The 71,443-nt window shown below is 41.1% G+C and overlaps 1 protein-coding gene across 4 annotated transcripts; it reads left to right on the top strand.

Annotated features, from left to right (window-relative positions):
- Nucleotides 1-14,943: 14,943 nt before the first annotated feature.
- On the top strand, nt 14,944-67,822 carry PRDM5 (PR/SET domain 5). Of its 4 annotated transcripts, none has more exons than XM_027902794.1 (16): nt 14,944-15,127; nt 19,323-19,406; nt 26,828-26,950; nt 31,125-31,308; nt 32,016-32,190; nt 33,174-33,266; nt 33,524-33,645; nt 35,161-35,240; nt 37,507-37,591; nt 38,829-38,986; nt 43,385-43,478; nt 45,127-45,287; nt 46,687-46,780; nt 54,964-55,049; nt 63,327-63,431; nt 67,587-67,822. In XM_027902794.1, exons 1-16 carry the CDS (start codon nt 15,035-15,037, stop codon nt 67,647-67,649), a joined length of 1,800 nt encoding a protein of 599 aa, XP_027758595.1. In that variant the 5' UTR covers nt 14,944-15,034; the 3' UTR covers nt 67,650-67,822. The 4 variants fall into 4 exon arrangements, with proteins under 4 accessions (XP_027758595.1, XP_027758594.1, XP_027758593.1 ...); XM_027902793.1 differs by lacking the exons at nt 38,829-38,986; nt 67,587-67,822 and adding exons at nt 41,912-42,003; nt 66,875-67,108; XM_027902792.1 differs by lacking the exon at nt 67,587-67,822 and adding an exon at nt 66,875-67,108.
- The last annotated feature ends 3,621 nt before the right edge of the window (nt 67,823-71,443 follow it).

Genomic DNA, 71,443 nt, shown 5'->3' with positions numbered 1-71,443 from the left:
ATTAATCAGCACATTATTATTCAGGTCTTAGTGGACCCAAGTGGATCTGAGAGAGACAGTTCTTTGAAGGATGGAGGTAAAACATAAGGGCAATAGCTTGGACAGTGCAAATGTAAGTCAGCCTTAAGTGAGAGGTGACTGAAGCAGGTATTAAAGTAAAATAGGTCTCATCTGCTGGGAAAGCTCCAGACTGAGTGTTTGTGACAGCACAGAGCCCACATAAGAAGTCATAGCACAGGCAACATCAAAAAATATATATTAAAAACTTCCTAGAGAATAATGCAGGGATAAACGGCATAAAAAAAAATCAAAAAAGCTGGTATATTAAATACACAAAAAATTACATTACAGAGTTTCTAAGCACGAGCCCGGAGAGGTAATTAAAATAGAAACTTATTCATAAACCTTTGTGATAGCAGAGATGAGCCCTCAGGTTCTGTGGCAATACACACATCTTTGTTCTGACTGAGCCCCAGAGATGGTCCCAGATGTGCACAGCTCAGCCAGCAACGTGAGTTCTCAGTTCTGAATCTACTCATTCAAATTATCACTTTCCTTTTATGTCTTCTTCCATTTGATAATGCTTGTTCCTACTTAAACTTTGTCTCCTGGCATTCCAGCGATGTTAGAAGGAGGTCAGAGGAGTATGAATTTTTGTTTCTTTACTCTTAGACACTTTCAATTTATTTGCCTGTTGCTTTTGCTGCTGGTTTTCTGCCCCGAAGGTGCAGCAGAATAAGATGCAGTTTTGCCCAACTACATTTTCCCTCTCACACGGAGTTTTTATGGCGACGTGGCTGCCAAATAAAACCACACCAAAGGAGGTGGCTTTTCCCATCTGCTTTTCCCTCGCTTGCACGGGCTGGACAAAGCACAGGGCAGTTCCCCAGGGAGATGGCAGCCTGCTCTCCAGAGCTGTGACTCCAGAGCCCGGAGGATGCAGCTGGGCCTCATTACCAGCCCCACCGCTGGGGCCAGGTGACCCTGCTGCCTTCAACAAGCCTTTTCACAGCAACTACACAAGATGCCTGGCATGAGGTGAGGTAGCAGTGAGTCCTTAGAGGTAGGTGAATCAGCCTGTCTTTGCTTTTTAGTAAAAGGAGAACGTTCAGAGAGGCTTTGGGTTTGTGTTTTTGCTCTGCCAGAGGGAGTCTCATTTCATTTTGTATTGTGGTACTGGTATTTCAGCTGCTTGGTTGTGAGTGATTAGTAAATATGGCCCTATTAAAAGAAAAAGTCCTTCTTCTTGTCTCCTTTCATCTGAAAATATAAAAAACCCCCTGTTCACCAGTATTGGGTCTCCTGAACCTGCTAACCTCTTGCATGAGAAGTTTAATTTGAGCTGTGATGTCTTACTTCAGAGAGCAAACAAAAGAATTTTCCAAGTCCTTTTCTGTTCTCTGAACAAACAACGCGTAAGTGCTTCATAACACAAATGCCTGTTGTGATAATATAATGGCAAAGCTGTTGCAAGGCTGATACAGAGGAAATAATTAATAGTTATTTTTGGGGGGCATTCAATATTCCCCCCTGCTCTGCCTGTGTGTTAAAGCTGGCCTTGGATGATAGTTCATGTAGTATAACACCTGCTAGAGGCAAGCAGGGCTTATTTGTTTCTGTTGATTTATAAAATGTCTGTTTGTAGCAACAGGCAGCTAAAATGACTGCAAATTTCTGCTCCAATGGCTTAGCTTAAAGAAATGTTGACAGGATTATTAAGTATTAATCTTATAATGCATGCCTTGCAAGGAGACCTGAGTTATCATTTTAGCTGTGTTAAAATTCCTCTTTTAAATCTGGTAGTGAAGAGTCTGTCTGACTGTGTGAACTCTGGTTGTAAATGGGAGTAACACCACAAATGGGACACACACTGCTTTAGCCTGCTTTGCTTCTAGAATGAGAGCTAAGAAATTATCCTGCTTATTCTCGAAGTATGGGGGTTTGGGATTACAAAATGATCTGACTCTGGTGCTCAGTGGCTTAATGTAATTCCTGATTCATCCAGATTTTACCTTGAATTGCATGTTATTTCAGGTGAAACAGAGGGATAGAGAAGAAAAACTAAGACTTGAATGTTTTGTGAAGTAAAAGATTTTAGTGTCCCCCCCACTGTGCCTCCTGGTTTCTTTAACTGTTAAGTAGAAAAGCGTGTTGTAAATACTGACTTCCCCACTCCCTGCCTTTTCAAGCCGCTGTTTTTCAAACGTTGCATTTTCCTGTTGAGCTGCAGCAGCTGTTTGGGGCTGTGTAACTTAATCCTGGATGTAGAGGAGAAGCTGAGCTTTTCACATCATTTCCATATTAAACCTTTTCCCCAGTAGTTCTGTGTTAGTGAGGAGAGCCTTTCATTTGTTGTCTTTACGTACTCCGTGGATTCCAGAGTCACTTTGGAGTTTCAGTGAATCCATGAAAGGCTGTGACAGAACTGATACCATTCAGGGATGGTTTAGTCTTCTAAACAAGTGTTTAGACTGGTTTGTAAACTTGTGGTATTAATCCTGTCAGAGATGCAAGTTCTTACCTCATCTCATCTGCTCAGTAGTTCCAAAGCCTACTTTGGAAGAATGCTTTTATCACTTCTCTAAAGTCCACATCACTGGTTATAATAATCATAATCCTCAGCTTGGCTGGAAAACCACTGCTGATACCAGGGTGTGGGGAATATCTTCCTTCCCCTCTTTTTTTTAAGCCATTTCTTTTTAAAAACCCTTTATAAATGCAAGTTTAAGTGACCTGAAAACACTGATAGGTTTTTTGAATGCAGATAGTTACTACATCCCAGCACAGCTTGTCTGTTTATCTAAAAGGGACTTATCTATCTCTAAATAGGCATGAGTGAATAATGAATGTATAGCTGGCATCTGATCTTGCAGCTGTTGTGTTTTTTTGGAAAGCTGACTGATTTCCAAGTTGATTTCTGCCTGCTGAAAAGCGTGTGGAGTTGAGGTACCCTTTGCTGAACTGCTAGATAAATGTTTATAATTCGCTTTTAAAAAGAGATCCTCTCCTCCTCTGGAGACTTTCCTTACTGATCCTGTGCACAGAGAGGAAAACTGAAAAAAAGAGCAGCTGGAAATGCTGTTACTTGGATATTTGCTGTTGATAGACACAAAGTAATATGACTGTTAAAAGGGATGTTACATCTCAGAGGCAGATAACTTATCATCAGGGTGGGATGGTGATGGTGGGAGGGTGTCCCCTTGCAGGCAGTTCACCATGGTTCTTATTTTGCTCCTTGGAATCAGGACTTATTTGTTTTCTGTGTCACTGTCCTTTCACAGACCACCAATATGTTTGGGTTTTTCTGTCAGTGTTTGACACACGTAAAGCTCGTGGGCAGGTACACCAAGCCAGGGGAGGTTTTGTGCTGTTCTGGAGGGCTGGGCCCCATCTGTGTGCCAGCAGAGCATCTGCAGGCCGTCTGCACATGTTGACCGGACGGGCGGTTTTTCCTGAGTGATTCCATTATGTTTCCTCAGATCCCTCTTGGAGTCACGTCGGGCAACTGCTCCTAACCCTCTAATGGCTTCCTTGTGTCCTTCCCCTCTCTTGTTCAGGCTGTGCATCTGCTGGGCAGGCCAGCACGGTGCCAAAGGCTGGTGCAGCGCGGTTTGCAGGCGGATGGTGCCTGATGGGGTACAGACAATGCAGGGGTTCTGCTTCCTCTGTAATAGCTGACAGCTGAGGGCTGGGTAATTGCTCTCGTGCCCTCTCCAGAGTGGGTGGAACAGACTTGAAGGACTTGGAGAAGAGGCTGTGCCCGCTGCTTTGGTGTGAGCAGGAGGTTCAAGCAAGTTACAGCTGTTTCTGGATTCTGTTCAGTCACAGGTTCCCTGTTGGTATCCACAAAGGCCCTTTTCTTACTGTGTTTTGGAGCTGTTTGATCATTCTCCTCTGGCCTTGCTCAAATGGCATTACAGCTGATTGTATAATAATCCAGAGGTTTTGATCAGCAGCTCCTGGTTCAGATGGAGTGTGGAAGAGGAGACAGGATTTTGTAACTCTCCAGTCTTTACTAGAGCCTCGTGTTTCTTTATATCCAAGTGTGCAGGAATTGCTTCTGAGACCAGAGCTGTTTCTGAGCTCACATTGTGATGCATCTCTAAGAGGTAAAGCTTGACAAAGCCACTACTTCCCTGCTGCTCATAGTATCTAAGTCTTTGTCATCATAATTAAATGAAACACTAAAATACCTCTGTCATTTAAAAGAAAATTAGATCTTTGACAAGAGCTTTGAGGTGGGTCTGTCCAGACCTCTTCTCTCAAAGAGCTTTTAAACTCAAACCTCAGGTTTTCTTTGAACAAGGCTCACACCAGACAAACTTCTTGCAACAGAGACAAGAGAGAGGAAAGGCAGACTAGACATGGGGAACTGCTTATAAACAAACCCCCTGCTGCTGGCTTTGTCCTTGCTTCCAGCCTTGGTTTCAGGCAGCTCTGTGGCTTTCAGGGCTGTTAGCAGCCGGCAAGTTCATTCTGGTCCCTTGTGAGCTTTTCCCATTGTCACTGGGGCTCGTTTTTGGCTTCTCCTGCTGCTCTTGGCCCTCTCCTGAGCCTGATCTGTGAGCTCCTTGCTCTTTGCTTCTCCCCACTTAAGCACACCCAGGAGCTCACAAATGAAGATACTTCATCTTTCCTTCTGCAGGGAGGGGTCCACTTGGCTCTGCCTCTCCCTTTAAAGGAAGATAATAAATGAAGAGAAACAAATAAATTGGATGCTGTCTAACAGCCCCTACCAGAGATGTTTTTTTTTTCTGGAAGAAGAAGGCTATGTTGTGATAAAAGTGAAATGTGCAATATAAATATTTAGCTACTGTTAACTCATCTGTTAATATTTCCTGGCTGTCTTTTCAAAATCGTCTGTGTACTCCTTTGTATGGTATTTCCATCAGACAACGCTGTTCTCTTCCATCTCAAAATACAGCCACTTGAGTTCTCATGTGATGGAGACAGTGTGCAGTTATCCACAGCTCCAGCTTGTGCAAAGGTTAACTGCATGATCTCTTTGACTTCCTTGTAGCTCAGCTGGAATTCCTGCTTTCCAGTTGCTTTTCTCGTGGCCTAGGCTGCTTGTTTCTGCTAGTTCAGGAGAAGTGCTCGTAGTGAAGAGTGGAGGTTTGGTGTTTGCTGTATTTTCTGCATGGCATGAATAATTTTGCTCGCATTTCCCACTCTTGTCGACCTCCCGTGTGGATGCAAGTGTAGGTGTCTGCTCGGCACAGGGGCTTGGATTAGGAGGAAAGATCTGCTGGGTAGTGATTCGGTGATCCTGGGAACTGTAACAAACCTTCTTCATCTGCTAAAATAATGCAGCTCCCACACTGCTCTCCACAATGAATACGGTTCCTTTCTTCCTTCTCCAGCCTAAATCTTCCTAGGAAGTTCAGAGGAGCTGCTCTGGTGGAAACACCCATCTGTGAATTAACCACATTAATGTCTAATGAAAAGTTATACAATCTATCATATCCAACAGCAGGACACCCCCCGATGCAGTGACAAACAATGATACTGAGGAAGAGGAACGGACTTGAAAGGAACAAACAGTAATAACGAGAAGAGAGGCGCGTTTTCATTAAATGAAAACATCTTAAACAGTGACCTTTCTGACAAACCACAGAAATAGCAAACATGCAGCATTTTTAATAACTGTTCCATACTGGAGTTCTGCACACATGCCCCCTGGGAGCTTAATGCAGTCCAAATGTCTGTCCCTTGGACAAGGCCTGTGGGCACGTGCTCTTTGGTGGCTGAAGGAGCAAGTGACAGCTTGCAGGTTACTCAAACCCGCAGGAAATCCCTGTTCCTGACTACACCTCTCTCCGTTTCAATGTGGATTTTTATCATTTGATGTTTTCTTCATAGTTTTCATTGCTTTTATGGGCGGGAAGTGAGGGGAGAAAGGAAATAAAGTTTACATGATCTGTCCTAAAAGATATATTTAAGCCTACTAAAAACTGCTTGTCTTGAATTTAGTCCAAGCCAGCTCTAGTTCCTACTGATGGGCACATCGTCAATATCAAATTGCATTTGAAATGGATAAATGCCTTCAGCTACACGATGAGGGCTTTTCTGGTTGCTGTGTCCCATTAGGCAGATACTGTAAGCTGGACAGGGGGGACAAAATGCCGTGTGAGGTGATGCCAGAATTAGTTGCTGTTCTTTCCTAGACTTCTCCAAGCAGTGGATTTCTTACGAAGAAAGTATTTGATTTATTTTTAGATAATTGAAACCTTTTAAATTCTCACTTCTAACAGCTTTCATCAGTGGGATGTATCAGATGAAATAACTGTCTGGTTCTTAAATCAGGGGATAATATGTGACTTAAATCTTTCATAACAGTATTTATTAAGAACAAATTCTCAAAAGCCAGTTGCAGAGAATTAGAGATAAATTGCATTCAAGTAAACGTAGACTATTAAGAGTTAAAATACCTGTGAAGGACAAATGCTTCACCTGTGTCTGTTGTTTTGCTCCAAGCCTTTTATACTGTTCTTTTACCTCTGTCTTTTATCACAGTTCATTGTTAGTTATTACAAATATTCTTCAGCCTTCAGAATTTCATTAGCAGTGGTGGTTATGCCTACAGCCTCCAAGTCTGTAAAGAGGTGAAACAAAGGAAAATAAACTCCTGCCATTCTTCTGTGATGGTGTTCTATCAGAATTAAAGCACGTGGCATACAGCCCAGTAACTCTCACTGCAGTTTGTAAACTAAATGGAAGTAGTGCAGCGTCAAGAGCTATGGCACAAATGATAAAATGCAGCAACTGCCAATAACAAAAAGATGGTTTCTTTCTAAGAAACCATAGAGAGGAAGTGGAGACACTGCTCTGGAGGAGCAGGTTGGTGGGTTCAGAGCATAACAGCTGAGTGCTCTGCATCCACTCTGCTTCCTTCCTTCCCTCTCTCCCAGTTTTCCCTGGGACTCCCTTCCTGCTGTAAGAATACCCTTGCTTAGGCACAGATCAGGCAAAAGCGTGTCAGTTGTGTTGTGTCCTGTGACTCTGAGCAGGCTCTTGCTTTTCATCCAGTGTGAGTCTGTTGTGCAGGGTGGTCACAGACATGCTGTACCAGGACTGATGTGGCTGCTCCTCGAGTGCAGGCAGGGCTGCTCTCAGACTTTCTGGGATGAGTTATTGCAGTTCGGGCAGACTTTCATATAATTTGGAAAAGGGCACGTTAATGCCTTGTACCTCTTGGAAGACACACTCCTAAATAAGATGCAGCTGCGCTGTGTTTTCGGGCCGTTCCCTCGGTGCTTTATGAGAAAGGATGACTAACTCATTTACGACAATCCTGACCACTCCTAACTTTATGTGCCATCAGTGTCCAGATGCCTCGGGGCGCCTGGCGGGCTACGACTTTAAAACCTAACTTGAAAAACACAATGGGACCGAGGGGGGGAAACAGCAACCCTATTGTGTGACAAATAGAACGGCGTCCCACAAACAATGTCCAACCCAAACTCTGGGCAGCCCGAGCCAGAGGGGTGCCATTGTGCTCTCTGAAATGGCCGAGCAGGGAGCAGCACACGCTGAGGGAAAGCCTTTCAGAAAGGAAGCAGTGGCAGGCATCTTACATGTGTCTTTCTAGAGCTTTTCTTCAAAAAGTGTACTTTTCAGAGCCTCTTATAAATCTGTATGTACCTACACAAACATTGTTCCATTGGTCCTTCCCTACTCATTTCAGACAGCTACACAACTCCTTGCTGTCTCCAATCTGCTCCCAAAATCAACTTCTGCCCTGGCATGTAGTTTTAACGGGCCTGTATCAAGAGTTTGTATCGGCTTCTGCTCTCAGTGAACAGTGAAAGTGGTTCCTGAGAGGGTGCCGTGTGAAATCCTCTCCCCCGGTTAATCCAGTGTCCAGGCATCTCTGCCTTGTGAAGCTGAGTAGACCTGTAGAGCTTAAATGAAGGGCTCTGTCTGAAAGAGTCATCTTGTTTGAATCGTTCTACTGTTGATTGTAAGAAAGAACATACTTTTTATTTTTGTCTTGATTTTAAGAACATAAAAATAACGAGGGGAATGAAGAAAAATGTTATTCTTGTCTTTAATCCCTCTATTGCTTTCGAAACTGAGTAGCTTCACTAGGAAGTATTTGTAAGAACACAAATTAATCTTTGAAATGGCTAATGGTTTTCTTTATTTTTCTTCTGTTGTTTGCTTGTTTTTCTGATGTATGTAAGGAATTTTAGGTTGATCCTTACAGAACTTGGCCACAATACCCAAAAATCATTTGAGTTGTATATTTGATGATTCTTGCTTCTTGGATTTTTTTGGAATCTAGTCTGACATCTCGATGTTTTGGGCAGTTGCTGAGTACCCATGGTGTCAGATGGAATATAACAGGGATTAGAGTTGTTAAATGGAAGCATTCAACAGAAAAGCTATTTTCAAATACTCATCCTGCACGGTTTAATGAGAACCTGATCCCTGACAAATGTTGATGGCTTGATTTTTTTTTTTTTTTTTGGGTGGTTTTGGTTGGTTTTTGTTAGGCTCAGTTCATTTTAAACATGCATGGGGTACCCCTGATTTCAAACTTACTGTTTCCACCTCCAATGGTTTGGCCACCTGGGTTTTGGTGTGGTATCACAGGTCAAACACCGTTGATAGTTGTGAATTCAACACTTCATAAAAGCAAGGAGGGGAGAAATAAATAACTGGGGCCCAGTAAATACTGGAGTCTCGTGCCAGTCCTTGGAGCACACGGTCTCTTGGAATTCAAAGTCTACAAGATAAGGTAGACTGAAGGGGTGAATTGAAGAGGATTGGGGGAAGTATTTGCTTGCTATGAGTTGAGGGTGATTTTCCAGTAGAAAGGAGTACTAGAAATGCCAAAACAAAGCAGGAATGAAGATAAAATGTGAGTAAAAAGCCTGGAAAGGGGGGAGAAGGGAAAGCAGTAGATATGCAGGCTGCAGTGCAGGAAGGCAATACTTAAATGTGGAACCTGGTCTGAGATGACAAGTGTTGCCTCTTGGGTGAACCTGGGAATTAGGTTTAGCTCCCCAACCAGGAGATGCAGATGTGCTTGTGCTCCCATTTCCTGTAGGCCTTAGAACAAACTCTTCTCTTCTGGGACCAGGTTTCCTGACCAGGGGAATTAAATTTCTCCAGCTCACAGTTCAGGAAAAAAAATAACACATATGTAATGTGGTTAACGGGGAGATTTAAGCCTTGCATTTGTAGTTCAGGCACAAGGTAGTGGACATGCATCCTGTTGAAAAGAAGGTAACTCAAATGCTGTTTTTGTGAGAATGGGAGGAAAAAACGGTGAGCATAATAATTGTGTGAAAGGTGACCTGAGACAAATCTCTGAGCGAAGACAGCAGAGATTGTGCAAATGTGCTCAGAATGCCAGAATGGATTTTCCATAGCTGGCAGTTCTGAGAAATACCTTCTGTGTTGTGTGTAGCCATTCTCCAAGGATTTAGAAACGTTCTGTGAAGCAGCTTAACGATACCCAATGTAGTGGAGGTTCATGGAGAAGTGAAAATATGAATATCCAACCCCACGTGGCAGACTTGAAAGTAAAAGGTCAGTCATGAGAGCTGTCATCCATCTGCTATGATAATAATAATAGTAATATTAGCAAACCACTGTGAGTTCATAGTAGTCAGCTGTCTTCCTGCTACAGGAAAACCCAACATGGTGCTCCAGCTTCATGTCCTGCTCAGGAATGGTGGAAAAATACTTGATGGCATTAAAGCTCTTTCAGGGCTTTAGGAGGAATTTGTTGTGTGGTTGGTCTGCCAAATACGATGAGTTAAAGGTTAGTCACAGAGCAGGTACTGAAAGGGAGCCCAATTTCCATGTTTTCTCAACAAATAAAACCAGCTGCACGGAGTAGCGATTGGCTTGGGGACAAAGCTGGTGTCACAGGAAGATCCCTCTCAGGACTCGGCAGTAAGTAGGAGAGGAATTGGGTAAATTGAAGGCTGTTGCTCCCAGAAGGAGCGTATGATGAGCAGCAGTGCAGGGTATAATGGAAACTGGGCCTGAGGAGGTGTGATCTTTGTGCAACAGGGCAGGTATGGGAACGGGGAGGACTGAAGGAACCAGCTCACCAGGGAGAGGCTGCATCTGGAAAGTCACTTTCCATTAACGAAGGAAAGGGTGAGCCAATCCTGAAGGGGCTGACAGGAAAAACAGGGTGTGTGACAGCAGTTTAGGAAGCTGCAATAGGATATCCCTGAGCTGGGGAAGACACTTTTACAGCGTGCGAGGATGTGGCCCGGTTCATGTGCTGCTGCACTGAGTGGTTCTGTCAGCTGCTGTTCCTGAGGAAAATAATGGCTCACACTAAATGTTGTAAAATAAGTATTTGGAGTTCTGTGCTTTAATTTCTGTCTTTGCAAGATTCCCTAGGTTTGTTTTTTTCCTGTGCTCTTTTATATAGGAGCAGAACATGTGAGTGTGCCAGAGGTCACCCCGTGTCCAGTAGCAGTTTTCTTTACGGTAGTTTTAATGTACTTGAAGACTTTTTATTATTTCGTATCCAGAGGTTTTCTGCTCCCTGGACTAAACACCTGAATGTCTTCAATAATTCTTCTGAGGCAGTGTCTGTTAGACTTCTGTCCATGGTTGTCATCTGGTCTTCACTCCTCCTTTGTCTATAAAGCCTGTAACTCCTATAGATATACCCCTCAGGATTTTTCTTAACAAAACCATGTCAGAACTTTGCTGTTCCCCCTTTTTTTTTTTCCTCATAGAAATGTGATGCCTCAAAATGAATCCAGTTCTCCAGCTGAGGCTGAGCCAACAGTGAAGTTGATTTTAATCTTGCAGTCTTTCATGCTGGGTGTATAAACAAGAATGCATATTATATTTTCATATCAGCAAAATAACTTTGACTCAGGTTCAGCTTAAGACCCACTATTGCTTTGAGTACTTTTTCCCAAGAGTATTATTCATGTAAAATTTCGCCTTTTTTTCTTTAAGCCCTAGTTTAGAACCCTCTCAACCAATAGGACTGAAAACTTAACATGCCATCAGCTTGGGAATGTAAATAAAAATGCCTGTATTTTAGTATTTTCAAAGGGGAAGGAGAAAAATTTTAATCCTGAAATCCTGGCACCAACTTCTAGGACTTGAAATCTCCAAGAAGGGAATTTTGACAGCAACTACTCTGTACATGTAAGCAAAGAATGAGACATCAGTTTTATCTTAGAATTTACAGCTTTGCATGACCTTGGAAAAAAGAAGCCAACTGTGCATTGATTAGAAGAGAGATTTGGTAGGGAAATAGTTTTTTAGTTGCAATGTTTACTGAATTCAAAAAGCTTCAAAAGAATCAGTGTAGAAAAAAAAAAGACACAAAAAAGCAGCAATCCTTAAAAATAGCTCTGAAAGGAATCTTGTTCAGCACATCAAAGTGCATTAGGGAAAGAACAGCTTAAGTTTTTCAGATCACCAGAAAATACAGACGAAACAAACAGTGTTAGAACTGGAAAAAAACCCCACTGAGAGAGACACCGAGTAGATGCAAGTTTTTGTCATATTTATTTCACAAAGAAGATTGTTTTACATAAGAGATTGAGTTTTTAGTTGGTAATGTGACATATGGTTTAAGTTGACTCCATGTCAGCACAATTTGTTCCAGGTCCTTAGTCCCTGAGCCTGGTGATGACTGCTGGCAATGGTGTCACTGTCCCCAAAGCAGGGCAGGCTTTACAGGCCCACACAGCTCTTATTAAGCTCTGGGAGTTCATTTGCTGCCCCTGTTTCCAAATCTTTCACTTGAGTGTGCTGATCTTCTTGGGTTTGCCTTCAAAAGCAGTGCAAGGGTCACCATGTCTGCGTGTGCTGGCACTGTTGTGTGGACTAAAGTTCCACATCCAGCTTGTCAAGGCCAGGTTGGATGGAGCTCTGAGTGACCTGGTCTAGTGGAAGCTGTCCCTGCCCATGGCACGGGATTGCAACTGGATGAGCTTTAAGTTCCCTTCCAATCCCCTCAGATTCTACCATCAGACAAGCTGGAACTGTTGCTTCCTGAAAGCTTGAATGCAAAATGAGACAGGAAATAGTCTGGCAACGCTGTACATGTCCTGCAAATGGGGTACAATCCAGATGAGACAAAGATTGCTTTTAAAGAGCTGCTCCTGATCTTACCAGGTTATAAGAGCAAGTGGATGGGGTTGGAGAGGAGATTGATGGATTCAGGAAGGAAGTTTTCAAAACACCTGCAAACTCAATTAAACTGCAGTGCAGGAAATGTTGTGTGGAGCAGAGACGATATCACACCATCTAAACAAGAGATTAGCTCTGAAAAGCCATCCTTTTTTTCTGCAGAACATGTTTTCCTTCTAAGGTGCTGGATACTTCAGCAGCTGGCATGCTTAATTCTGGAATCTTGAAGACTATTTTGGTCTTATATCTTTTCATTTCCTAGAATGTGACATATTAGGTATGACACTTAATTAACTGTTCCTCAAGTGGAGGAGTAACATACCATGCTCTTAGTGTGATGTTGCAATGAGTGCTGCAACTCCACACAAAAACCCTTCTAATTATTTTGTTTGTCACCACACGTGGATTCCTGCCATGGAATTTCGTTTGGGGCACAGCAGCTTTCACGGCTGCATAAGAGCTTCCTTCTGGAAATGCCTTTCTCTTTCCAAGGATGTTAGGGAAATAATTCCTGACAGCATTAGGCTTCAAACTTTAAGGCTCCTTGTGTTTCTCCTTAGTGTTCTGTGTAGTTCCAAACACGCAACTAGGGAGCGACATGGAAACAGAGGGTCAAAATGTTCAGTTTCTCTGTGCTGGATTGCAAATGAGTTACAGCTTTAAGGTTAATGATTGATTAACTTAAATGAAAAAAAAAATATAAGAGGTGGACAAGCAGTTGTGAATATCTGATCAGTGTCACAACACCCAGCACGCTACAGAAGGAAAGGTTGGTGTCTCTTTTTTTCCAGTCTCTGCAGCATCTCTTCTAATTTTTTTAAACTCAGTAAGGCACAGGTAAGTGCTTTCCTTGTTAGAATAATAATGGGCGAAGTTTACAAAATAAAATAATTAGTCTTATGTACCTAAAGAGCTTAAAATCAAGAGGCACAAATGTATTGCAAGTTGTGCTGTGTTATTACATTTTACTGCACATAAAAAGAAATCTTTTGAGGCTCAAAATGAAGGACTGACCCCCAAGCTTTTTTTTTTTTGTTTTGTTTTCGTAAGAGAAAAATACTGAGGCCTTAATAAATGGTAAAATGATTTTAAAATACTCACAGCCTTTGGAAAAGGTCAAAGGGGAAATGATGCCAACATTTTTATCTGATATTTATTAAGACAGACTGGAATCCATTCAAGAAAGTGTTCTGGTCTACATAAATACTAACTGTATTTAGTTATGCATGTGAAAGCTTTGGAGCTGGATCTTAATTAAAAGAATAGTTAAATTTTGCTCTTACTCTTAAAACAGAAGCAGTTTTCTCAGGCAACTTATTTCCCCTCAGGTCAATTTATTTGTTTTTTAGATCTTAGAATTTTTACTTATATAGCTTTAGATGCCCCATTTTTATTCTTTTTTTTTTTATTACTAAATGAACAGTGAGTGTCCAGGCTCTCAATCAAGGTGTAAAACCTGTGTGTCTAGTTTTCATTCCCAAAATCATTCTTTCAGCCATGTCATTGGAATCTCTCTTCCTTTGGTTTTTCTTCTAAAAGTGAGGGCTTAATCTAATTTACCATATATTGAATATCATGCAGTACCACCTACATTTTTCTGTATATACATGTGTGGTAGTCAGAATGTACATTGCCTGTTATAAAGATCTTTTTTATAAAGCTTTATGATACCAAACTATGACCCTGTAGGTGCTAAAAGCAAAATCGCATCATTGTGTGCAACATTAAGGGAACAGAAAAATAGTCAAAGGTAGTTTTGTGTTCAGTTAGGCGTGGGGTTTTTTTAATTTTATTTTTCCCTAGATGTCTGCCTATGGACTGACAGAAATTCAACTGATAACAAAGCAATACATGCACTTTTATGATGATCTGTTCACTATAGCGTGGTAAATAAAATTCTAGTCATTTTTCATTCCTTCCTACTTGGTGGAAACTAGGAGCTTTTAATATTTGTACTATTTATACATCTGTTAAGGTCTCTGGAAGAATACCAAAAGAAGAGGTTATTACGCTCCCGTGGCTTAATTATTATTATTAACAGCACAATTTTAAAATATGTCTATAAATAGAGTTTTTCCCCCTTTTCCTCATGCTTGCCTCATGTGTCTCCATACTTTGCAGTTTTGACTGTATAATCAGATGTAACCTTTTCGGCTATGATGCTACTTCAGTTTGGAGAACAACAGTATGCGTATGAGGTGGACTGAAATCCCAGCCCAAAGTAATCAGCTTTCTAGAGAAAGGTCAGTGTTGGATATTGTAGTTTTATTTCACAGAAGTGTTCATAGAGCGCTGGTGTGCGGTATTAGCAACCTGCTGGAGTGAAACTTTCCTCTCTGTTCAACTACCTTGTGTGTGCGGTTTTAGCCAGAAACTAAGTTGTTGTAAGACAGCTGCGTTGTGAGAATACATATAGGACGTTAACTTTTAGAGGAAAAAAAAATGGTGATGCTCGCGTTCTTTAGAGGGTTGCTCAGTGTCTGCCATTCCATCTTGAGTCCCCTCAGAGACAGTCCCCGAAAGCGAAGGGATTAAGCGGTTTGCGGAGGCGAGCCTGGGTTCACCCGTTTCTGCAATACAAAAAAAAAAAAAACCCAAACAAAAAAAAAAAGCCCAAACAAAAAACAAAACCCCTGAGGGTAAATCCGAGCCGGACACGCCGTTCCCGCCACTGCCCCGCCGGGCGCGCGCGCCCCCTACGGCCGCCCCGCCCCGCCCCGTCCCGTCCCGCGCGCTGGCCCCTCCCCTCCCCTCAGGAGCCGGGAGAGCTCCCGCATCCAGCCCCTCTTCCTGCCGCCTGCCCCGCTTGCGCTCTCTCGCGTGCTTCTCCCGGTGGGATGGAAGTCCCTGGGAATCCTCCTCCCCCGTAAGCAGGCGGCGGGGGCCCGAGTTCGGTGCAAAAATGCTGGGCATGTACGTGCCGGATAGGTTCGCCCTGAAGTCGTCCCGGGTGCAGGACGGGATGGGGCTCTACACGGCCCGCAGAGTGAAGAAGGTGGGTGATGGCGGGGGAACGGCCTGGCCTGGCCCGGCCCGGCGGGGAGCGGCTGCCACGTATCACCGGGGAGCGGGGCGGCTTCCCCCGCCCCTCTGCCCCGCTCCAAACTTCGCCTCAGCCGCGCCGTGCCCGCCCGGGCTCCGTCTCCTCACGGCAGGCACCGCCCGCCTTTTCCCCCCTCCCCGGTACGAGGAGCCTCCCGGGGCGCTCCCCCTCGGGCGAGAAAGGGCGCGGGGGCCGGCGGAGGGTTTGCTCTGAGGATTTTTGTTTCTTTTTTTTTTTTTTTTTTTTTTCTGTTTTAAACTTAGTTGTGTTTCTGGCGGAGTTGTGAGGGCAGAGCTCCCCCGGGCGGCACCGCCTCCCTCACGGTCTGCGCTCTGAGGGGGTGCCCGCCCGTCCCCTCGCCCCTCACGGCTCTTAGAGCCCTGGGGATGATTTAATTCCTCGTTTCGGGAGAATTCAACCCGGGCTTGTGAACGACGTGGTTTAGCTGAGCCGCTGGTCTCTCGTGCCCCACCCAGGTGATGCCACCTCACACCTCGTAATTGAGGTGATCGTGGTCACCTGAAATCCCAACCGCAAGTGTCCAGGTGGCTTGTCAGGACACATCAAGGCATACCCAAAGCTGTAAGCCCTGCAGTAGCGTACACTTTTATGTATTTTGCATATTTTGCTTTCCATCTTTGTCCTGGTTTTGGCTCTGATTCCTTTGCCTAATTTTTCAGTGGTTTCATCAGTAAGACTTAGACTCCATGGGGTGGAGGTCTCTTTATTTTTAAGGTGTCCCTGAGTGTTAAGGGGGAATGGAAGGGGAACATTTTTATGATATTTGGCTTAAATTTTTAAAACTGCAGTTCTGAACTTTCATTTGAAAGCTTTGGGGATTCACACGGGAAGGTTGTACACTATGAGCATCTGTTAATCCCTGGACTCTAAAACAGAGTGAAACTCGTGGAAATCAGCATCCCCCCCATATACAGCATACATCTGTCAAGCATATACAAAATATCAATTGCAAGTGTCAGTTCAGAGGTCAGGGGCTGAGCCTCCTTCCTTTACACTGTTGTCAGTTGAATCAATAAGAGGCGCATGCAATGACAAACAGAGCATTTTCTTACATGAATTACTCCACATCACTTTAGAACTCTGTACCGGCACAGTATGTGTGGTCAGAGTTCTGCCTGCACAGCTCTGCCTGGGCATCCTAGAAATACTGCAGTGTTGCGAGTGTGATATGTATGGCGGGTAGAATGCAGAAGGTAAAAGCAGAGGCAGATCTGTTTGTATTAGGAGTGTCTGGTGACCGTGTTTGTTACAGGCTTTGTCCTTTGCCAGTGAATCCTCTGTGCTGGGAGCACAGGCAGTTGGGGCGTGCAAAGCCCTGACCAGGCAGACTTTGGGCTTTGATGGGCCGAGGAACCAGCTCTTGAGTTGTGAGCAGTGGTGAAAACAGATATTCCTCAAATTGGTTGGAGACCTGAGGCATGGCTGTTGGGAGAAGAGTGGATGTATAACTAACACAGCCAGGCTGTGTGTTACTCTTTTCCGTGGAAAGAAAAAGCACATTTGAAGCTCTCTCAACACGTGCTCCTGTCCAGTAATGAGGCACAAGTGCTACACTTGGTGGCTCTGATACAGAGTAGCGTATAGCCACTAAATTCTGTGGAGGGTTGGGATTGGGAAGAGGTGTTGAATGTGACACTTAATTGTGAAGTGAAACCTGTGGTGCTGCGTGTACCTTTTTCTCTCCATTGCTGTCACACAACTGCAGTTGTCTGAACTGAAAGTCAAACACGTTTCAGATGATGCTGTAATCAGAAATTGCAGTACCACCTCTCCGAGTGCTAAGTAGGCCTCTGAAAATCCTGCTATTAGCCAAGTTTTGGTAATAATGCATTCTGAACTGCTGTTGCCTGCCATCTGCTTATGCACCTTCAGGCGTTCTTTTTTTTTTTTATTTGTAAGCATAAAAGGTGGAAAGTTTTTGGTGGCTTGGTTTTTTTTTTTTTTTTTACCTTAACAAAGGTGTGATTCTTGTGTGCCTTCTGTTTTCCAACTGCTGGCCTTTGGCTCCAGAGCCACCAGTTTTACGAGGCTCTTGGTCTAACCACCAGAGAGCCGTTGAATTCTGATTGTTCTGCTGCCTCTGGAACATTGGTCACTGCTGCTTTCTAGAAAGCAACTGCTGAAAATAGCTTTTTCAGCATTGGAATCATATATTGAATCATTTCTGTGGCTGACTTGAGACTGAGTTGTGTTCCTCACTTGTATTGATCAGAAAGCAAGTTGGAGTCTTAGGTATGTTTTTGGTTAATGTATATTGGCATATGACAACATGTTTATTAACTAGGAATAATGTGTGTATATATAAATATGTATGAAGAAAATGGTCTAAAAGGCTAAATGAATAATTGCACTTTTCCCCATGGACCTTTGTGTTCCAAGACATCAGGTTTTGTTTTCCCTCTAAATTTGAGAAGCCATAAAAAGTGCTTAGAAATCTGAATCACCTGCTGCTCGAGTTACATTTACTCTGCATTCAGAGGTGGACATGATGCCTTTTGCTATGGTTTTGAGCTTCTGGAAGGTCTTAAACGTATTGCAGTAGAGATTTCTTGGTTTGGAGTGGCTGGGATGGGAATGAAGTGTGGTGTTCCCTGTTCTTGAACTGCTGCTGTGGTTCATCCCAGGGGTGCTGTGGGTTCAGGGACGGGTAAAATTAACACTGTTGGTGCTGTACACACAGACCTGTATTGACCTGTTTTCACCTTCATCGCCCATGAGGTCAGAGAAGGCGGAAGTTTCAGTTTGGGTATTAAATCCCAGGATTTGGAAAGCTGGCAAGGGAGGAACTCTGACATCATTTATTAGCAAAACAGTGGAGGGTGGTTTGGAGATCAGTGAGAAGAAAGGACACGAAGCCCCATAGTACCAGTTCTTGCTGCCACTGCCCAGTCTGTGTCTCCATCGCCGCTCTGGGCTCCAGCTGCTGTCTTGTGCTCTTCTTGGTTTTTTTCACCCTCTGCTTTGCTGCTCTTTGCAATGAAGTCTTTGTGCATATTTAAAATACTGCCCCTCAGTTCTTTTGCCTTGTTCTGCCAATTTTATTTTCCTTCATTATTACCTCTTCAGGTTTAATTTTAAATACGAGTGTTTTGGTTTTTTTTTTTTTTTTTTAATTTGATGTGTTGTTTCCAAGAGGAATGAACCTGGAACTTCTCCATGCCCCTTTTTTCTCTTTGCTCTACCTGTAGGCAGTCTGTAAAATCTAACCAGGAGAGAAAACATATAGCAGGCTGTTTCTGGAAATGTGGAATGTGCCTGGGGGAAGGGATCTGTGGACAAGATCAATACTTTTATTAAACAAATTTTTTTTTAAAAGAAACACTGAAGTTGCTTTTTAATATATAGTAATAATTTCTAATGCTTAGAAGTGTATAGAGCTTTTGGATCAGAATATGCCTAAGGGAACATGGCATCCTGGATTCCAGGTTGTAGGGCTTGTCACTGCAAATAAGGACAAGGCAGCGTGTGTACTGTAATGTCTGTGAAGGAAAAAACTCCAGTACCAAGTACTTTTGGAAGAACGTATCAATGGATGCCTTCACAACCAGTGTTGTGACTAGCAGGTGCTATAACATTTTAATTTTGTTTATGGAGGCTTGAATTAATTCATAGACACGTGCATACTCCCTGCATTTTCAAAGGAATCTCTCTGTGCGATCAGACCTCAGTTATTCAGTGTTTTGGTTTGGGGCACTTCAAAAAGCAGCGCTGCAAATAATCTCAGGAATAAATCTAATGTAAACTTGGTGCTTGCCAAATACGGTGTTTTGGTTGGATGTCTGTCGCAAGGTGCTTCCTGAAAATTTTGTGAGAAATGTAAGAAATTTGACTTGGGCATTTCAGCTTTCTTCGAGATAAAGAAAAATGCTGCTTCCCCATGGGAGAATAAGCACGTAGAGGAAAGGTGTGGTTTTAGGAGATTCTCCAAGCTGTGGAAAGAATGGGAATGAGCTCCAACTTGAGCCCTCAAGGATGTGCACCTTCTTGGCATATAGTAGGACAACAAAGGAAAACTGTACATATCTGTGTGAAGCTAAAAATTATTCCTCTGCTGGAGTTTGGTAGCTCACTTACCTTTTTCTTCTTGTCCCCTACTGATCCTTTTTATTTTATTATTATTCCTTAGGGTGAAAAATTTGGCCCCTTTGCAGGGGAGAAGCGAATGCCGCAGGAACTGGATGAGAACACGGACTGCAGGCTCATGTGGGAGGTGAGTAGAGTGACATCATCACCCTTGGCAAAAAGGGTTCTCAGAATTAAATTTTACTGTGACAAATACTTTTTTTTCTTCCCCCCAACCCCAGCCTAAAGATATTGGTGTGAGATTTTGTGCTTTTCAATTATACTCTTTTGGGTTGAGGGGTACTGACTTCTTTATAAAGAAATAGCAAGTGATAGTTTCTAATTAATGAAGTGTGGAAAAATTATTAAAAAATGTGGAAAATAATTAAAAACATACAATAATTTCAACAGAGGAAGCTGTAAGTTACTGAGATCCTGATTTATGCTGATCAGCAGGTGTCAGCTCATGGCTTCCTTCAACTATTATAAACCATTTCCTGGTATGACGCTGGTGCTGGGGTTTGGCACCTTGTATGAATGAAGTTCTTACATTGTGGCAACTTCTAATGCAATGAGTAGTTGGGAGATAATGGGTTTCAGGGCTCTTCTGTACTTTTTTATACATGTTAGTCAGGAACAGGATTTTATGCAGTAGTTGCTGTAGTGAGGTCCATGACCTATCCCAGTTCATGTTGTGCCTGTTTGCCTGAAGTGATAATCTGAGTTTGCCACTGGAGGAGATTCCACTAACTAAAAAATACACGAAATAATGTTTCCAACTTGTTATAAACACCTTTTTGGTGCTTCTGTCGTGTCTTTGTAATCTTTCTTTTTCTGCTGTAGTTCTTTGAGCTGAATTTCTTTTCTTTTTTCTTCCCCAGCCGAGCAGTTTCTATAGAATACATATTTAGTCCCCTTTTACACTGAGGGGGGGACTCATTTCTTACACTTTCACCTTTCTGTGGTTGGAGGTGGAAGAATGGCTGTTATTTTTATGTCGTGTGGCACTGTACAAAAAAAGCTTACGTTTGACATCTGGCTTGAAGCCCTCTCAGTGCATTTACCACAAAATACATATTTATTTGAGAAATCTCTAGCATTAACATCTCTGAGCAGCTTATAAAGAGGGCACAGTATTGGTACAACCTTGGCAGAGCTATAAACAGATTCTGGTCACTGGAACCATGAGCAGTGGGAGAATGCTGAAAGCCCCTCTCATTAAACGCAAACTGAGTGGCAAAATATTCCTGCATGAGTGTTAACTCCAGTCTCTGAATCCCTGTTTTCCCCCTTTGTTTTGTCTGTTTTAATGTAGAGGTCTGCCCAAAATACCCTTTCTGAGTAGAGGAGGAGAAGGGATGTGGACAGTTTGTTCCCCTTTGGTTATGTACCCAGAGCAGCTGTTTTCACCTTGTTTGTTCTCAGCTGAAAAAAAACCCCACCACATGGTGGTTTTATTACAGATGTTTGCTGAGGACGGAACATGCTGATGTGCCCTACTGATGCCTCTGCAGTTTATATTAAATCAGTAAAATACTTGAGCTAGAGCAAGCTCTGCAGAAGATGGTGGATGGATTACAGCAGTGAGGAGTTTGTTGGAAAGCTGTATGGTTTTCCAGATTCCTCATTGCTGGTGCTTTAAATGAGATTTATCTGTTTCTGTGAGACATAAACTAAAAGGTAAATACATGTATTTACTGATGACACTAATATGACCCCATCGACAGCAAACCAGAAAATGAGCTTTTTATGAGCTGTTCTAAAGTCATTTCATAATATCTTACTGTAACCTAGTTTTGAGAGCCTTGAAAAGATTCCTGCATACCAAATTTTATGACTTCCTGAATAATATTTTAGCCCAAGTTGTTCATGTTTACTGAGGTTGGTCTGAACGTGAGCCTTAGAATATAATTTAAGTCATGCTGGGAGTAGTCTTAAGTTGAAAATTGAGACCAGGAATGCAGAAAGTAAGATGTTGAGCAGTCCAAGTAGATGGTTATTCCAGAGCCTGTGGGAGGCACGCACAGAAACTGGCCAAGTTTGTGTGTAGTCAGCTGTAGCAAAGGTATTAAAAATAATTAATTTGAAGGCTATTGGATGAAGGCACACTAAAGCCTGACTTCACAGTCTGTTGGCATTCAAAAAAATGTGTTTTCAGAGAGGGCACCTTTAGAGAGAAGGCTGAGCAGGAGAGGCTTTTTGTAAGCCAAGTAAAAAATTCAGCATTCGTGCAACAATTCTTTTCTAGGGGGGTGATGCCTGGGATCTTAGGCTTCAGTTTTGTGGAGTATGTGTCTGTGAGGAAGTTTCCCACATGCATTTCTAGTTGTCCAGAGTAGTGCTCTGTGATGTGGTCTGTTTTGATCAAGCTGTTCCTTTCTCTCTGGGACCAGCATTGTGAGCTGGCATCTTTAAGACATCACGTTGAGACAGAATTGCACACGCTGTGTTTTCTTGTGGTCTTTGGGAAAACATGGGACCCCAAAACTTTATTGAGCCCAGCGATTTTGTTAAATAAAGTTCTGAAGATGAGGGAGTTTGTCTATAAAATAAATCTAGCTGGGTGCCACTGCTCTGCCTGTAGCTGGCGTCGTTTTGAAGAAATCAAGGGTTTATGTTTGCTTATTCAACAGATTCCAGAGGAGTGGGGTGGGTGGGAAGCATCCTTGATCTTACCTGTTGTCTTTGTAAAGAGCTACAGGCTGAAATGTTTCCGTGTGAAAGGGAAAACCCCCAAATTTGTGGTAACCATATAGTTAGGAGTGATAAAAAGCCAAGAAAATGCCTTTGTGCTTTTTCTTTCTTACTGTTAAGAAAACACCTCTGTGTTATCCCCCAGCTCCTGTGTTGTCTCTCAGACTGCTTGTGCCAGTTGCAGGTGATGAGCTGAGAGTTTTGTTCTTGCTCTTATCATCCCACTAACACCTTGGTCAAATACTGCTTTGTGTGTGTCTCTATTAGTACATCTGGCAGAGCAGTTTTAAACGATGCGTGTTTGCTGGAACAACAAGTGCTTAAAGGCAAGAGGGAAATAATCTTTAGGTATTAAAAGTTGACAGAAGTTTTGGCTCTGGAGGCTCAGATGTCCCTTTGCAAAGGAAAGATTATTGTCCCCAAGCAGGAAAGTGGCATTCATTCCACTGCTGTTGGATTATGGCAGGCATATACTTCTGGTGATGACTTTGGCAAATGTTGAAACAGGCAGGACTGGAAAGACTTAGTCCTTCTTCAAATACTCTGACATACCATGAAGAAATGTTGGTCAGGGTTGGATGGAACATAATATGCCATGTAATGCTGAATGTTACATATTTCAGGTTTGGTTTCTGTCTGTCTGCCAAGATCATGTTTTCTTCATTGTTGCGTTAAAACCAAGACTGATCAGAAATCAGTCTTTCAATGGCACTGAATGTTTGTGTTTGGGTAAGAAAATGAAATGATCTAATGTTTCTACTGCTTAACTCTCACCACTTGTGCGGTGACAGTTGGGTTTGGTTAAATAAGCCTGCCTGGAAACCGGTGAAGGCAACAGAACATCAGCTCTTGGCAGTTTTACATCAGAGCTCTAGTGTTTAGGGTTGAGGTATGAGAAGTCAAGCACTTTAAGCTTGGTGTATTTTGGTGAAATTTTTCTTTTTTTCCTATTTCTTTGATATCTTGCCTGTTAAATGTGGTTCTGGCACACAAAGGCATTTGCATACAAGACATGAAGTCAAATTATGCCCAGAGTTTCGTGATAAAATAAATCTCGATTTGATGAATTCTGTGTTTGCCCTCAAGATGAATGTAATAATATAAATCTAGTTCTTAGCAATGTAGTCTTCGTTTTTTCTGTATGAAGACTACTTTCCCAGTCATTGTTCCTCATATAGTATTTACGTTTAAAAATTGTTGGCTCTTAATGGTTTGGGGTGAATCTTTATTGAATTTTCAGAAAGGCTTTTGTTTTTCTCATTTCTTAGGCAAACGATCTAGACTTTTACACAAGTCAGCTGCAAGTTTTGCATCCTAGATTTTCAATTTTTTTAAATGAATCCCCACTGGCATAGATAGGTGTCCAAAGTAGTTATTAATGTTATCAGTTTGTTTATTTAGCTAAATTCCCATTAAAACTTGTTTTAGTCATCTTTATCCGTGTTAAATGTATGACTTTGTATTAATTTTAGTAACTTTTGTAACGGCACCCTAATAATCTTCTGGTTTTGGGGATGAGAAGAATCTGTTTCCAAAAGTGACTGAGGCTTAGCCTCCCATCCTCAGTTATGGGATTTATAACTGATGTAAGATGTAGGAAGCACCTGTGGAAATGCTGAGGTGTTCCATGTTCTACTCTGAGCTTGTTCTAGAAGATCACACACTATCTCCTCCAGGAGATATCTGGGGGTCATTCCAGTGAATGTGAAGTTCATCCCTGCTTATGGAAACAGGAGTGGAGGAGTGAACGTTCTTTGCCTTCTGTCTCTGACGAGGTCAGCTCATGTCTTGCACCAGGAGGAGCTTCGTTAACGTGAAAAACTGTGTATTTTGGCAGAAGGAAAATGTCACATTTTGTCTATGTCCCAGGACTCAGTGAGTAAGGAAATCACCAGTTGCTGCCTCAGGTTTCTTTTGCAAGCGCTGTTTTAACGCTTTTCCAGCAACGTTAAAATGTGAGTTTGTACTCTGCAGTGAGCTCTGTGATGGGGGTCTGAAACTGAGGATGCAGAAGTATTGCATCTACCTGTTTTATTCTGTAACCATAAAAACCACGTTTGCAGCTCATAAAAAAAAAAAGGCAATTCATAACACAGTACGTTTCTTTACATGATTGTTTGATGAACATAGATTTTTTTTTTCTATTTTTAAATGTTTAGAAAATGGTTTCCAGAAAGCAGGCAGCGTGTTTACTGCCCTCAGCGAAGATAACCATCTGCTTACTTGCAGGGAGGTTTTGTTTTTCCCCTCTTCCCTTGCCAGGTGTGCACGGCAGAGCGTTTGCAATTGCACTCGTGAGCAATTTTGGAGTAGCACAGGCGACAACCTGGGATGTGTCTTGGAAATGTGGGGATAATTTCACGTATGGTGTTTGTTAATTGGCTGAATTCATCTTACTGTGGAGACGTTTGACTGAGTTGGTTCAGTGGCACCTTTGTGTTGGTTTTCAGGAAGATAATTCCCAGGCATCTCCATTTGAGGGGCTCTCGTGTCTGGTGCATGCTTTGGATATCTGTGTGCATTTTAGGTGTTTTAAATATGAAGTTTGGGATTCACTGCCATGGTATTCAAAGGCCAGTTGTTCATTTAGGAAACTCGCTATCCATGCAGCCAGAAAGGGAGTGGTAAATGTCACCAGAGTAGTCCATGTTAAGTACAGAGTTCTTACTCTTTTTCTTGACTTTTCGTCGTCCCATCTGTGTATTTAATGCAGCATTATTTCTTTATGAGGTGAAAAAAGCAGTAGAAAATATAGAATGTTTTTAAGGGATTTACTGTGTTCTTTTTTCAATAGTTTCCTTATGTGCTAAGGCTTGGCTTTGTGTTTTACATCTCTTTATGGATTGGCAGGGACTGAGAAGGCATAACTGAGATCACTGTGTATCAGTGAAATGAATATTAAGTTATTCTTACGTAATTCAAGGATCAAGCAAATGAAGAACTGGTGAAAAGGTAGATACTGTAACGTAGGGTTTTTACAATGGAACCTGAATTGCTTCTCTTTCCAGCTCAAGATCTAATGGAAGACTTTATAGGGCCTCTGTGGTGGGCTTCTATAACCCCTGCTTTGGTAGCCAAATCACAAAGCCATTGGCTTCACTTGACCTGCTCAGTGATGCTCATCAGCAGTGGTCACCGTTGTCACGGGTTTCCTGGCTGGAACTGGATGATTGTTACAGTCTTACAGAATGGATTGGGTTGGAAGGGACCTTAAAGGTCATCTTGTTCCAACCCCTTTGCCACGGCCTGAGACGCCACTCACAAAATCAGGTTGCTCATGGGCCCCCCATCCAATGTGGCCTTGAACAGTTCCAGGAATGGGGCATCCATGACTTCTCTGGAAAACCTATTGCAGTGCTTAGTGTTAGATAATATTGTTCCCAGGTGCACTGCAGTATGTACATTTGGCACTTTCCATGGTGAGTAATCTATGTGTTTGGAAGTCAAAGAGCTTTCAAAGTTGGAAATGCTGGCACTTCTCCACGATGTGTCCTTTTGAAGGTATGGTATTTTCCTTTGGAAGAAGAGTCATAAATTTGGAAGGCTTATTTGTTTGCAGAAACTACAGTAGGGTTTTTGGTTCTCTTTAAATCTGAGAACAACATGCTGTCACCAGCTATTATTGTAAGGGAATATAGTTTTTCCTTCCTGATGATATCCTCCATGTTGAGGTAATTGAAGCGGTCATACTGAAGGAATATGATATTGCATCTATTAGAAACAAATATAGCAAGAATGTGAGCAATTTGAAAACAAAGGCCATGAAGACAATCTAATTTTGATCCTACATAGCTGAATTCCCTGGCTCCTAGGAAATACCTGCACTGGATACTTCTTGTTGACAGATGAAAAGGAAAATATATTCATTATATAAATAAATCACATGGAATAGTAGTGTGGCTATATGACCTTTTTCCATGGCTCTTTATCATCTGTATCAGTGGAGATTTAAGTGATTTATTATTTAAAATTAAACAAACAATTTTTTTTGGCAGTGACAAATGTATATTTTCAGCAGTATGTCTTTGTGTTTCGAGAGTGAAGAATGACTTGGTTAGTATTAAGTTTTTATTTCTATTATCTTAATTTTTTCAGTGTAAGCTGGAACTTTGTTACAGTCATAGAAATTATATGGATCTGTAATTGTAGCCAAAAGCTCTGGAGTCATCCACGTCTGTATCTTTTGTGCACAATTCTTTTTTTTTTTTTTTTTTAAGTGGCTTTTTCACTTAGTGGGCAAAACCTGACACCTGAACATGTCCTCTAGTGAACAATTTACAGCCCTTCACCTTTGTAGGATACTAATTTGTTTACTGAAATTATCTCCTATTCTGATAAAATTTCAGCCAAGCACAGTTTTGGACTGACTGATGTTCATTGAGGCTACATAATTAAAATTCATTTAGTGATGCATATGTGAAAGATATTCAAGTGAGCTCTAAACCAGGATACATAAAATGAATAAATATTAATCCTTGATCTGAAGAAAGATCTCCATCCAAGGGCAAGCTGGATTTTTGCCCTTGCTAAAGGAACCTCTCAGGTTGTATTGGTTTCTGGCAAGATCCTAAAGGAAAAGAGGACTTGAAGGAACAAGGAGAGAAGAAAAAATAACCTGAACAGCAGTGATGAAGCTTTCAGACTTTACTAAAGGAAAGTGTAGGATAAAGTTGCTGAATTTGAGTTGCCCCCCTATTCTGAGGTGAACAAATCTGTTTAGAGGAAAAGGTGAATGTGCACCTCAGCTGTGCTACCTGTTGAATGCAAAATTCATTTGCTGAACATGAGCATGCCTTAGTGCTTTATAATGGTGTTTGGTAAACAGTTCTAAATTTACTTCTTTTTTTTTGCGTGTGTGTGTGTGTAACGTTGCAGGTTCGTGGGAGCAAAGGCGAGGTCCTTTATATCCTGGATGCGAGCAATCCGCGCCATTCCAACTGGCTGCGCTTTGTCCACGAGGCTCCGTCCCAGGAGCAGAAGAACCTGGCAGCCATCCAGGTAGATTTGGTGGATTCCTACCATTTGCCTCCTGTTACTGATTTACTAATGTGATCTTTTCTTTGGCCTTTATTTCTTGCAATAAAATTGTAAGATGTGAGAGAAGTAGCAAACTGCTCTCCTGGTTCTGTCTTTCTTTTTAGAATTGAACTCATGTTTGTATAATACCATAAATAAGACTGATATGATGAAAGAATCTGATTGAATCTGATTAGAATCTGATATTATCTGAAAGCTTTATATTAATCCACTGTGATGAAATTGCACTGAATCGCTTACATGAACCGTTTCTCCTGATTTGAAGTGAACAGTGTACATAAAAGTAATTTCCAGAGCAGTTAACTCACAACTGTAACAACAGTTTACTTTTCTCACTACTGTCAAGTTAAGCTCTTGCCTGGATGTGGTTGTTTTCTAACTATACACCTGGTTGAATCAGGGCTAATTATTTAGGTGCCTGTTTGTGTTCTGGGCTTAACTCAGGTATGGCTTTAGGTATGTGAAAAGCAGAATCGTGCTTTTGGCTTATAGTTTAAAATTTAATATGTTTGAAAGGAAGTACAGTATTTAAAATATTTCAGTAGAAAACAGAGAATCGAAGGATCTAATTATCTGATAGGATGATCATGTAGTACTTGAGGATAAATTAGCGAAAATATAATTTTCCAGTCTTTGCCATTGACCTGAACGTACCCACTTTATTTTTGCATTTTTATGGTTGTCATTTGCAGCACTCTGTGGGAATGAGTTCCCCTGTTTCAATTACACGTTATGTTGAACTATACTTCTGTTTTTCTTCTAGAAACTTCTTAGTTTCACTTGGTACCCTAGTCCTTGCATACCAATGAATTGTTACTTTCTCTGTCATCCGTGAGGAGTGTCAGGCACTCTCAGTGATGAAAGCACATCACAAGTGCACAGGCAGTGTTAGCAAGTGCAAAGTCAGCTTCACAAGATGGAGCAGTGTGAAACATTCGTGTTCACTATTGCATTTCCAATAAAACAAGTGCTCTCCATCTTGGAAAGGCATGGTTATTCTGGTCACGTATTTCCTAATGCTGCCTGCAGGACCTTTCCTGTGCTTGTGGTTTTGCCTTCTCCTGCCTTGGCCTCCAAGAACTCATCTCCATGCATTTCCTGGATTTGTGGTTTGTGCCCTCCCAGACATTGCCAATATTGGTTTTACTTTGGCAAACACCAGGAGCGGGAGTGGGCTTGTTTGGGGAGGTAGCAAAGGAGAACTGGCACAGCAGGTGGGCTGAAGAGCTGGCTTGGTGCCAGGAAATTGGAGCTAGAGGGAAGTCAGGTAACTTTTAAAGGAGTGGTTGTGGGCACAAGGAAACTGGGTAAGGATTAAGAAGGCTGGTTTGGAGCCAGCTGGTCAAGCTCAGAAGGATGTGAAAGCCCTACGCTCCCTCAGGTAACAAAGGACTATGTGCTGCTTCCTCCTGCTGTGCTTTAAGCTTTCAGAAGTGATGACATATCGGTGGTGACACTTTTGGGTGTGTGATGGGCTGTCAGTGACCCCACGTTCCCTCTCAGCCTCCCCTCTTCCAAAGCACATGTGAAAGTGTGCATGTATGGAATAGCCAAGAATCTGCATGGGAGAGGTGCCTGGAGTGGAACAAAAGTGAGATAACAAGAGAACTTGTTATTTGCTGGGCAGATCAGTGAGGCTTGCAGTGAAACAAAGTTGAATAATAAACCAGGAATTGCTTGAAGGGAAGTTGTGGTGCCACCATGACCAGCACTTGGAGATTTCCCTCAAGTACCATCGTTGCCTGCTGCAAGTGGACATGGTTAGGAAAACAGCCCGAGTGGTCTGTGCAGATGGGCAGGGGGAACAACTGCAGGTGTGTTCTTGGAAATGGAGGGATTATTAAAATTATTCCAGAGATTTCTTACTACGTTTACTGTGCTTGCGTGGATGTAGATTAATGTGCTTCGTGCACGTGCTGCTTGATAGAAGGGAGAGACTTAATTCTTTTGTGGTTTCTGGAGAACTTCCATTGGTTTCACTGAAAATGCTGCCCTGAGGAGCTACTACAGCGTGGGTGTATCTTGATTAATTATGCTCTGAATACCTGGCTGTTAGCATTTGTTTGGCTGGAGAAGCCAGACAAATTAACCCTGGAGGACAAATGAGTTTGGATAGGGCTGGCACCAAGGCTTTTCAATGCAATTGAAACCAAGAGCGCTCAGGCACTGACAGTCCTTAGTACTTGTCTCATTAATCTTTTTCCTAACCAAAAGTAGACAAATGGGAAAGAGCCAGGATGTTTTTAGACACAGAGCTGTGAAATAAGCCCCAGATGCACGTGGAGAAAATGCAGAGATGGTGAGGATGCAGCAGTGTTGATAAGAGCTTGGTTGTTGGGGTTCATGCACCTGCTCTGTGCTAACCTGAATAATCAGTTCTGGTTGCTGTTCTCCTGATTTACTGTGTGGCGAAAAGCGTGTAACGTGATTTAATGGAAAGGTGTGCTCTTTGATTCTTTAATGAGTAAGTTTGGGGACTTTATTTCTGCCTGGGATACACGGCTTTTCCTTTTTTGGTTTCAATTCTCAGAATTTTTAATTTTTGAAATGGCTTTTTGCAAGCCAGTAATAGGTATGTGCTTCCCTTCCTAAGGTTGTCTTGCTTTTAGAATAAGGTTATCCTAAACTGTGATGTATTGGAGGTTTACCCCAGTGGTTTTATCCTGTGTAAGTGGAGACTGAGTGTAGAAAGACCTTTTACTTTTCCTCACGTCAAGAGTTTCAGTACATGATTTGTTTTGAGTTTAGACCGCAGTAAATTAAAGGTCTCTGCAACTTGACAGAGACATATGAAAACCAGCAACTTGTAGCTGTGTGCAGAAGTCAGGCTGGGATGCTGATGGATATCTGGAGTGCAGAATAGATCTGGAGGAAAAAAAAAACGCATCATTTTCTTTGTTTTCCAGTGCTGCTGTTGAGATAAGGACAGAAAAGTGGTGCATCCTTGAAAGCAGCAGCTCCATCAGGTCTGCTGAATTAAGGAGGTTTCACTCTTGTGTGACAATTGTGTAATATATACCAGACCTTCTGCAGCTCAAGGAATGCTTACATCCCTGTTGGCAGCGTGAATTAATCTTAGTATATTACAAAAATTAAAAATCATTATCTTGTCCTCGTTCAGGGAAGCTTGTTACAAAATATACGGCTGGGTGCAGTGGAAAGAAGCTTCAGAAGCTTCCAGCTTTGCTGGATGTTAATCAGATAAGCTTTAAGATTTGTGGTAGAACCTGGGAGTCTTCCCTGCATAACAATGAGTCTCCTGCAGCATTTTGGGTAGTGCCTAAAGCAGTTGGTTCACATATGGCAAAAAGAAAAGGCATCTCTGAGTATCACTTTAGGAGACAGATGGTTTTGCTATAAATTTCCTCCCCTTACCCCCCACCGTGCCAACCTTGGTTACTTTAATTAAGTATTGTCAAAGACTAAAGTTGCCGGTTGATGTGTCTGTTTGGAAGCTTGTTGAGTCATTGCCGAGGTTTTGGAGCTCATTGTTATGTAGTTTGTCCTGCCGTGCAGAATGTGGGCTGGATCTCTTGGCCTTTTGTGGATCCGGGCTGATTTAAACCAGCAGAGGGTTTCCAGTGCGTTTTCCAGATGTGCCTGCTCGTTTGGTAGTGGAGACAGCTGAGCAGGGTTGAAAGCCTGCTGGAGGAGGCTGGGAATCTTAGGGAGAAGGAGAGAAGGTAACATCGTGTAAACAGGCTGCTGAAAGCTGTGTTAGAACTGATGCAGCCAACAGGGGACAGAGCTAAAGCTGTGTCAATTATCTACGTTTTGCTGTTTTTCTAATGCTCAAATATTTCATTTTCAAACTCTGAAGTTCTTGTCAAGCAGAGTATGGCAGGAGAGGACTTCAGTGCCATCTTCACTTTGGTCTAAACTATAGTGCATTATGGTAAAGCCCAGGTGAGGCAGGGGAATATTTCCCTAATCCCAGCATGGAAATGCACTTTATCCATGGAACCTTGGTGGGAAAGAACACTTAGAAATTCTGTTGTAGCATGGTGCTGCCTGAGGAATTGAGCCAATCCTTCCATAGCTGAGGGCTGATATTAGTTCAGGGTCTCATACTTGTGTCTGGATTTCTCTTTTTCTGAGGTAACTGTTTATTGCTTGTACTTGCTGTTTGCCACAGGAAGGGGAAAATATTTTCTACCTGGCTGTGGAAGATATTGAAACAGACACAGAACTGCTGATTGGGTACTTGGATAGTGACATGGAAGAAGAGGAAGAGGAGGAGGAAGAGGTAACTGTCATCCAGGAAGTTGAAGACAGTGGCAACAATAAAGAAACGCAACCAGCTGGTGAAAAAATTGCAGGTGAGCAAGATGTAGAAGATAGGGTGACTTGAGAGCTGAAAATAGTAACTAAGGAGAAAGAGAACTTTGCATAGGACTGGGGAACTGGAAGGTTTCTTGGGTTTTATCTGAGTTCTTGTATGAATTATCTCTATTTTGGTTTGACTTGAGATTCTTTTCAATCTTATAAAAAGCAACCATTCCTGTGAATTACTGCATAATGAGTGAGCCTAGATGTCATAAATAGTAACTATTAATTTTTGAACTAAAGACAGAGCTTGTTTCACCTGACACAGCCTTATGAAAGCTAAGGTTTTGCTCTGAGGGGGTTACTTTCCTTCTTGCTTAGATGGGAGAGAAATAAACCTTTTCCTAAAGCTGTTCAGCCAGTCCTAAAGGTGAGATGTCTAAGCAAAGGAAGGGGGCCTGAGCTGGTGGGGGAATTCTCCGCGTCTTTGTCCAAGTGGAGACAACCTGCATGACTAACTGGGGCCAACAGCCTGAGTCACACCCAGCTTAATCCTTTGCCTCCCTTTGCAGTAATGCTGATGGTAATCCACTCAAGACAGGCTGTTTGTAATCCACTCAGAGACAATTCAGAGTCTTTTGGGAATTCCAGGATGCCATTTTGCGTAATCTGTTTCTGGCAGAAAACCTCTCTTAGTGTAGCCAAAATAATATTGCCTGAAAACTACTCCTTTCCTTTGGTTTTGCCTCCCATCATGCAGATCCCCTCACGTGTAAAGAGGACCATGCATGCCCACACTGTGAATCCAGTTTTGCCAGCCAGGAGATTCTGGCTGAACATCTGCAGACTTTGCACCAAAAGCCCAGCGAGGAAAAGGAATTTAAGTGCCGAAATTGTGGGAAGAAATTCCCTGTTAAACAAGCTCTACAAAGACAGTGAGTAGGAACAGAAGTGTTTTTTCAGGCATCATTTCAACTGATTTCATTCAATCATTTCTTTCTCTTGAATCACAGTTTAATCTTTAATTTTTATGCTTCTGTATTTGTACCAGTGCTTTGCTTTAGCCTTTTAATACGTTAATGTCTCGTATTTTTGGGAGACTTCAATTTGAATGGCAAAAATGTTGCTAAATTTTTCTGTTTAAAAATCATACACTGTAGACCAGGTCAGAGCTGCAGTTTGGTGCAAAACTACTGGTCTCCATCAGTGGAATATTTAGCAGTTTAGGAGGTGTAATTTTTAAGGTGTGGATGTTTTGTCACTAAAGTTATATACCTTACAATTATACTTTTGTACAAAAATGTAGCTGGTTTTGTCTTTTGTTGTTTATATTTTTTAATTGCAATTAAATAGATATATTGCATTTTATTACACATTTAATTACAGATGGTGCATTAGATGTTAAGTGATTATAGATGATATGATTAATGTAACTCTGTTGTATTGGAAAAGAACACATTGCATAGAATGCACTTCAGGCTGCTCTTGTAATGAATTGATCTCCTTTACATCTGAATGATGTTCATGTTCCTAGAGCTGGCAGCATTATGTGAGATCTGTGTTCTTTCATGGAAATAAAAAAAAATTGCGTAGTAGAGAAGTATTTGTGGAGGCAATTAAATTTTCTCTTGAACTTAGCCGTATTCCCTCCAACCTATAGCAGAAGCTGTGTGTGTGCTGTGTATTTACATCAAGCCAGGTAGGATTAATCTGTGTGAGGGAACAGCAGTATGATCCTGACTCTTGCTGTCTATGCCTTTGGTTAGTACCACTAAATTCCAGGAGACTTCACATGTGAGATAGATTACTCACCTACTTGAAAATTTGTAGAGGTGTATGTATGTTTTTAGCTACCGCAAGGCTGTGTAGGTTATAGAACGTCCCCCTTATTTTCTTTCTTCTTTTATTTGTCTTTTAGTGTCCTGCAGTGCACGGAGAACATCAGCCCGGGAGACTCCTCCAGAAGCTTCCAGTGCTCTGTTTGCAACACTGCCTTCAGCTCAGAATCGAGGTTTTGTGTCCCAGTTACTGGACTGCTGTCATAGCATTGCTGGGCTCCCTTTGCATGTTCTCTTTCCAGCTTGTTAGTGTGTGGGAATCCTATCAGGGACAGGAGTCAAATGCTTTCCTTCCTCCCTGCTGTAAGTAATGCATGAGGTGGCCTCAGGACCCTGCATGTTCAGCTCAGAGTATTTGCTATGTGTCTGCTTTCTGGAGAAGCTGCTTTATGTGCTGGGTTTTTTTCCCTCTATTTTTGATTCCATACAGTTATGAGCAGCACAAGGAGGCGTGCAGAGGGGATGCCAGGTTCATCTGCAAGGCAGAAAGCTGTGGGAAGAGGTTCAAGAGTAAGGATGCCCTGAAAAAGCACAAAGAAAATGTCCACAGTGGTAAGAAAGAGCTTAATGCTTCTGTAGAGAAAACCCCTCTAACGTGTCCACACCCTTAAATTTGCAAATCAGAGTAAACATTGTCTTTGGTTTCTTTTTTTAATGGATTCGTTTGTATCAAAATGAAAATTAAGAAGTAACTAATTGCAGGAGTAACTGTTCGTCCTCCCTCAGGGAGAAATTACTGTAAAGCAGATGAATCATTAGTCTCCTGCAGGAAAATTGCTTTCTCCTGACAAACCCTTGCATGATCTTACCAAAAATACCTTCCATAATCATTCTTATAAAAGGTTATCTCCTTTTTTCAGTACCACTAAGAACTTTTCTCATTATGTTTAGGCTTAGCTCTGGTCAGTTATGTAGTGCTGCAGGAATTCCACAGTTCTCTTGAATCACTCCAGACATGACTCAGAGGAGATACCTGGAGGATATTTTTGCACTGCCCACACAATGAGCAGAGCTTTCATTTTACCCCTTGGGAGTTGTAGAAGTCACAAGTGGTGTTGGTGAAGGAAGGAAAAGAACCTACTGCTGTTGGGGGACACTTCTAGAATTCCTTCCTGCCTCGTGTTCCCTGGAGGCAAGGGAAAATAGAAGGGATTGTTGTGTGTTGCCTGTTATGCAAAGCTGTGAACAGATACTCCCTGTCACCTTCCTTTCCTCTGGAAAGGTCTCATTAATGTCCTTGTGAGTTGAAGGACTAAGTGTATTCCTGTGTTACGTGTGTGTTTGCATATATAAATGAAACTTCTTCCTCTTTGGTCTGTGTCCATTCTTTTTAGTGTCCAATGTAGCATGAACGTGTTGTACATAAGCTAGGAACTGTCCTGCATGGGCATGTAATTATAAACAAAGAATTAGGTTTATAGTGGCTTTATCTTGTAATAAAATGGCTTTGTGGGTCGCTAAAATGAATTTTTATAGGTAAGTAATAGATAAAACCAATTAAGTGGCCTGTCACTTTTTAAAAAAGCTGTGAAAAGGGAAAGAAAATGCATCTGGTATCTGATCTGGTGCCAGTAGGATTTCCCTGTTTTGTTCGTTTAAAGATCATTAAAGAGATATTCTTTTATATAGTAAGATGCTTAATGCTTTCTAAATAAACAAAGATGGGAAATGGTGGCTTTGACTTCAGTTTGGGATATTTTTTGTTTGTTGCTGTACTAACTCCTGTATTGACTTCTGGGCAAAATGAACTGGTCAGTTCTGCACTGAGTTGTTCCTAGATGTGAATTGTGCTTTTCCTATGGGATTGGTGAGGTATGATAACATCTACTTGAAGGGTTTTTTTCCTTTATTGTTCTGATTTTCTTGATTTACATTCCATCAGTAACTGGCTTGTTGGACACCCACAGAGAGCTCCTGATACGGAACACTTTGAAGATGGGCTACAAATGTAAAAAATCTTATGTCAGTCAAATGACCTGTAAAAAGTCACAGGCTCAGTGGAAATATTTAGGTTCTTTCTCAGCACTTCCTTTTTAAGATGTTGGTGGTATTTTGTTTCTGTTTCAGGAAATTCTAGGAAGAAGCTGATGTGTTCAGTGTGCAATAAGAAATGTTCCTCAGCAGCAAATCTCCAAGAGCATCGAAAGGTCAGTGAGATGAAGGCTGACTCACAGCAGGCACTGACTCCCCTGAGCTGTGAGGCTGTGCTGCTCAGGTCACTTGAAAGCTGCTCTAATGCAAGCCCTTGGGTAATCTTCCCTGGTCACAAACCCAGCAGCTTTGAGCGGGGGTGCTTATTTTTGTAATCGCACTTGGTTAAACCAAGAAGCTTCCTAAAGTTTTAGTGCGTCTTTTACCCAGTGCAGATGTGTTTGTGCTCGGATCGTTTGTGCATCCCAGCACTAAGTCAGAGCTGCCCACTCTTCTTCAGCGTTCTTAAACACTAAGCTCAGTCTAAAGTGTGTTATGTAATGCCAGCACACAGACAGACCATAAAATCGGTTCACGAGCCTTCGGTTTTCGTGCAAAATACACTCAGTGCTTTCTGACGTACCACTAAGGTGTTGTTTGCATTGGAGTTAGACACTAATAAAATAATTCCTTCCTCAAACCCCAATTTTTAGTGTCTTTTTGTTTATGCACATCATCTTTTATAACCAGAGCAGGAGGGGTTAACAGTTGGAAAAGCATCTATTGGAAGTGAGGGTGTTCTTACAGAAATACAGATGGACTACGAATATGAGATTCTGAAGCCGTGATACCCAAAGGAAGTCCCTGCAAGATTAATTTGATAAATCACTGAACCCCAGGAGATTCTGTTTTTTCAAAAAGCTGCATTGTACTGTTTATCAGATTAACTGTAAGTCTTTAATAATGCCCTGGTTATAACCTGAATCCGTTAAGGATATAGATGATGTCAATTAAAATATGTTGTTGCAAAGGAAATGGTGAGGCCCCTCCTTTTAAATTTGTTTTTCTCCTTGCTTGTGTTACTTGTCCTTTCTTGTCTGACTTTGTTACTCCTCAAATCAAATCCTGGTGTGCCTTGCCACACATGTAATTAAAAGCTTTATGCACTGGTGCACCTTTCACACATCAGGCCCTGAAAGTGCAGAATATCCTGGTTAGTGTGTCCATTTTATTAAAATGTTCTGTTCCAGTGGTTGTAATTCTGTGCAGACACCGTCACACACACCAACCGGCTTCTCAAATAGCACTGGGCATGTCAGTCGAGCACTTACTCATCTTCAGAATCGCTGTGAAGATTTTGTGCATCAAACTTTGTTTACTCTTCTTGATTGGCTCCTCTTTTAAAATATCCAGAAAATTAATATTCCAGATTCACTCACATCAGGTAGTGAAGGAGATTGTGCACAGTAGGACTCATGTTTGTCTGTCTGTTTGAATTACTTTGCTTTTGTGGGAAGTGGGGCAGGCTCATCATTCCCAGAAATATTTATACAGGCAATAAAAGCAATAAGAAAACAATAGGTGAAACTGGGACATTTCCTGTCAAGGTAAAGAACTAAAAGCAGAGAATAGAAAGGTGAAGTACAGCAAAAAATCAGCCCAAACAACAGAAAGAGATAAATGTGGCAAACACAGAGAAAGGAGGTGAAGAGGGTGACTGCAGGGGATTGACATATGTTCATTGTCTGAAGACACGATCTGTAGCTTTCATGTCATCTTTGATTTCAACTCATTTTTAGCTTCATGTGTCTTGTGCATTGCTTGTGCCTTAAATGTCTAAAGATCAACCCTTCCTTAGCCATGCACAATTCAACTTTGCTGTCGTCACCTTCTGTCCCTTAACCTTACCTTCCTGTTTTCCAGTCTCTTGCTTGTAACATGTTAATTTTAATGCCTTTTTTTATATCTTACCTTATGTGAGTAAACTGAAGGAAATGTAGGACTGTGGGTATCCTGCATTTACAGGTTGAGACACTGCTGCCCCTCCACTGTCCTGTATCTAAAAGCTTTTAAGAGAAAGAAACCTGCAAGAGTTTGATAGTTCTTGTGTTTTAAAAATTCATACAGAAGCTATGAAACGGTTTCTGTGTTGCTTTTGCCAATTAGACTAGAAGGAAGTGTTCTGACAAGTTATTCTGCATCTGGTTTTTTAATGCTTTCCTGGTAATGATATTTTACAGAGATCTGATAGTTAGAAACAGATTATGGAAATCTGCACCATTGTTGTAGTGATAATTTTTTGTTTTGAATTACGAATTTTTAGTTTTGGGGAGATGATGTTTCTTTCACCAAGGGACCAGCAAAGGGGAAATCACACAATATTTATGATAATTAATATGGCAACTGGCTATTAAATAGTTTGTTAGGGAATTTCTGTATATGAAAGATGCATGATCTTGTTTGAGGCATGCATTTAATTATCGTTAAACACTTGTTTTGCAGGTCCACGAGATCTTTGAGTGTCAGGAGTGTGACAAGAAATTTATTTCGGCGAACCAGCTGAAACGCCACATGATAACTCACTCAGGTAATGTACCAAAATAACTCAAACCCGTGGATATGTACTTAATGTAGATTGAATTTTACCTGAGCTAGTATCTTATAGAAGTCTTGATGAAATCTGTGTTGTGCTGAGCTGGTCAAGTAAATCTCAGGTTCCAAGGAGACTATCTAAGCTCTCCTACCTAAGCCTTTCAAAAACCCAGGTGCAGTGCTGTAGCCTTCTCGCTCTTGCTGCTTTGTCAAGCTGTTTTGTTGTGCCAGCTGGGGTAGACGAGGTCAGTGAGCTGCCGTGGGGCCAAAGATGGTTTCATGGCCTATAGAGGAGGGGAAAAACCAGAGAGAGGAGAGGATGGGAGCTGGGGCATGCTGGCAGTGATCTGTGATCAAAAGGAAACATTCGTGTGTGTATCAGTGGGGTTATGTGCACGTACTTTCTGGTCCGAGGGAAGCAGCTCATGCTCCAGGCCAACCAAACCTTTCCCTGTGCCCGTGCTGTGCCGGCGCGGGTCACCGTGGGCAGGGAGTGGCTGGTGCCTGGGTTTGGCAGTGGGACACAGCTCGGCTCTGCCAGGTTTTTCGTTGCAGTCCCGCGTTTTCTGTGTCCTTCACCGGTGATGAGAAACATCAAGCAACACGATGGGAGCACAAACACCCTTCTGTCAAACGCATTAGCGTCGAAACAAATGCAGGTTTTTACAGCTGCACAGGCTTACAATTGAACTGTTTTCTTGATATTAGTCCACACCAAAAGCTCTTTTCTGCTAACATAATCCGTATCTCAGAGGCTCCTGGCTTTCTTCTGACACTTTCGGATGAGCATTAGTGCAGTTAAGTTGCAGTCACCAGTTGAAGCACAAAGGCTTTCTGCATAGGAACTCTTGGTTTTGGAAGCTAATATGTATATTGTTAATTAAGTTTTAAAACATTTAAACTGTCATGCCCTCTTTCACATTTGTAATCTGGAAACAGAGTTTTCCTCTTTGAAGTCATTCTCTTTTGATTTAAGCTAATTAATCAGAATTTAGTTTTAGCAACGAGCATTGCAAAGAATGTGCCAATTTCTTGAGATACACCATGGCTCATCTTTTGTGAAGTGACTTAACTGTCTAACATAAAGGGCATTAGATGTCTTTCTAATTGGTTTAATCTTAATTGGGTTGACTTAATTGCAAAAATCTCTCTGAGGAGATGACTGTCTCTGCCTTTCATCTTCTCCCCCTGTATAAACAGGAGATTAAGTGTCCCCCACTCATTTTCTGCAGAAAAACGCCCCTACACCTGCGAGGTTTGCAATAAGTCCTTCAAACGACTTGATCAAGTGACTGCACACAAAATAATACACAGTGAAGATAAACCTTATAAATGCAAGCTTTGTGGAAAGGGATTTGCCCACAGAAATGTTTACAAGAATCACAAGAAGGTAAAGCACTCTGCTGTTGTTGTTTACAGGTCTGCCAGCCTCAGATTTGCAGATTTTTTTTTTTTTTCTTCTTGTAAGTGGTTCATCATTAAGCTCTGCCATGCTTATGAACATGGGATTAAAGTATTGGAGAACGTAGCGTTAGTGTTCTTTGTTATATCCAAAGTCTCAAAATACTAAATCATTTCTAGCAAACAAAAAACTTAAATAGGCAGAAGTAAATCACAGTTGCTTGGTTAAAAGCATCAAATAAATCCCATTTTGAATTTTCTGGGGTATTTTTTGGTATTGTTTTGTTTTGGTGGGGTTTTTTGCTATTTTGGTTTTTTTGTTACCAAGTTAAAAGTGTAACTGATTAAAAGTGTCTTTTTTTTTAAATACCACAATTGAATAAAACTGAGTGTAGTCCTCTTGCAGTCCTTGTTGGACTTAGCAGCAGATGCTTTCAATCTACACTAGATTTAAACTTGGTAGTGTTCACATATTAAACAACACCAGAAGAAAGATTACCTGAAAAACAGGCTCACAAAGGGATGTTCTGCTTGTGTTTGATTTAAACTCAAATCTGCTTGGCCTAATTTCTATAATGCCCCTCACTAGTTTTAACCTGGGTTTCAATTTTTAATGGCTAGTCTGTACCCATGACTGCTGTTTCAGAATTACGACACTAGAAAAAAAACACAGAACCTCCACCCTAATATCCCCATTCTTCCAAGTCTTTCACAGTTTGGCTCGTGTTACATTCCATCTGGGAATTTGGCACAGGATCTTTGCAGCATCTCTTGCACTCGGAGCCATAAATCATGTCAGGGCAGTGCTGATGCCCCTTGCGGGCTGGGGTGGATTGGTGATGACTGCCTCACAAGCAGCAGCCTGCTGAAGGACAAGATGAGCTCCCAAACGTGCTCTCATTGCCTTTGATGGTTTAGACTTCAAGAAAACGACACAGAGTCTCACAAATTGAACATATTCTAGGGAAAATGCCTAAAATATCGTCTAGAAAGATACTTGTGTTTCCTTGTGTTAATTTGCCATTGGTGACTGGTGGGGAGTTTGGGTTGAAAACGGACTTGAGGATTAAGTATGAATGAGTAAACACTTTGACCCAATTCTGTGTTTAAAGCAGCAGCACCACTAGCATAAGAAAGGATTAGGGGCTCCACTTAATGGGAAAAATATTAAAATTCAGACAGATATAGAGAGTTCCTAATTTTGACAGAATTCCTTAAAGCATGTTGGAATGCTTGTTTCCTGAACCTGTTTGCACGTAGTACTGGCTGTAAATCAACTCTGTCCTGTATTGGAAGAAACTTATTGCTGTGTTTACATAAAGATTCCCCAACCAGCTGTAATATTCCCCCATCCACATTTAGGCCTCTACACTCACGTGTTCCATGAAGAGATGAACATGAGACTGACTTAGATGGCCTGAATTAAATTTGTTTTTTTTTTCGGCACACCTCTCTCCATTGGGTAAACAGCATGAGGAGAGGCAGGAGACAAGGGGGGGGAGTATGGATGTGTATGCACAAAAAGCATTATATTTGTGTTGTCACAAATATAACTCAAGGATGTGGTGGGTCAGGATGCCAAAATAGTTTTAATTATCATGATTTTGGGAAGGCTGCACTACTCCCAGGGGAACAGCACAATGGTTCTTTTGCTTGTTCACAGGAATGTGGAAACAACTTTTAATTGTGTATCATATTAATATATTTCTTCAGCTTGGGTTTTTAATGATTTTTTTTAGCTGTGTATTCCTTTAAGAGGTCCTCCTAAGTTTCATTTTCTTTCTGAAGGAGAAAAGTTGAACTCTAAATAATTTCAGGGTGCCTTCTTGAGTTGTAGTTACCAGTTAGTAGCAGGGAGCTTAGAAACCTGCAGTAGGAATGATGGGTAGTTAAAAACATTTAAACCTACAGCATTTCACAGCAGACAGACCTTAAAGTTTGATAGCAACATGTTTAAAAAAACACTTGGGATTTTGCAGCAGGCCTCCATCCTTTTTATATACAACAAGTAACAGAATAGAGATACATTTTGTGCCTTTGAAACTCGTTGCTGTTGTTTCTCTGGTTCCTTTGTGGGGGTTTATTTGCCCTGATTTCATGTTGGAAGTATCAGAATAAAGATGGCTCCCACAGCGTGTGTTTCTAAACATCCTTCAGATTTGTGTGTGTGTGTCGGGTCATTTCAACGAGGCAAGGGAACAGTGTCTGAAATGAGGAGGTAAATGGAGTATGGGATTGTGCTGCAGAGAAAATCAGTCACCTCTCACGCAGGTTGGATCGGCTGAGGGTGCATGCTCTGAGCCACATAATGCAGATTACCTCCTTACAGGAGGTGGTTTTGTTCCATCTGCTCCTTTGTTGCCGCGGACGGGGGATGAGTTCAGAGAATAAAGTGCGAGGATATGACAGTGAGCAGAAATAGGTCATCAGACGCAGGATTTTAAAGGGTTTATGGTTAATCCACGGTTGTTTGGTCCTGGGGAGCATAATGATTTGAAACAACTGTATTCCATCAGTTTATCTGTTGGGAATAAGTAGCCTTGGGCCGGGCTTAAGCCTCCACAGATGCTGTGGTAGGAAAGGCTGCCACGAAATACTCCCTAAGAGCCCGTGCTCAGTTGCTGCAGGTGATGAGTGTACCCCTGCATGAGGTTATGCCTAGGTAGGTGGTTTTCTTCGTAGTGAAGTTAAGATGTGCACATGAATACGTATATTCTGATAAGAAGACCAGGAGAACTCTAAAAGGAGATGCTAGGAGGGAGTTCTGTACAGATCACTGTGCTCCTCAGAACTATCCCTCGGGTGGTGAGTGCTCTAAAGCAGGGCATTTCTTCAATAAGCAGCATGAACTTTGCGCTCGTGGAAAGTGCCAGATTGACAGCTCTGGAGACTGAACCCTTCTATTTATCCACAGAACAGGTACAGCACAGACAGCAGCACTGCCAGCTTCCCCACAGTGTCTCCTCACTATGTCTCAGCCCTGTTCTGGAGGAACCCCCTGTTGAGGTGAGAAGGTAGTTCAGTCTCTTCGTGTCCTGTCAATCCTTGGCCCGACTGCCCAGGCTGTGAGCAGGGTGGCAGCTCATGCAAACTGGGATGGAAACCTGTAGGGCCTGGGCTGAAACCTTTAGCAGATTTCATGTAACAGGAGATATATCCCACACGTCTGAGGGTTCTTCAGTTGCCTTTTCTGCTTTAAGGGACGTAGGCTGAGGTCAAGGAGCTGACTTTGAATCTGAAACCTCTCTGTACCATTGCAATACTTTCATGTTTTGGTACTGTGTGTGTCAAAGAGGACATTGGGCTTAAAATCCCCACAGTCCCCTTTTTCTCCACAGTTGAAGGGATAGCTATAATGGTTGTAGGGTATTTTGAATAGCAAAAATAGATTATGTAAATATGGGCTATGCTAATATTTGCCCTTAGTCTAATTAACTCGTTTACCTAATTTCCTGCATATTATAAAACACTCACGGTCTGTCCCCTTTTCCTCCTGGCACTGCAGCTTCTAATAAGGTCCTTGTGAGCTAATGCAATATTTAGACACTGATGCTTTAAAATCCTGCTTTCCTTAGCAAAAATAGTAGGAATTGGGTAGATAATAAGTTGTACAGATTAATTTACTATCTACAGTGGGACAGCAGTTAATAACTCAATGAAACGGGGAAAGTGCTTTGAAATGTGTAAAAGTAGAATAAAGCTGGATGTGTCCCAAGCTCCAGAAAAGAAATATGCTTCAGCAACCTTGTAGTTTGGGAGAATCCTCCCAGCTTAGTCTTTTATTTTATTCATGGCTTTGAGGCTGCTTTTCAGCTACAATGAATTCTTCTACAGCCAACAAAAATCTCAGTACTGATGCTTCCATGGCTTTGGGGTTTTTTGGGGTTTTTTGGGGTTTTGTGGTTTTTTGGTTTTGTGGTTTGGTTTTTTTTAGTAGAAGAAACTGAAACAAGGATATATAAGGCTATTGTCATGATTTGAGAAATTTTCTTTGCCAAATGTTAGGTGCTCTCTTGAGCATTAGATCAATTTTAACTTCAAAAAAGGGCTTTGTTTACATGTTTTAAAGCATTTATTCATATTAATAAGTACTCTAGGCCAGTGTTAATAAAGCAATGCAACTGAGCTTCTAGGTTTTTTCCTTGGTTATTCTGTATTTTTGTCTCTATTTACATGCACACCTCCTGTGACACTTGTGAGGGCTGGGAAGGCACAGTTATTCAGTAGCTGCTGTGCTGACTTCCAGGATTCTGGATCACGGCAGAACAATTGTTTTAAATCTTCATCCCCTCCTGAATCCAGTCCAGAAAATTAGCTATAATTACTGTCATGACAACTAATTGATTTCCATGAACCTTTCCCCTGACATACTGTGTTCCATCTGCAGACCCATTCTGAGGAGAGACCATTCCAGTGTGAGGAGTGCAAGGCTTTGTTCCGAACCCCGTTCTCGCTCCAGAGGCATCTGTTAATCCATAACAGTAAGTGCTGAGTCAGAGAGGAAAAAGGGCTTCCTAAATTCTCGCCCTTCACTGTGAAAAGCAGACATGTGGCACCTTGCTCCAGTATGCAGCTTGCTGGGTTAAATTGGTATTAAGTTTCAACTCTAACCCCAGGCAGTTAGAAAATTCAGAACCAAAGTCAAACCTTGTCTTTAAATGCACTCAAATGCAAATCCGAATATGCCGTTGAAAATCTAGCAATGATTTGAGGTGTGACGACAAGAGATTTATTTCTGCTTTCAGTGAGATAGTGTTACCTCCATTTTAAGAAAGAAGAAGTGGAAAGAGAGAGAACTTGGTGACTTACTCAGCTTTTGTGGGTAATCCAGTTTAGAGCTTGACACTGAGATTGTCTCTTCTGTGTCAGCCCAGGCTCGTGTTTCCAGCCCCTGGCACAGAAATAACAGCTCAGAGAAATGCTGTGTGCCCACTTTGCCTCATGAGTAACTTGTTCTTGGCATTCTCTCCTTTTTTTTTGACTGACTGGGTAAAAGTTCATTTGTGGTGGGATTTTCTCCTTCTTTAATATTTGCAGAGCCCAAACTGCCATTCCACCCTGTGAACATCAGCAATTTAGATTTTAGAAAATGCTCATCTAAAATCCTTGTAACTCAGAAGACAATATTCAGATTTGGGAAATTTTCATATTGGTATAACCAAGAACCCCATAAATCTTTCTTTTTTTTAATCTCATCTAACAGTGTTTCTGTTAGATGAATTACTGGGCTGGCATGTTTAGTTTGTCCTTTTATTATTGTCTTTCAAACCTTCTGCAATTTTATAAAGCGTTGGATTTTGTAATTTTTTTTTTCCAATGATAAATGTTAAGAATGATGGGGGAAAAGTTAAAAACCTCTTCAGTAAAGTATATTCTAATAAAAAGCATTTGCAGACTATCCAAAAGCTGTAATTCACTGTGTGCAGAACTGCAGGGCCTTGGCAAAGGTCTCACTAAAAACATATATTTGACTTTTTTTTTTAAGAGGATGGGAGCTCAGGAAATTCAAGGTTCTGAGTTAGGACTGTGATTTGTGGCAGATCTAGCTGTTCCTGAAGCACCACTATAAAGAGGAGGAACAGGCCAGAATTTCTAGATGGATTTAGCTGCCTTTACCTCTCTGTGCTGCAGGAAAAAGAAATGGTTTGTGAAGCTCTAAACTTCTAGGAAAAATTGAAGTTCAGCTTACAACACATATTTTTTTTTTTCAATTTAATACCCCCATGTTGCTTTAGAAGCAAACACACTGCAGATTGATGTAGAATTACTTGAAAAAACTTTAAACCATATTAACGTGGCCTCTGGCACAGCCTCCAGAGACAGCACCACAGTTAGAACAGTAATGCTGCTACAACCCTGCAGTTACTCCATGTTTGTCACATGACTTCGCCCCTGCTGAGGTGAACGAGATAGCATTTCTTGCTTTGAGAATTCTTGCAAATTCAGGAAAATGCCTCTTACCATTTATTTCCGAAAGATGCAGACTGTTTTTTTCTGAATTTCCCGGTAACATTTTTACCCAACGTGATGCCTCTGTTCCCAGAACCTAACTTCTTTTCTGAAACAATAAGCACTAGTCCATTTCCACAAAAATCTGGTATCTTTAGACCTGTTTTTTCTCTTTGTAAGGTGAGAGGACCTTCAAGTGTGATCACTGTGACGCTACTTTCAAAAGAAAGGACACCTTAAATGTTCACATTCAAGTTGTGCACGACGGACACAAGAAATACAAGTGTGATCTCTGTGACAAAGCTTTTGTGACACCCTCAGTCCTGAAGAGCCATAAGAAAGTGAGTAGAATCAACTGATCACATTCAGTCCTTGAGCCCTAGCCTGTAACACTGATACATTAACTCCAGTTTAACTTTTGGTGAAGGATCTTGCTAAGATGGGTCATGAGGTTTAAAAATACTCCCACTGATGAGCTCTGCATAGATTTTGAAAGTTTTCCTTGTGTTCCTGTCAGACTAGGACTAGCTGTATGCCTTGTAGTTGTATTGGTCCCAGAAATTGGTCCCTTTTGTATTTGGATCCTTGGAATTAATTAATAGCTGTCTCTCTGGCATTCCCCAATGTTGCTGTGATTTCTAAATAACTGCATCCTAATCAAGAGGCATTTAATTCATATCCTCAAGTCAGAGAAGGAAAACTCTGCAAGTCCATCTGGTATTGAAATGAGATCTCATTTACTCTTCCTTCAGCTGCAGCACAATATGTACTGGGTGAGGTGGGGTTTTTATGATGTAATGAAGGACTTTGTCACTTCAGTGTCTTCCATCGAAGTAAGAATTAGTTTTTCCCCATCTGAAGAGCGCAAAGCTCAAAACCCGAATAGTCACCTGTACATTTAATTGAATGTGTTATCTTTCCCATCCCATTTAAATTAACACTTTCAAATGAAGTAACACAAAACTCTCCACCGAAAAAACAGCCACAGGTATAAGGCAAAGTTATTCAATAGGCTGAGAAAAATCTTCAGAATGGGGTGTGGAAAGTACAGTGTGAAAAATGCTGAGGTCCCTGTGTGTAATTTATTTCAAGGTGTTCTTGCTGTTGATCACACAGGTTGGATGGGAAAGTTTGTGATTATTTTTTTTCCATTTTGAAACAATTCCTCTTATATCAGCAAGACCCTGTAGCCTTAAAAGCTTGATTTCAAAAGGCAAGCTCAGTGTATGATCAAGTGAGAGACCTTCGAAAGCTCCAGTTCAAGTTTGCCATAGGAAATGTTAGGTTGGGAAAACTATTTTCACTATATTTCATAAAATTCTGTGAAATTATAACCTTTTACAAATAGACCCATTTATGCATAATAAATTTATCAGGTAACCAAGCTATTGTTTGCTGGTTTAGAAACCAGTCACAAATCTCTTGCTGAAAAAAAACAGGTGTCTTACTCTTGCCACGTGAAAATACACATTTTTTAATAGTAATAGTATTAACTATTTAGGAAATAGTAAACTTAGGAACTGAAAAGGCAGTTTATTTTGTCGTTAATAATAAAATTTGTTCAGAAATTTTAGAAAAAAATGGAAAGAACACCTGTAGCTAATTCCTAAGACTCTGTGCCTGATGTGATGGTATAACATCTGTAATGGAGATAATGTCAGTAGAGTTAAAATATTCCATATTTCACATCTTTTAAATCCATGCTGAACGGTCATTCTTGTCTCTCTCCACCCCACACAGACTCACACAGGAGAAAAAGAGAAGATTTGCCCATATTGTGGACAGAAGTTTGCAAGCAATGGCACGCTGAGAGTTCATATTCGAAGCCATACAGGTACTTATTTATTATAATGAGCAGGGAATGCTTCCTAAATCTGTAACAAAGCATCTGTACATCTACAATGTACCTATCTGCAAACAGAAATGCAAGTTTACAGGTAGCCCTAACGCAGCATCTTTTTCAGACGTTTCACCTGCTTAATGTGTAAATGCCCTTGTCAAGTTTCATTTTGTGAGCTTGCACTTCTATCTGAATAAGTGGCATCAGGCAACAGAAAGAGGTTTCTTTGGGATAATTTGTCTCCAACATAAAATGGTGTAGATTTGCCCTTGGCAGTCAGAGTAGAAGGGCCTAAGTTTTACAAGTTGATTGTGCAAGAGAGCTCTTGGGAAAATGCTGTATGGCTGCCTGAGTAAAGATACTTTTCACACGTGTGCCACTGCCAGTTCCATTTAGGCTCTCTCAAGGAGACTTCCCGAAATTTAGGGTTTAGGCTGAGGTGAATGTCACAAAACCACGCACCAGAGATCTCTAACCTTGACTCCAGAGCCGTGCAAGATTTGTAGCCACTATTAGAGGAGAAACAGTAAACTATGGTATTATGTACTCTGACCCTTTCCTCTTCCAGTCTAGCTGCTATTTTGATGTCAATCACATTTTGGATGGAGAATTTTCTGGTTCCCATCCTTCACTGGGAGAATTAAATGAAACAGAATTTCATGGTGGTTTTTGATGTCATTCTGTTAGTGGCTTCTGACCATGTCTTGATTATCCTGGGGAAAGATGGGGGGGTAGGGAGTTGCTGCTAAGTTGTGACTTTCAGTTTAGAACAATTATTTTCAAGTTACATGGCAAAATGCCAGTAAAGCTGAGTGAGAAAATGCCGTGGTTGAATTCATGCTGTAATTCTGGAGAGACAGTTCTGTTTTGTGCTGTACCTGGAGACTTCAGCCATGTTGTTCATGGTCATAATACATACAGGCTAATCATAAGAGGGAATTGTTGTCCTGTGTTCAGAGAGCCTGAGGAAACAGAGCTTTGAGGTGCATCATTCCAAGGGAAGTAAGGGTGGCTTGGTGAAGGAAATCCATGTCATCTGCAAACAGGGCAAAAAACCCAAAAAAAGTTTAACACTCATTTGGTGGCCCTTAGCAATAAAGTTCCCTGCGTTATGAAAATCCTTGACAGCTTTTCAGGGAAGTTCTGAGCAGTAAGAAATTTTCAGTTCATCACAAACTTTTTTTTAGAGATGGATGTTTTGGTTTCTAGATGTTGCAATGATGAATACTTCATGTTGTTGGTATCTGTTAAATTCTGTGGGGTTTAAAGTCATCATTTCAAAACTGTGCCCTCCTCTTTTCTTCTTTGGTCAGACTTCAAAGTATCACTTTTCATTCTGGGCTAGAAGTGGAACAACCGGCTACTGTCTGTTTTCAAGAGATGATTCACCTTTGTGAATTAAGCCTTGAGCTGGGGCTGGGCTTCTGGTGCAACTGAGCAGTACAGCATCAGTGTAAATATTGCCAAGACCTTCTGGTCTTAGTACTGACACACGAGGAGGTTTGAGGTCCAGGTGCAGACCTTCGCATTATCCCATTTTCTGGTGGTACTTGGCCCTTTGCAGAGGCTGAGCTGGTTGTGGTGAGTGCCCACGTGTGCGTGGGCAGAGGGGAGGGGGTGATGTTTGCCTCGGAGCCCGGGGCGTTGCTCTGCAATCCATCAGCTGCCTCCCAGCCCTGGCACTGCACAGCCAGGGCTCTTCGGGTCAGCTCAAGCACCGGAGCACATTCTTAGGGTCAGGGGGAGCTGGGGTTAATTCTGCAAAAGAATCCTTTGGCTGTGGTATAAATTCTTTGGCTGGTTCATAAATTGTAAAAGAAATTCTGTGCTCTGCTCCTCGGGCTTGAAAACTTGGGGACTGGGAGGTTAATTGCTAATTCCCTAAAGTTTTGAGCAGCTTTCAGTGTTAACAGTGACTGGCTATGGGTTTGGGCAGCTTCCCAGTTGCCTCACAGCTAGCTTTTTGAACCTGTTAACTGCTGTCCTGTGTTTGTGTGTGCCTGGGTAATCTGTGTATACACACCTTTTATCTGCCTGATAAAAACATTGCTGCTTTCCTAATTAGCCGTGCAACGGTGACAGTTGTTGTGAAATAGTTTAGATTTGAGACTAAATTTGTTTTAGAGTGAAAAGAGTTGTGGGTTCTGACTGTAATCCCATCCTTTCCATGCTGTGTTTTGCCTACTGTTACATAGACACTGGTAGGAGGGACAACTAATGACCATAAATGTCCTCAGAAAATGCTTTTACATGCAAATATAGATTGAAACATACCCTTATCTTGCTTTTGCTATCACACAACAACCGCCAAAATATTAGTTGTGGAGTCATAATAAAAATCTTTGGTTATTAACATAATTCAATCAGCTCTAACCACAGTAGGCTTCGAAGTAGTTGAAGGAAGTAATGTGTTCAAGTACAGTATAAATTTCTTTTATTACAGTGCTAAAATGTGTCACCAAAAGTTTAATAGCTAAACAAGCAACTGTTCGTTCAGGTACATAATAATGTACAGGCAGGATCCTCATTCCAGCAGATCTTCTGGCAAATTACCTTATAAATAATTTATATTTTCTTTCATGGAAAAAAAAAAGATAAAAGGGAAGCTTGAAGGAACTTCCTCTCGTATCACAGTGAAGTATGTGAAAGGATGTATCTGTGTCTAGTCAGTGAACAGCTTGCAAATGTCTGCAGATAGGTTGTTGCTATTCAATAACTTATAAATGGTCTCTCTTTTATCTACCCAATTTAAAAAAGGAGCTCGCAGGAGGCCTCAAAGGTAAGGATTCTGCATTTCTAAACCTTTCAGTTTATACATCACTGTCCTGTTTATCTCTAGGCAACGCTTAAATCTTTCAAAATACCTGTAAAGTTTCATCCAGCTGCCAGCTTCTTGCTGGCTGTAGCCATGAATGAAGCAATGCTCCTTTAAGGGGTAGATTGTTGGAATATTAGTGACATCTTTAGATCAGATGAATTACTGATTGATTCATGCATGGGATTTTAAAGACTTAGTTGACCACTGGGTTCACTGAAGTCGTAGATGTTAGTTCTACATCCACAGGGAACTCCTTAATTCCACTGATAGATGCAAAGAATGAAACAGGTTTATTATTTAAAGGAAGTGTGTGGGGTTTTTATTTGTTACAAGAACCTTAATATCACTGTAGAACTGACGAGAGTCTCTAAGTAATAATGGTAGTTCATGCTTTACTGCAGGGAGTCAGTCTTCTTATTTTGTAAGAGCTTTTTACTTAGACTTTATGATCTATTTAGTTACAAATAGCCAATATTTCAGTTATATCATGACAATTTTGATGGACCAGATAGGACAAACATTTTATCTGCTGGTCTTAACTAGAGGTAATCTGAATTCTTTGAATGAACCCAAAACTTTGCAGAAACCAGACGTTCTTAGCTGTGAAAACACCACTTCCATACCTCAAGTATTAAAGCATAGCTAAGTCTGCCAGATTTGACTGTTGGTTAACATGAAGTAAGAAATAGCTGTAATTGACCCCTACCTGAGCTCTGCCTCTCAGAGAACAGGACTCAGAGCACTCAATGACTTTTTCTGGCTCACCGTGAGGATAAAATTACCTTTCAAATCACAAAGTCGTGGTGCTCTTGGCATGAGAAAGCTAATCCTGTGTGGGCACTTCTGTACCTTCCGAAGGGCTAAATTTTGAGTGTTTAGTTGTTGTACAACACCAAAGTGCTGAAATCTACTGAATATATTCTTGAAGTGTGAATATTTACTCTGCATTCAGTTATTGTTTTTCTGGCGTTTTCTAATTTGAAACTCTGTTGAAATCACTGAGTTCCTCAAGTTCCTGTTCAATTTAATTTTGATTCCTAATGAAGTTCTTTTCAGCAGAGGGAGCTGCCCTGGCAGCTGAGGGTAAATGTGGGAGGCTGTCAGGTGCTCTGTGTGAGCAGCCAGCTTTCCAAGGCATATGTCCCAGATTAGAGTTTTGTTCCATCCATTCACCTTCTGCCCATCCTCACGTGCCGTTGAATGCTGTCATCGCCCCAGCTTATCTCTGACTGAAAGAGCCTTCCTGCAATTCCCATTCTGGGCTGCCCTGTGGATCATCTGGCCTGGAGTGTTGCATGTGCGATCCAGATGGCCCCCTGGCCTCCTGATTCCTCCCCAGGTGAACTGCTGCCTTCCCACTGCGGTTGGGTGATGGTGGAGTCTCCCTTCATCCCCCCTCCCCTGCCCCAGTCTGAAGTTGGACCATTATATATAAAAGTTTAGACTTGACCATAACTGTTCTGAAAGTTGACATTTTGAAATTATATATATATATATATATACACAAAATAATCTTCTAATCCTTATAGTAAGTGGTTCAGCACCTAAAAAGGAACCATATTTAGAAGGTGGAAAAGGAACTGTATTTAGTAAATATAAATGGTTAATGGTCTGTGGAAGGGTTGGAAGGACCACATTGCTATAATTATATTTGTTTATTTCTTTAAGAAAGCCAAAGAAAACAGGTTCTTTGCAGTTGAATTCACTGAACAGTATCAGGGCAGTCTGTCATAGGGCTTTTTGTGATTTTCATGAGTGTTGACTTAGACCAGTGCTGCTGAATACCCCAAATGACCAAACAGAGACATATTAAAAAGTATATAAAAACTCCCCCACCCTGGTAATTTTGCTGCATAATTGAAATTCCACACTCCTTAATACAGCAGTTCAGTTCTAATAAAGACATCTGACTTTGTAAACAGTTTGGTTTATGTTTTTTGTGGCTCAGCTGACTCGAGGGAATGCAAACCGGTGTGCAAATAGCTGCACATCTGACTGACTTGAATTGTTGTGTCTCAGAGTCCTTATTAAATGTCAAGCTGTAGCCACTGAAATCTTGAAATCTTAAAAAAAAAACTAATGTGGATTTGGCTTTGTTTCTTCATTGTTTTGCTCCTGGGGTATCTGAGTTTGGCAGATCAAACAGCACCTTTGATCGCAAACGTCTCATGGGAAATTGTCCATCCTGATTTGAACTGGAATGGAGGAATCTGATGTTTAACTTCTGCTGCTACATTAAGGTCCAGTAGGTAGTGTGATCTCCAGCTTAGAGATGTACACACTTGAGGGGAAAAAAAAGGTATCTGTTCTGTCCTGACATGGTTTCAGATCAAAATCCCATATGTTTTTCAATCACGGAATTGTTTTTCATAATCCCTGTATTAAGGTTAAATGTATTTTTATGACGTTAAAAGCTGCGGGGTTTTTTTTTCTGTTCGTACGAAATCTGGCAGTAGAATGTCTAGACTTTGAATTATGGTAAATCCTCTGCAATTTATCCCAGGATTATTTATTGGGGGCTGTTTGTACAGCGGGGCCATCAGTGTGCTGAGCAGTTTGTTGTGGGACAGCAGGGCCATGCCAGGCAGCTGTAACTCCAGGGGAAACGTGACATTTGGTACATTTGACTCGCTGGGGTGCTTTGGTGTTTTAATGGTAGCAATTGGTCTTAGTTTAGTGAAGTTAGAGTTAAGGCTGAGCAGTGTATTTAAAAGTTAAAAGATTCCCCCCCCCCCATTATTCTTATGTTGATGTAGAAATCAGATTAAAAAAACCCTCCAAACATTACATATATATATATATTTATATATTAAAATATGTTTATATAAAAATGCATAATGGCGTAATTATTACTTGCATCAACTTTACTTAAGGCACATTCCCTGTTAGTGTGCTGTTCCCACACTTTGACACCATTCCTCATAAACATGCTTCTAACAGTAAATCCAAGGAGAAATTGGAGTTCATCATAGGAGAAATCATGTTCTTTTACTTCAGTTCTTAGTAACCCCTTCTTGTGAGGGGAAGAGAAACAGAGATGCATGACTTGAAAGAACAGTTCCTTTGCTTATATCTTGGTTATTCTCACTTTCAGTCTCCTCATTAGAGATCCATTCCTTTCCTGGTCAGAGAAGTTTTGCCTCTGGAAATCTCCCAAGTATTTACTGTGCATGAGTTGACTTGAAGTTTAATATTCCTACGCTTATAATTGGGTTTTGCTGGCCTTTGCCTGACTGTAGGTGAGTGCGAAAGCACTGATGGATAATGTCACCTTCCCAGGAGCTTTTAGCACATCCCACTTGTCCTCCAGTTCTTCTTAGTGCCAGTTCTAAGCTCTGCTGAAGTTAGCCATTTACAGTTGCTCGTGGAAGCACAAGGACACTTGTGTACATTTGAAGCATTCAGGATGCGAAGATGAGGGAAAGAGAAGAACAGGAAAAGAAGAGCCACAGTAAAATTACTTGGGGTGGGTCTTTTAGGTAGTTTTATTGGTAATTATTAATGACAAAAGTGCATGAGAAATTGTTTGTATGATTTAGAAAAAGCAAGATGTCCCCAAGCTTCAGTGTCAAGTCAGGGCTGGGGTTCCATAATAAACTTGGCGCTTTTTAGAGCAGTGAAGATGTTTGAAAATGGGCAGTACAGAAAAGCTGCTCAGGTGTAACGTGCTGGTGTGGAGTCCTGTTGTTGCCCTCTGCTGGCATCTCCTGCAAGCTCTTAACGCCTTCTCCCCGTGGTCTCCATGGTTGGTGTCAGAAGGACACTGTTAATGCAAAACAGACAAACTCAAACCCATCCTTTGAAAGCAAAAGTTTTCCTCTTGAAAGAAACTCGAGGGTGGGGGAGAGAGGGAGGAGGGTACAACTCCTACCTGTCAGCGCTCATCTGCTTACAAACTGCTGAAAGCTTGAACTTGTGCATTCAAAAGCCCTGAGACGTAAAAATGTCAGCTGAATTAATTAAATATTTGAGTACTGACAACTGTTGGAGTGTTTGAATTTCGGAGGCCTGGATTAAAGGCACTGAGGGTCAGGAGAGAGAGTATCATATATCAAACTGCTCGATGAGAACACAGCTATAATACAGTGATTGTTGTCATCATCCTTGAAAAAAAAACCCCAAACAACCAAGTTCCCAGAGCTGTGCTTTCTGAGAGATGGCAGAACCCAAGAGAGGAAAATATTTGTGCTTCACAAGTGCTTTGCTGTGTGATGTTGTGCTACTGTCATTCACAGGGGTACCTAAACAGTAATAAAAGACAGAAAGGAAGCGTTTTTAACTGTAAAATGTTGTAATCTTGGTTGCCTATTTTCCAGGGTTGAGTATGAGTGTTAGTAATTGTTTGATATTTGGACTATGTTAAATCTCTCTATAGATGCATAAATTCCTCTGTGAGTGGAAAACAACGCATTCACTTAGCAGAATAGGCTTTGCTTAACTTGCATTTTCCAATAAAGGTTTGTTACACCTTGTGGTTGTGTAGAGCAAATTCATGTTGCTAACAGCAAACTGGCTACTGTCCTAATTTTTTGAATGGTGTTTTGCAATGGAAACAGTCTGGTCTTTGCTTTTTAAAGTGCTGTCTACAGGAAGAGGAGGCAATAGACTCAGAGTCCAGAGCGTTGCCTGAAGAGTTAAAAATTCAGATGCATTTCTTCCAAATGATGCCGCTCAGAAACTCTTTACTGTTTGTTTCTGAACAGCTCAGTATCCACATTACACTAATGTGAGGTTGGGAAAATCGATGCCAAATGACACCAGTCTAATGGAGCGTTAAACAGATATCCTTAAGATACGGGAGGCTGCAAAGGGAGATGCTGAGATTGTTGTGCTTCCATTTCAGTCATAAATTGCCACACAAAAATTGCAGAAACTTTTGATTAACTAGCTTCTAACACAGCTCAGATGCGGCATTAAAAAAGAGTAGATTTTCTATTTCATTGGGATTCTGACACCAGAGGCCTCTAATAACGACCAGATGTGAAATAGAAGAAATATTTGGGAGCAGTTAATGCCTAACCATAAAAGTGACCATGTGTAAATCACTGGAGAGTGTGGTTTGAGCAAGGGCATTAGGTGTTTTCTTTTTTGTTTTCTTTTTCCCCAAGGCTGTCTGTGTGTATTCATATCTTGCTAGCACAAAATCAACCAGCAGAGAGGAATATCTTTGACCCAGCACTGCATCCCGCTCAGGTGGACCTTTATTTGTAATTTTTCTAATGCTTAGTTCTGCAGTCGTTGGAACGGAGCGTGGAGATAAGGCCAGCAAAAAGCACTTTTACTTGACAAACAGCTGTGCTGCAAGGCCTGCATGTCCTGAGTTCATATTTATGGGCTGTGCTGCTTTTCCTGTTGCCAGGTGAGCGGCCCTACCAGTGTCCTTACTGTGACAAAGCCTTCAGCAAGAACGACGGCCTGAAGATGCACATCCGCACCCACACCAGGGTAAGTCCCACACGGGGGGGAAGTGGAGCGAGCTTTTTATGGTTGCTGGAGGGTTGCCTGGGAATCAGGGGTGGTGAAAAGCAATTAAGGGCTGTTTGTGTAGGGATTAGCCCGTGCCAACCAAGGTATTTAATACTTATCAAAATAAGAGGCAAAGACTCAACTCATTAACTTATAAATTCTAATTGTGACTCCCTTACTGACCTTCTATTTTTTTCTGTGTTTGGTTTCTTTCATGTTGAAATAATAGCAGTACTAACATCTTCCTGTAAGCTGTGGTTATTTATAGACATAAATTAATTTTGTTGACTGAGTAAACAATCCTGTAAATGCTTCACTGTTATTGAAACTTCAGCATCCAGTGCTTTGATTCTTTCTGTCTCTGTAAAATGGCACTAGAGGTCCTAGATGAAGTTTTAGCTGGTTCACCCCAACCAAGAGAAGTAATCAGTAGTTTGTGCAGTGCTTCCTGCTGGTTCATTGGGAGCAGGCTAGTCCCATGTTGTTAGTTGTTTCTCCTTTTTTCCAGCTGTTAAATCACTTTCAGAAATGCTATAAATTCTTTTCTGTTGTCGCTGTCCCACATTACTGTGCTTGCACCAAGAGAAGTTTCAATGACCAAATAACTTCTACGTGGCTGTGTGTGGGAGAAGGGGTAAACAAGCTCTGAAACAGTGCCAAATTTCATTTGTTCCTCATCTGTCACACAGTTTGAGTAAAAACAACAACCCCTCAAACCAAATGTGATATGTTTCCATGCACTTGCCATGTCTTGATCATCTGGAGCTGAAAGGTGACATTTCAGTGTTTCTATTTTTTTGTCTGTGTGTGCCAAGCAGACCCCTGGTCATCTTCACAGTTATGCTCTAGGATTAAAACCTGCAGGCACAGCTTGGGTTTGAGGTTTTGATTCTTTGTGGTCGTCCTGCTCCTGTTCCAAAACGTCACAGTGAGGCTCATTCATTCATTTATCCCCACGTAAATATTGTGGTGCTTTGAGGTAACAAGAATCAACATGAATAACATTAACAAGACTAGTAACTTTTAAAATGGAAGCCTGTTGCTGTAATCCTGCACGTTCCAACTTTTCCCTCTTCTTCACATTTCAGCACCTTGTTTAATATCTAAGTAGAGCTGGACAGATAAATCCAGAAGGCATTTTTGTATCAGCTGAGCCTACAATGTAGAAATGAACACAATCATAGCACCCTTCTCATAAATATCTTTAAAAAAAAATGTCTGGTCTTTTGACCAGAAAGACTGTGAAGTAGCTACAAAGTAATACTGTGACACTGAAGAAGGAAAATGTCATTGTGGAGATTAAATCTAGATGTGTTTTACCAGTGGGATTAAATGCCAAACCTGCCGCTGTGGATCAGGGAAGGCTGCTGGAAAAATCATTGCAGAAAGTTGATTAAGGTCTGGCAGCTGCTAAACTGAGCACAACCTGGGTGGCCACAGGTGTCAGCTCCAACTCTGGAGTCAACAGAGAAGGAAAGCCAAAACCCCACTGAGCATGGAAGGGGAGAAAACACCGACCCCCTAATATTAAAATGTCACCTGAGTGCTGATTTGTTTCTCTGAAAGTAGATGTGTTTGGTTTATGGTTTGATGGTGTGGGGTTGTTTTTTTTTTTTCCTTAAGGAGAAATATAACAGCCTAGGAAAGCATAAATGAGGAACTCATTGAAGTTGTTGGTGAAATGAATTTACAGGCCATATCAGCTCAGAGGAAGCACATGGCAGTGAACATCACCTCCTTCCTAAGGCTTTAGACATCATATTACAGGGCTTGAGCTTAAACATGTGCAGAAATTCCTGTGTGTGGCCGCAACAGAACTGCTGATGTTTGGAAATCTGCTCATTGATAAGTGCCCGGAGTTATCGTCACGTCAAGTTGGTGTTTTAATTACTTCTGGAGATGCTGGGTTCGTTACAGGTTGTTTCAGGGATGGAAAACAGCAAGAGTGGAAGCAACGTGCAAATGGCTTTTCATCCCTTGATTTGCATATTCCACATTTCCATATAACAGATATGTGTACTTTTCATAGCTTGTTTAAAAATCTGACTTTTGGTGGGTAGAAGGCTGCCTGTAATGCTCAAATTGCACATTTCTGAGGTAGTTTAAACTACAACATTTTAGTATATCTGTAGGTCCCTTTTTTTTCCCATGCAGAAGTGCCTACCTTTTTAAAACACGTATTTAATTAAGTTTTTAAAAAGCACCTAATGTTCAGAGATTGTTCTGCAAGGCATAGAAAATTAAGTGATAAGAACATTTTTGTAACTCTGCAACTGACTTAACTTGCTGCTTGGCCAGTGTATATATTTACATATAGATGTACTTTTATACATACATGTATGTGTGTATATATATATATATATAATGTAACACTGCCCCCTCTTTTCTTCTTTAACCCAGAAGAATATTAAAATAATACTAAACAAAAATTAATGCCAGAGTAATATTGACAATCATGGCATAATTTCACTTGTTCTGTGTTTCCCAGGTAATATTTGAGCTTAAGGTTTGCAAAAGGGTCATGTGTTCTAGAAGCAGCACACAATGCTATTGTCAAAAAAAAAAAAAAAAAAAGACTTTGGATATAAAGAGTCTTCTGTGCACATGACAGTGTGAAATGAAATAATATGAAGTGTTGATTGAATTTGGATTTTTTTTTTTTTTCCATACTGGGTTTTATCTGTATTTCCCTGTTGGTGAGATATGAGTGAGTTCCCAAACATCTGTGTGAGGATGATGACTTTGCCAGGGCTGTGGTTTCCTTGCCTGTGGAATCTGTGTTTGCACACATAGTGTGGAAGGTTTGAATCCCACTGCACCTATATTTTCACACTTTTTTTTTTTTTTTTTTTATGGAATGGTGACTGATGATCGTTCCTTCCTCATAGAGTGAAAATGTACTTTTTTCTCTATTGATACTGTTCTTTTTCCAGGAGCAAATGAACATCTAGTGAATTTTCATCATGGCTGATTAAATAAACCCTCTTTCACTAAATCTTTAAAAGGAAAAAAATACCTTTAAAGTTTAAAAACCCCAAAGAAATCAAAACTTTTCAAATTACAGGTAGGAAATAGGCAGAACTACTATGGAAAATGGAAAGTTAATGGTATGGTAAAATCCAACTGATTGCTTATACTGGAACTTTTGAAGAAATTAATTTTTTTTCCTGTCAGCAATTTCAGTGAAGATGCATGTTTTTGTTTTCATTATAAAATTTATTGCAAAGAAGAGATATTTTTTCAATACCCCTAATACTGAATTGAGACCTGTTCTAACAAAAACATTAGTCACTTCTAATAAAAGTCACTTTTTTTGTTTGAAATCTGCCAAAATTCTTTCACAGTTGTTTCAACAGGGAAGTTGAAATTGGAATGGATTTATTGGAAATGTTTTTTTTAAAGGGATTTTACTTCTCAACTGAGGAAATGTGTAGTTGTAAAGTGATTTTTTTTTTTTTTAAATTGAGTTCTAATCGTTATAAGATTGAAATGCCTGCCACTCTTGCAGAGTTGTAAATTCTCATCAACCTTTGTCTTCCCATGCCAGTTTTACCTTAGGAATTCAGTGCAAGTCTGATGGTTTCAGAAGGTCTCTGTCTCTGCTGTAATTCCCAAAACCTTTCTAGTTACTGGGAGAGCATCTCGTTATTTCTTGCACATTTTTCACTCTCAGATACCAAACTGGCCTCCATTAACTTGCACCATCTGTGATCTGAAGTGACTTTTCCTCTAATCTCACTAGGGAACATATTGCCAGTGGTGATGACCTCACAGAAAACACCAGTGATGGCATTTTTCTGATGTTAATCACCTTAGGGTTGGGGTTTTCTAGGGCTGAAACGTAACTAAACCTCAGCTCCAGAAACCATCCGTGCTTCTGTGGCATTTTGCTGTCTTACTGCTTTATAGCTCAATTCCCAGCCCTTCAGTTTAGATGGAAGCTGGGATTTTATGCTTCATGAGCCCTGTGTTGTTTCCAAACCTTTTAGATATTTCCAAACCTTTTAGATGTTTCCAAACCTTTTAGATGTTGCTTTTCAGGCTGTGGTGTAGCCCTTAAATTGTTCCTTGGGTTCCCCTTCAGGTGGGTTTTTTGGCAGGACGGTACCTGCTCTGGTCACCATCTTTTGATGTTTTCCATGTACAAGCGGCCAAAGGGCTCCTGAGGGACACATCAACATTAATAACCAGCAAGAATTAAAGCAAAGTGTTGTTGCTGTTAGGAAAAAGTTTAAAACACATGAAGCAAAGGGTCTGTGTGACTTAAGCTGACTTAAACTGAGCATCACTCCCCCAGTGCCTGAGGTGCCCTTCAGGTAATGCTTCCTGAAGAAGTTTGTCGCTGTCCTCCCCATCTGAAAGCTGATTTCCTGCATTTTCAGGTTGGCAAAGCTGGAGGGATTACAGGTTTCTGCCAGAGAAATTAGCTGCACATCTGACTAGTTTATTTCCATGTTATCTCTCTGGTCACGTTTGTTCATTCTAGGCAACGTTTTTCCATTCTTACTGATTTTTTTTTTTTTAACCACAATTTTTTTATTAACCCTCTATATTCAAATGATAGTGCAAATACATGAATCAGCAAACGATGATCATTGGGAGTAATACAGGTGTTTTCAAAGGCCACATAGAAAGCAGTTGGAAAGCAGGACTGTACCTACATCTCATGAGCTAATATAAAAATATTAGCTTGAGAGAAATTAGGCGCAAGATAGCTCTGGGATTTTCAGTGTACTTTGTATGTCAGTTGAAAGGGATTATTGAGTAACATTTTGGTAGTCAAGTTCACTTTCTGAAATCACTGTAATAAATTAGCTTAACCAAAAAGTAAAGAATAAGGTTTCTGGAGTGTGACTTCAGCTCGGTTTTAAATTGTTCTTTGAAAGAGTTGCTAGAACTGTTTTTAACTCTCATTTATGTGAACCTTGAGCCATGATTTATTTGGATATAATAGTGGCTAGGTTATATTTGTCTCGCCACTGCTGTCGAGCTCATTGAACTGTTCTAAATTCAGATTGGAGGCACTTCTCCCAAAGTCATTCATGTTTTACCTGCCTAAGGCTTTTGACCAGGTTTCCAGGAACAACCACATGCACTGGTGCTCAGCTAATACACATAATGTACTTACATTTCTTAAGGGAGGTAGAATCAAGTACAGAGCAGATCAGATATTCTGCATTTCAGTGTTTCCATCTGCCGTGGTTGCAGGATGCTCTGTGCACGTGTTCCATGGAGCTGTTGAGGGTGGTGCCAATGGCAAATCAAGGTGTGGTTTGTGATTCAGACAGCTGAGTGTGTACTGCAGGCACTGTTTAATTTGTCAGAGTTGTTAAAATGTTGATTTCCTCTCCGTTTTAACATAGTGAAGTGAAAATCATCAGAGATGGGAGCTTTTAAGTTACATGCCGGTCTTACTGCAAAGCACCTTCCAGAATACCATTTGGGCTCTGCTTGGCCTTTCCCTGTTTTGAGGCAGGGAGGTTGTAAATCCTGACTTACCTGCTTCCATTTATACCTGGCCTGCTTAAAACTGGGCTATTAAATCAATGCAGGATCAACTCCGTCCTGTCTCTCTCGCTCTCCCCGCTCCCTTCCTCGTTAGTGTCATCCATAAAAGAAAACACATGTAATCCTTTGCCTTTGCTGCCACCCCAGTCATGGCCTGGCAGATGCTTTTTCAACAGAGGGCAGATTTATAGTTCTAGCAGTTGCTGACTCCTCTGAAGTCAGACTTGGATGATCTTCCCAATGAGCTCCTGTTCTGTTGACAGTCAGCAGGTTTTTCCCTCTGCTTCGTGTTTTAAATGTGTCCAACTTCCTTCCAATCTCATCTCTGGTCCCTGTTGTCCTTCTGAGGTGGCATTAGCTTTTTCAGACCTGTTGCTGTGGCTTTTATCTCTTTTTTTTGTTTTCTGTTCACGTTTAGAGCAGCGGTGGTTCTGCCAAGCAAACATGTTCTTTTCCATGTTACAAATGTTGCTTTCTCCAAGTATTGTGCAATGGGAATTTGATACCAGAGGAGGAGAAGGAGGAGAGAGAAAAAGAAAAAGCACAGAATGTTTTGGTTTTAGTCTCTGAGAATGATGTCTTCTTTGAAACCAACAACCAACAAAAGACTTTTTCTCTGAAGATAAACTCAGGGCCAAGTTTTTGCTCTGGGCAGCCCTGCTTATATTACTGAGACAGGCACAGATGTGAGTGGAGGGCAGCTTTGCTTAGGGGAGACGAGGCTGGTGGGAATCACAGTGGTGTCTGATGGACTCACTCCAATACACAGATGTGAGACATCTAGAATTAGATCAAAGCTCTGGATGAGCTTCATGCACTCCATGTGGAATACAAATGCCAAGGGGATGGTTGGATACACCCTTTTCTGCCACAGGGCACAATGCAAATAGCCAAACAACCTGGGGGAAGGTGACAGGTTTGGGGCTTCAGCTTCCCAGAGTGTATAATGGCTCCTTCTCCAGAATGGAATCCTGCAGTCCCTTTACCTCTGCAATGAATGAGCCACTCATGATCCAGACAGCTCTTGAGGTACCTGAAGAACCAGGTGAGAGAAGGGAGCGAGTCCACCTGGTGCAGTTCGCAGGAGTGAGTGTTTCCAGAGGTGTTTAAGATGTACACGTCGTATACTCTACTTTGCACTTTCTGTGCAACAACCTGCCCAGAGAAAGGCTGGTTTTGGAGGACTCACAAAAATGTGGTTTGTGTTAGCCACAATGCAAAACCAATTAAAGGGTTGTTGCACAAACCTGCTTTTCATACGACTTATTCATACAATTCCCTTGGAAATGCGGTCCTGCTCCATGAAGCCTTCAGTCAGTCCAGCAAAGCTCCCTATGACTTGAAGTTTTGGTCTAGATGATGATTTTTGATTTTTGATTTTTAGATAATTTGCTATGTTTTCCTTTATACTGAGGAATCATGGAAATGACGCTGCCTCTTCTAGGAGACCTCATGGGTGGGGGCTCCAAAATGAACAACCTCATGTTCACTCCTGCTGGGGTCTCTGGACCTGCAAAAAGTGGCCCTAAAGAGAGACTGGGATACCCTCAGAACAGCCCTAATTTATAGTCCACTGTGTTGGGTGTATGGAGACCTGGTTGTTCCCAACATAACTCAGAACAGGGATTCAATAACCAGAGAACTTTTCTCTTTCTTGCTTTAACACCTGAGCTGAGTTGTTCTGTCTCGCTTTCCTTGATTCCCACATTATCTCCCAAAAGGACTTTGAGTTCGCTGCCTGTTATTTTTTAATTCATACTTTTAACATGGCCTATTGATTTTCAGTCGATGCTTTCAATTTAATACAGTGAAAACTGTTTACTTTGCCTAAAATACCCTTCCTCAGAACTTCAACAATACAGAATTAGAGTCCACAGGAAAAAGGAGGATGAAAGAAGTATGGTTGATTCAAAACTAAAGGTGCCTCAACAGCATTAAAATTTTAATGAGGCCATGTGCAGTGCTATAATGCTAACTTTGATCTTTGATTTATTTAAGTGTTGATTCCCATACAGTTCTTTGGTAACTTTAGTGGAATCAAGGTGGAAATACACCTTATATGAATTTCTATATTCAGGAAGAACTTTAAAGGAAAAAAAAATCTTTACCTAAGTGGTTTTCCTTACATATCTCTAATTCTTTGAGGTCAGTGAGATTGCAACTTTTATAACATCACGTGTTACAGTAGCAGCTAACCAATAGTTCTAATAAAAATACAGATGGCTTGGTTACCATCTGCACTTCTTTTGAGATTCTGCGATGAATATGTGATTAACCTTCTGTCACCACTTCTCAAAAGAACTGTTTGCTCTGCCACAAGCTTTCCTTGTACCTTCTCTCCCTCTCCTCACCTCTTCCCCTGCTCAGAAACCTGCTAACAAACCTGAGGTTTTGTAGATAATTTTACTTGTCCGGATGCTTTAAGCATTTGTGGAGGATAAAGCAAAGCGCACTGGAATTTTACATTTCTGTACCTTTCAGGTGACAAAAAGCAGACTCCCAAAATGGCTGGGTTTGAAGGACTGGAACAGATAATTAATTCCTAAGTGGGTGTTGAAGTGGAAACTGTCAGGCCCCAGCTTTCCCAGCTTTCACTTCATCATTTGAAAGTCGTTTGCTGTTGTTTTCACTGACTGTAATCCCTTAGAGAGAATATAAAACTTGCACCATCCAGCATGGAATTCCACCCCTTTAATGACTCGGGCTCTGTGTTGACTCACTTTCACTCGCTGTTGTCATTCCGCGCAGGAAAAGCCGTACCAGTGCTCGGAGTGTAACAAGGCTTTCAGTCAGAAGCGGGGCCTGGACGAGCACATGAGGACCCACACCGGAGAGAAGCCGTTCCAGTGTGACGTGAGTCCAACTGTCCCTTTGTCTTCCTGGCTCTGGTGCAGCAGAGGGACCTAATTCCAGGGAGACCACGGCCTTGAGCCTCTTGGCTGTGGCATAAAGTTACACTTCATCTGGCCTTTGATTACCCAGACATTGAAAGGCCATTCAGAGAATTTTATGTACCCTCTCTGGTTGCCAAGAGCGTTGCACACCCTCTTATTTTATGGGTTTGGATCCCATAAGAGTTATTTTCACCATTATTAATGCAATTTGGATGTTACAAGTTACAAAGTCGCGCTGGTTGGGTGGGTTCCCACATAAATTCGTGCAACAGGTTAATAGTTGGAGATTAACTTACGTAGGAAAAGGTATCTAATTTATTACATGGAATCTGAATGCTTCTGATGGTGAATGACACAAACATTTCCAGTTTCTACTGAAATCTGGTCTGATATTTTCAACATGTGCTCATTTTCCTGTCATTCAGTGGAGCAGTCTGGGGTGCTGTGCACAGTTGCAGCGCTGAGATGGAGCCTCTCAGGTTACAGTCCATAGATCACTGTCAGGTACCTTTCCTCCACACACCCCATTTGTACACGACATCTCAGCTTTTGGGAGGTATTTTTGGGGGGGCTGAATGTGCACAAACTGGTGGGAAATAATGTCTTTCAGAACTATGAAATGCCAAAATGTCAAGCTGTTGCTCAAGGATTTAGGGGAAGGCATCAGAACAGGGCATAGAATTAGTATAGGGACTTTGTGTTGTGATACTGGCTCTTGATGAATCTGTCCCAAGGCTGCCAGCTTTCCGTTATGTCCTCGATGGCTCAGTCTGAGCAGTTGTAAATTTGCTCAGAACCTGCTAAAATTAGATGCAAAGTTAGAATAACAGCTTGGCAGGAGGAGTTGCAAGGGTCTGTTAACTGGCCTGGTTTTTAGTGAATAATCTGATGTCATTTCATTGAGAATAAAATATATTAAATTCATGGAAAAGTTCAGCTCAAATATTTCGCTGATGTCTACAAGCGAGGAGATTTGCTGTATTCTTTTGGGCTAATCTCAGTCTGGCTCTAGATAGTACCTGGAGGATTTCTCTAACTCCACCTCGTTGTCAATAACTTTTTCAGATTGCTGTACTGTTTATCAGCTGCTGGCCAGCTTGCAGTGTAAATGCAATCTTTCCCACACTGTGGATCCAAGATTCACTGCTCTTGGATTCACAGTGTGCTTTTTTCAGACTGATTTGATACGGTGGTTCTCTTTTTATTCCTTTTTCCTTTTTTTAATTAAAAGTGGGAGCTGCATGAAAACATCCTTTCCTGCTTCAACTTTTCCTTCAGTTTTCCTCATTAATTAACTAGAATTTACTTTCTCAAATCACAGCATTTCTAGGAACAGTTGGAATCTGTGCCTAGTCCTAGTCCTTCTCTTGCACAGTGCATGTTACCAGATGTTCCAGTAGAAGTTGCAGGAAAACCAGTAGAGAACAATTGCAGAAAAATGTACCTATGGGAGACATTTATTGTGGGCTACCTGATACTGAATTTTCTTTTTGCACTCAGCTATTCTCACCTATAATTTTTTATCCTGCTCAAGAAAGCTGTAGATGTTATTTTTCTTATAATGACTTGAGTGGTAATTTATGGCAACAGCCTCCCCACATTCTTAACTGTGGAATACTACATCCCAGGTTTTTTTTTAGATGGTATTTTTGCTTTAAAAAGATTAAGATGAGGGTGCTACAGTTTTATTTGTGTGCCTATTGCTGTGTCCTATCAGTCAGCAGAACTTGGTGTCTCTTGTCTCTTGCATCCCACAGATAACAGTGGGAAATGAATATTCTCATTTTAAGATGAAAATTCTAATACACGTCTCGTAGGAAAGTGAGAATAACTGAAATATGAAGGTACAAAATGCAGTTTTCCCTAATATGTAATATTTCTGTCCTCTCAAGGCCAGTTTGTTTTTTGCTGGAAGGCCAATTGAACTTCAGTTGCCTCAGAGACACCAGATGATTTTTTGGGGGCAGCAAGGTCAAGTGCTGCCTGTCCTGGTTTCTGTCCAGTACAGTATTTCCCTGCACTCTGCCTTCAGTTGACCCTACACTTACTTTCAAATGTCAGTCTTTTCTATCCTCCCTACTTGCCCAAAACTTTGATCATTTTGAAGAGATTGATTAGAGTTCGAGTGCGCATTAGCAAGAGTGCCTGTAAATCCGCAAAATACCAGTCTTGCTTAAAAAACTGATACATGGGGCAAACCCTTAAAAAAATCCCCCAAAACTGCCAGAGCCTTGGAGGGGCAGGAGGACACATAACAGAAGGGTGGCTGTTGCTTGGGTCTGAAAGAGATGATTATACAGTGAGGGGAAAGTGTTGGACAGTTAAAGTTGCTGTGTAAAAGTCCTCATTATTATGTCATGTCATAAAGCCAAAAATGTTCCACTGCAACAACACATACAGTGCCCTTGCCTGGGGAAACGCTGTGGGGACAAAAACTCGCCTCTGGCAATTGCCCTTTTTATGGTCATTGCATGATTTTGCCTTAATTGGCATAAAATACATGTACTGGAGGTCAAAATTATCCGCTCGTCTCTTGTTGTCTGTCTCGGTTTCCAAAGGAATCAGGAGATCAGGAGTCCCTCAGCATTTTCATTAGTTTGACACCAATGTGAATTCAAAGCTTCGTGTTTCTGAAGAGGGATTGTCCTGGCTTCCCTGAGACTTTTTTTTTCCCTGCATGACAGAGATCTCTGTCAGGAATTAACCTGGAATTTTAAGTTTGCAAACCTGTGGGTGTTCACTCTTGTTTAATTATCTGAGTCTTGCCTATTCTCTTTGTCAATCAGCAGCATACTTCCTTATTTTTTTTTTGCTTTTCCTGAGAAATTCATGCATGCAATATATCCTTGCATGGAAGGTGAACATGACAATAACAGCATGATTTTAGCTGAGCTGATGTCTTGCCTTAACTTTTCATTCTAACTTTTCTTGGCTGAGCTTTCGTGGTTTTCATTTTAACCTCAGCACCGGGATTTTTATAAGAAGCGATGGCTTTAGCATGGCAGAGTCCCTCTTCCCTCCATCCATTTCTTCAGATGGAGAATGAACTGGACAACTTGGAGATCAATGGAGGAAGGGAAGCAGCACAGCAGATAGTAAAGCAGAAGAGTTTCACCTTCCTTTGCTAGATGTCTTCCATTTTCTTGGCCAGGCAGAGAGACACCGAAACAGTGAGGTTTCCTTTATAATAATTATAACCTTTAAAAAACCCACCAAACCAGCAAACAAGAACAATAGCCTTTAAGGTGCTCTCTGAAGGAGTTGTTCTTCCAAAGACCAGCCTCATTTCTTAAGCACTGCAGGTATGTGTGGCTGTGCCTTCGGCGATGCCACGTCAGGTGCGTTATCCGTGCTTGAAGTCGCGAGGCTTCATTTGGCTTTGTCCTGCCTTCCCTGCCCCAGGTGTGCGATCTGTCCTTCAGCCTGAAGAAGATGCTGATCCGCCACAAGCTGACCCACAACCCCAACCGGCCCATGGCGGAGTGCCAGCTTTGCCACAAGAAGTTTACAAGGAATGACTACCTCAAAGTGCACATGGAAAACGTCCACGGGGAGACCGACAGCTAATTACGACCTCCGCGACAAGAGGGGATCCAAAGCCGTGCTTTTGAGCGTGCACGAACTCCAGGCTTTTCACCTGGCTTGGAGGAACAGCCAGGAGAAACAACTGGAATGTGGGTTTTCCCACTTTTTTTTAAAAAAAAATATATGCTAGTAGAAGAAAACCAAAGAAAGACGTTTGCCTGATTTATAATGTAACTTGAAAATGAAAAGTTGAAGATACAAGAACTTGGGGAAAAATTTTTATCTTCATTTGAAAAAGGAAAAAAGGCAAAAAAAAAAGCTTTAAGCAAACTTGTCTTTGTTTATTACATCCCTAGAAACGTAGATATTAATAGCATTACCTGGAAATCCTGGACTCTTGCAACTGAACCCTTGGCTGTCTGCAACTGTGTTTCTGTATCTAAGCTACAAGGCTCCATTAAAATTATTTAATGTGAAACCACGCAGAATTTGTCATTCCAATCGATTGCTGATTACATCCAGGCTTATTTTATCCGTGTCATAATTCTGCACTTTGTTGTAACGTGATTTTGTCTCATTTTATTTACAGCTTTCTTGTTGCTATGTGAAAGTCATTAACTTGAGTTGGTTCTTGAGATGCCAAAATGTATGAGTACAGAAGCTGTGGAATTCTATCAACATTGAGTATGAGGCAGAGGAGGATTTATTTCTTCTGGTTACATGAAACAAGAACTAAAGTGAAAACTTTGAGCAATTCGGTTCAAGTGCTGTATTCATACCCCTCACTGTGGCTGGCAAGGCAAGTGGAAACACATCTTAGCAGAGTGGCTTGAGCAGCTACAATTGCTGAGTTAACATCTACTTGATTTCCTGCTGAATCAGATGCTCTGGATTTCTTCATCCCACTTAGCTACCTTCCCCCCCCCCCCCCCCCCCCCCCATTATTTATCTTCATGAGCGCTGGGAAAAACACAACTTTACTACTAAGTAAAAATCAAATTCTTGTTATCAGTGAGTTGTTTACTGCAGAAAACTCTTCAAAAGAGTTCCCAGCCTGATAACCAAGAAATCTTTATCTGTGAGGACAGTAAAACTGTAACTTCAGAGGGTTACAGTGAAATTCCTGAGTTATCAGCAGTTAATATTAAGGCTCTGGCATTAGCAAACTGTTCATATTCAGTTTGGACCTGTCAGTGTTTTGTCAAATGTACTTGCAGTGGGACATTTTCCTTCTAGATTTCATGGGAAAAGAATTCAGCTTCTTTCTGAACCTCAGCAGGGGCCTTTATGTGAACTGAACAGCATAGCTCTTTATCTCATGGTACACTCTACCCAAATCTTTTTTATCACATGGGAGATTTGCTACTCAGAAAAGCAAAAAAAAAAAGTGTTATACAGTAACACTTGAATATTTTATTGCATTTAGTTTGCCTGTTGAAATGCATATGCTTATTTGTTTTAAAATTGAATGGGATTACTGCAGATTTTGGAGGAAAAGTGGGATTATAAATAATTCCCTTGTTTGTGAGAACCACCTATGTGTATAAGCATGCTAAGTCTTCATGGGACTTTTTGCCTCCTGAGAGGTACATGGAACTTGGAGACTCTGCCAGTTCCACACAAATAATTTGTTCCTATAAATCCAGTGTATTGTGTGTGTGACAGACAAATATAAGCATTATGAAGTGGAGTAGAGAATATTCCTCTCTTTGTTTTTGAAGAGTTTGTTAGAGTTTATCAGAACAGTGTATTTCTTAGTCCAGATGTCTTTAATTTATTGCTCCAGTTATTATAAAAATTAATTTAAGTGTTGAGGTAGCAAAAGCAACCACTTCCGTACACTGAGATGTGAAGTGGTGATTCAGCTATATTTTCTTAATTATCTGCAAGGAGAATTAGGTTGATGACTTTTTTGACGTATCTGAGTTGGGTGACTTTTTTTTGTTGTTGTTTGTCTTTTTGCCATCAATGAAATCAAAGATTCAGTCCAGTTCTTTATATTTTTCTGTCCTGATATTTTTCCTTCTTCCATTTGGTTGATACAAACTAAGGCACGGAGAACAACAGAAGGAAAAAAAATACACTTAAAAAAGAAAATAATTCGGAAGTGAAGGTTTCCAAGTTTTTGAGGGACAATGCTGTTAAAAAACACCTTTTTTTTTGAAAGAAAAAGAATCATGTAATATATTACATATTTTGCATAGGGGTTTTGCTTCAGAGTTATTACATGTTCAGGGTTAATAATTGCTTTTGAGAAAAATAACTAATAAGTTGTTTTAATTATTTCTGGATAAGTGACTACATATATATATATATAATATATAAGATTATTCATGCTGTGTGTCATCAACTGCAGCAGTTAAATAATTGAAGCTTTGATCTTATTAATGGCTTCAGTAGAAGAAGGGATAGAGAGGATCCATGTGGCAGTGCCAGACCCCCTTGGGAACAGCAGGAGTGGGTGCAGGAGGCTGAAGCCCCGCTTCAGGTGAGTGTCTCTTCCATCATGTCCTCCAGGAACTTTCTCTTTGGGCTAAAGCAGCTCCTGCAGAGCCAGCACCTGGCTCAGCACCTGCAGGTGTTGCCGTGGCAGGAACCCCCCTGTTCTTTCCATGAGGGCCTGGAATTTCTCGCAGTCAGAGGTAAAATGTTTCAGATTACTGAATTCATGGACTGTGTAATTGGTTTTACATGCAATGCAGACTTCCCATTATGCAATATATTTCTATTTGATCATAACCTTGCTTAAAAAAAAAAAAAAGGCACAAACCAAAGAAACAGAAGTTAAAAATACAAACCAGCAAACCCTTCTTTTTTGAGTAAAAATTTCCATTGACGGCCTCCTACTTGGTATTGCCTTTGGGAAAAATAGGGGACGTTCTCTTCACCTGATTTTGAGAAATGATAAACTGAAACCTGTTGGTTTAAAGGTGATTGTTAATTATTTTAGTGTTGTATGTTGGTCTGTTAATCATCACTTACTAAAATACTGACTTTCCCACAGTAAGTTGTACCTTACTCAATAACATGAAAAGCTAGAGGGAGAGAGATTCCTGAAGTCAAGTGCGGTCACTGCCATTTTAGAAGGCTATGATTCTTTTCCCTACTTGGTGTAATTTTCTGCAGATCATAACATTGCATTTGTTCTCTTTATTTTTCCATTACAGTTGGTCCCTCGTGTAGAGAACCCCATTTCTGATGTTGGGAACAGCGGCACTCTCACTGGTTCCTTTGGCTTCTCATTCTGATCAGATCTATGGCCAAAAGGTGATACCATTTATTAATGTGAAAAATACCCTTTCATTTGCTAATATCAGAATTCTAGTCTGTCTGTGTGACTCTGAAGGATTTGATGCATCCTTTAATTTAAACTATCAAGTCCTGATTAGAAATCAGGTAAAGGAGGAAATAGGTTTTTGAAAGGCTGTGATCTCACCACCAGCAGTGTGTGCACATGCATAAACTGTTATATAGGTCAGATGTATAACAGGCAGTCTAGAATGGAAAGGTGAGATCACACTTGTGTAGAGCTCTGAAGCCCAATTCTGTGCCTGCTCCTGGAAATGAGCAGAGTTTAACTAAAGGCTGGAATTTGATTCCATTATTTAGGTTTTCCTTAAGAGGACGTCTTGGTAAGCAGGAACTCCCTCCGTTACAAATACAACCAGAAAGTGTTCCAGTTTTAATTTGGTATTTCTTTTGTTAAAAACAACAGTGAGACAAAACCATGACCTTTTAATAAGAAGTTATATTGATTCTATGTAAGATAAATTTCCCATAAGCATCTTGACCTCAAACAAATACGTGATCAGCTGTGGAGTTCCAGCTGTTGAGCGATGCAGTTAAACCTCAAATATCATTGATCGTGTGTTCATAACCTTCAGCTGTAAAACCCCTGAAGAAAGGGAAGTGTCTCTTGGCATGTTTGTACAGCATCAGGTACATCCAGCAAGTAGTAAACTGGGAGTAAACTGGTTCACAGTTCTCTTATTCCATTTGTTGCGTGGGAAGCACATGTTCTTTGCTGAACAATAATTGAAGAGAGGTTGGTTCCAGTTCTGTTTTTCTTTGAGAAGGACATTCGGCAAAAAGGAACCATTAATAAAAGTTGTTTTGGGGTTTTGCGGTTTTGGAGGTTTTTTTTTGGTTATCCTTCTACAGGGCAAAGACTGTAAGCTCTTAAATCCACAAGTTCATTTCCAGTTTAGCAGCTGTTCAAACAAAACTAGGAGGAAGTGCTCCAACAGGTAAGGTTGCTGCTGGATTAGAGACCTCCAGTGCAGCATTAGCCAGGTTAACTCTTTGGTACTAACACTGGGATCATTTTCTGTGTCATGCCTGAAACTTTAAAATATTCTTTAACAAACTTTATGTGCCAAATTCAAGGTAGATCATAATCCACTTTGCGAGAGACAAGAAGCACCAAAGTTGTTTCGTGAAATGGTA

This window comes from Empidonax traillii, unplaced genomic scaffold (assembly GCF_003031625.1).
Source record: "Empidonax traillii isolate 1590-97213 ecotype Southwest subspecies unplaced genomic scaffold, ASM303162v1 scaffold910:size426884, whole genome shotgun sequence".
Taxonomy (NCBI): domain Eukaryota; kingdom Metazoa; phylum Chordata; class Aves; order Passeriformes; family Tyrannidae; genus Empidonax; species Empidonax traillii.
This window is presented reverse-complemented; position numbering and strand designations above follow the sequence as displayed.

Coding starts and splice junctions, on each gene's coding strand:
- PRDM5 (XM_027902792.1), top strand. CDS start 15,035: ATGCTGGGCATGTACGTGCCGGATAGGTTCGCCCTGAAGTCGTCCCGG. Junction 26,951..31,124: donor AGAACCTGGCAGCCATCCAG/GTAGATTTGGTG, acceptor TGTTTGCCACAG/GAAGGGGAAAATATTTTCTA. Junction 33,646..35,160: donor CAAAGAAAATGTCCACAGTG/GTAAGAAAGAGC, acceptor TTTCTGTTTCAG/GAAATTCTAGGAAGAAGCTG.